The 72,089-nt window shown below is 45.5% G+C and overlaps 2 protein-coding genes across 2 annotated transcripts; both read left to right on the forward strand.

Annotated features, from left to right (window-relative positions):
* The first annotated feature begins 22,840 nt into the window (after nt 1–22,840).
* On the forward strand, nt 22,841–38,062 carry LOC129341465 (putative P2Y purinoceptor 10). The gene is made up of 2 exons (XM_054996672.1): nt 22,841–22,925; nt 35,969–38,062. The coding sequence occupies exons 1-2, from the start codon at nt 22,921–22,923 to the stop codon at nt 37,002–37,004; spliced, it is 1,041 nt and encodes a 346-aa protein (XP_054852647.1). The 5' UTR covers nt 22,841–22,920; the 3' UTR covers nt 37,005–38,062.
* A 9,828-nt stretch (nt 38,063–47,890) lies between these two features.
* LOC129341467 (putative P2Y purinoceptor 10) lies at nt 47,891–60,016 on the forward strand. The gene is made up of 2 exons (XM_054996676.1): nt 47,891–47,958; nt 57,595–60,016. The coding sequence occupies exon 2, from the start codon at nt 57,648–57,650 to the stop codon at nt 58,746–58,748; it is 1,101 nt and encodes a 366-aa protein (XP_054852651.1). The 5' UTR covers nt 47,891–47,958; nt 57,595–57,647; the 3' UTR covers nt 58,749–60,016.
* Nucleotides 60,017–72,089: the final 12,073 nt, after the last annotated feature.

The following is a 72,089-nucleotide window of genomic DNA, read 5'->3' on the forward strand; positions in this document are numbered from 1 at the left end:
TTTAAGTCCTTGATGGAATGTCCTGGTAGATTGACGTGCTCTCCCACTGGTTTCTGGATGTTGCCATTTTTAATGTCAGATTTGTGTCCATTTTTTCTTTTGCTCAGAGATTGGCTGGTTTGTCCAATGTACAGAGCAAATGGCACATGAGAGCATATATCACATTGGAGGAAGAGCAGCTGTAAGAGCCAGAGACAGTGTCGTTGACGCCATTGGGTCCTGTAATCGTATTTCCTGGGTAGATATAAGGGCAGAGCTGGCATCTGGGTCTGTTGCAGGGCCTGGTACCTGTGCTGGTGACTCTGCTAGCCGATTCATGATTGTAAGTGAGAAGTCGTTTCAGGTTGGGGGGCTGTCTGTAGGCAAGGAGAGGTCTTCCACCCAGGGCTTGTGAAAGAGAGGCATCGTTTTCCAGGATGGACTGTAGATCACTGATGATACATTGGATGGGTTTGAGCTGGGAACTATAGGTGACAACCAGTGGTGTTCTGTTGTTAGTTCCTTTAGGTTTGTCCTGGAGCAGGCTGTTTCTGGGTACTAGTCTGGCCCTGTTGATTTGTTTCCTCACCTCATTTGGTGGGTACTGTAGCCCCCAAAATGCTTGTTGTAAATCTCTTAAGTAAGCGTCCCGATCAAGAGCATTGGAGCAGATATGATTGTAACGCAGGGCCAGATCTAGTGTGGCCGGCGCCCGGGGCAACCCTTGTCGGGCCTCGCGCGTGCGCACAGCGCGCACGCACTCCCAACGTGGCGTGATGGCGTCATTTTGGTGACATCATCACGCGGGCGCTGGAGGCAGTGTGCGGGGCTGGGAAGCTGCCCGCACCATTCGCTTCTCCGCAGGCGAATGGACGGGCGGCCTTGCAGCCCCCCGTGCTGTCTTTCGCATGCCCCACGGGACAGGGGGTGACCAGCTTGCCGCGCGCCCCCTGTCCTGCGGGGCAGGCAAAAGGCAGTGCGGGGGGCTGTGAGGCTGCCCACGCCATGCGCATGCCCTGCAGGACAGGGGGTGGCCGGCTGCCCCCTCTCCTGTGGGGCAAGTGAATGGCGTGGGCAGCTGTGCTGCCCTTTGCCTGCCCTGCAGGACAGGGGGTGCGCAGCAAGCAGGCTGCCCCCTGTCCCGCGGGGCAAGCGAAAGGCAGCGCGGCTGCCCATGCTGCCGCCTGCGCGCTCCAGCAGCTGGAAGCTGCTCCCGGCGCCCCCTCCCTGGTGGCGCCAGGGGCAGACTACCCCCTCTGCCCCCTACTCGATCCGGCCCTGTTGTAACGTAAGGCTTGGCTGTAGACAATCGACTGAGTGGTATGTTTAGGGTGGTAGCTGGAGGAATGTAGATATAAGTATCGAATGGGGGTGGGGGTGGGGGTGTTCCAATATAAGGTGGTATTTATCTGTCCATTATATAGTTGTACAGTAGTGTCCAGGAAGTGTACCTGTAGTGTAGAATGGTCCAGACTCAGGTTGATAGTAGGGTGAAAGTCCAGGAGTTTTGTGGTATGCTGGGTGCTGTTGCTTAAAAAAATACTTAAAAAAGAATTAATGCTCAGATTATTGCTAAAGAGAGTGCTGACATCTTGTGGCCAACAATAGGAAATTTGCAACAAGGTTTTCAGTGGTATTACCACACTTAGAACTGGGCTGCATTAAGAAAAGCAACTAAAAATTGAGTACTGAACAACCTTAAATTCAGGACCAAGAAACAATGAACTCTGCATTGTATATTAATTATTCAGATTAAGAAAATTGCATAAATTAACCTAAGATGTATAATTCTTTCGTATAGGAAAAGATAAATTGCTCTGCAGGGAACTGATGCTAAACCCCTTCCTAACGGCTGGTATTGTGGTCGGCTCTTCCTTACTCTATAATTTAGCAGAGTTGGCAACATTTCCAGGCCAATTTTCATAGCATTAAGGGTTATAAAACTTTCTTCACAAAGTGAAAGCTTGAGACTGTTACAGCTTCTTTGATTCAATAATACATTGATACAGCATTTACAGGGCCTGAAATTGTTGTTACCTTATTGCAACCAGCAACATCCTTCTAAGAAGAAAGGTTGTAGCTCAGTGGCAGAGAATCTGCTTTGCATGCTGAAGGTTCCAGGTTCAATCCTTGGCATCTCCAGTTAAAAGATACTAAACTGATGACAATTGGTCTCTAATAGCATCCCTCCGAGACTAGTCTGTAAGGAACTATTGAAACCAGCCCAAAGCACATACCCAGGGCTTTTTTTTCAGCTGGAACGCGCTGGAACAGAATTCTGGCACCTCTTGAAAATGGTCACATGGCCGGTGGTCCCGCCCCCTGATCTCCAGACAGAGGGGAGTTGAGATGGCCCTCCGTGCCACTGCGCAGAAGGCAATCCAAACTCCCCTCTGTCTGGAGATCAGGGGGCGGGACCACCGGCCATGTGACCATTTTTGCCGAGGGCAATTTAAACTTTAAAAAACTCCCCCGTTGATCCCGCTGATGCAAAGTGATGTCATTGTGCAGTCCTGAGTTCCACCACCTCTTTCCCCAGAAATAAAGCCCTGGTCATACCTGATACCGACTTCTGACATCTCAGCAAGATAGCATAGTATACTGTATCAAAGGCTGCAAACAAATCACGTAGGAGCAACAAAAAGGCATAGTCTTTGCCTATACATGCAGATGGAAACAGCTACAAGCTACCTGTAACACGTCCATCCTGAAATCTGACTGAAAGGGATCTAGCGCAGATGAGTTATCCAGGAAAGCATGAAGTTGTTCTGCCACTGCTCTCAACTTGCCATAAAATGGCAAATGATGATAATTGGCAGCATCATTTTTTTTGGTAAGGATAGTTTTTTTTAAGTATTGGGCAGATTAGTGCCTCTTTGACTGGCAGAAGGAAGGTGCCCTGCATCTGTGATTGGTTTATGATGGACGCCAAAGACTCTTTAATTTTATTTACTTCATTTATACCCCTCTGTTCTTCTCAATGGGGACCCAAGGTGGCTTACATAGTTCTCCTGTCCTCCATTTAATTCCCACAACAACCTTGTGATGTAGGTGAGGCTGAGAGTGTGTGACTGGCCAAAGGTCATCAAGCAAGCTTCCACGGCAGAGTGGGGATTCGAACCTGGGTCTCCCAGTCTGACACTTTAGCCACTACACTACACAGGCTCTTTACATGATCTCAGCAACCAGGAGATACAAGGATCCAGAGCACAAGTGATGGCCTTCACAGACCCCAAGATCTCGTCAACATCCATCGTGGTAAAGGTAGGTAAAGGTAGTCCCCTGTGCAAGCACCGAGTCATTACTTACCCATGGGGGGGGGGATGTCGCATCATGACGTTTTCTTGGCAGACTTTTTACGGGGTGGATTGCCATTCCCTTCCCCAGTCATCTACACTTTACCCCCAGGAAACTGGGGACTCATTTTACCAGTAACCAAGTGAAAATGGTTCATAAATGAACCAGACAGTCCATTAGACATCTCTTCTGCCTGAACTATGTTACAACCAGCATCCAAATCAAAATGTACTCAAAAGATTTTATCGGCAAGAAAATTTGCAAAAGTATCACGACTCATTACCTGCTCCTGAGACAACAGGAGCTCAGGTTTAAGATTCCTCAGATGATGAGGTACCTTAATCAGTTGGGATGGCCATGAACTAGCTGATGCAGCAGTAACATAGAAATAACATTTCTTTGCAGCTGTCACCATTGCTTCGTAGGTCTTCCAATGAGCTTTATATCAGTGGTCCCCAGCCCCTTTGGTATGGTGAGCCACAAGACCAAATGTACTTGGGACGGTAACCCACTTGCAAAAAGCAAAGCACGTGCAAATCAATAAAACGGCAAAATCCTGGGGCCCAGTTTCACAAGCTTTGTGACTCACCTCTGGGTTGGCATTCACAGGTTGGGAAACACTGCTCTATAGCATGCTCTGTTAGATTATGTACGAGTTTTTGGCCAGCATCACTTTAAATGTCTCTATTGGGCCAGGCAACCATTTTCAGCCAAAGTGACCATTTTGCTGTGCTGGGAAACAAATGTTGCTGTGCTGGGAAACAAAATTGTGTGTGTGTGTGTGTGTGTGTGTGAGAGAGAGAGAGAGAGAGAGAGAGAGAGTGCATCTTAGGCATCTCAGGGATTCACCATGGACTCAGCTGGTGGCCGCGTAGGTCTGGGAGGCCATGACAGGCATAAGCCATGCCTATTGCCTTCTCCTGTGCCTCTGGCTGCCAGGACTTTGGGTGGAGAGATCCGGTCTTGGGTGCCAAACAAGACTGGTCTGGAGAGCTGCTGTCAGCACATGTACTGGTAATTGCCTGCCCTACATGGTGCATCATGGAGTAACACAATACAAAATACGTCAGGCCACATTCCAAGGTACTGATCATCTATACTGTTGAGATACACATTATTGAAGAGGAACCACCAGGGCTTTTTTTCTGGGAAAAGAGGTGGTAGAACTCAGTGGGTTGCACTTGGAGAAAATAGTCACATGGCTGGTGGCCCCGCCCCCTGATCTCCAGACAGAGGGGAGTTTAGATTGCCCTCCGTGCCGCTTGGCAGCGCGGAGGGCAATCTCAACTCCCCTCTGTCTGGAGATCAGGGGGCGGGGCCACCAGCCATGTGACCATTTTCAAGAGGTTCCGGAACTCCATTCCACTGCATTCCAGCTGAAAAAAAGCCCTGGGAACCACTATGTCTCCATTATGCCAGTGTTTCTCAAAATGTGGTCCAGGGACATTTAGAGGACCACAAGTATCCCCTGGGGAGGGGATCCGTGAGTCCTTTGTAAGGACAGAAGACAAGTCCTTCTTGTACCATCCAGCTACCAAGAAAATGGAGCTCTCTCAGTTTTCTAGGAATGGGAGCAGGAACTCTCCACCTCAGGAAAGGGGGGCAGAACTGGCTTCCCTCTCTTTCAATGTGCTGGAGCTGCTTTCAATAGTCACCTACTTTCTGGAACACCTCAGAGCGCTAGTCAGAAAACAGCCTGATTGGTTCCCAGCAACCGATAGCAGACTGGGGACTCTAATCAATAGAATGGCACCAAGGAGAAATAGTTCTGATGCTAACTATGGATTGGATCTAGATTAAATTTTCTGCGAATGGAAGGTGGGGTAATGTCCACCAATTCCCTCTTCTTGCTGCAGACCTCTGATTTTCCTGTTGTGTTGTTCCTGTCCCTTAAGACAGCATTGCAGGGAGATCAGTGGGCTGCAGTGGGAGGGGGAGGCAGAAGTGTTCTGTTCAGCTGCCAGAAGTGCATTGTGTGAGTGGAAAATTTAATCCAGATCTAACACAACCATAGTTGCTTTAGGTATAAAATTGAACTGTTTTCCACACTATTTTCCAGTGAGTTAGAGAGCTCATTCTACGTCCATAGATCTGAATAGCCAATGGCATTTTTCAATTCCATACTGAAAGTTCTGTTAATGATAGGATGTTTTGGAGGTCTTTCATTCATACAGCCGTCATAAGTCGGAGGCGACTTGACAGCACATAACACACACACACTGAAAGTTCAGGTTTTGTGCAGGAATGGATTGGGCCTTTAATGTACCGAGAACGTTTCCAGTCAGCCACTGGCACCTCAAAGGAAGCTGACTTCTTGCAAAGCCCCATCCAATCGATTGAAATGGACTATAATGTGGGTCAGGAGTCAGGACCTTTCAAGGTGTGGCCCCTTGTAGACCATGGGCAGACAAGCCAAGATTATTTTTTACATTTGCTTTCAATGCATAGTTGATAAAGGTGTCAAAGTATTGTTCTGAGGATGCTAAATACTAAAGCCCCTACTGGACATACACAACTAGATACATGCATTTTGAAAAGGGCTGTCTGGTTTGGGAGAATTTGGGAAGGTGGGTCTATGCGTTTTTCGTCAACATGGGAGTCCTGAGGACACACCAAGATGGATTTAAAAGGGTAGGAATCAGAAGCCCTATTTGGAGCATTCCACCCCCAGCCCCTAATCTCTCTATGACCCAAACCCTTAGAAGACCTTAACTGATATCCAACGGCTCTGTTTAGCTTATATAGCCAGCAGCAGACTTTTGACTCTCCCCGCCAACTGGCACTCACAGGGTAAGAGTTGGGGTGTGCAAAATGAAACTCCCAAGCCAAAGACATACAGAGAAATTGCTGTTTCGAATCAGTACCTTGATTCTCTGGAATGGTGACACAAATCCAAGATGCTTAGAATAATGAAACTCTCCCCCCCCCTCCATTTTTTCCAGTGCTTACCAGCCAAGCAGCACAAACACCTGTTTTTCTTTGTATTGATTTCTCAGTGAACACTTATAACAAGTGTCTCCAGCTGTCTCAGGCAACTATTGTGCCTGCCTCACTGATAGATCATCCTGACAAGAAAAACAGTATTTATAAAGGGTTCAGCATACATTGTTTCAGCAAGCCTTACAGCAATCCTACTATATAAAAGGCAAACCATATTCCTGACAACTCACCTCCTACCCTGGTGTGCCTCTAGAGGGTACTGCTATGGAGGGAAGCCCAGACGAGGCAGCCTGTCTCTCCAGAGAGTGCACCGTGATGGGAAGCCCAGGCCAGGATCAGGTGTGGAGCAGGCGGCAATGCCTACCCCCTGACTTCACCCAGCTGGGATCAGGAGTGGAACAGATGGTGATACCTGCACCTGCCTTCACCCAGCTGGAATCAGGAGCAGAACAGGTGGTGATGCCTGTGCCTGCCTTCACCCAGCTGGAATCAGGAGTGGAACAGGTGGTGATGCCTGCGCATGCCTTCACCCAGCTGGGATCAGGTGTGGAACAGGTGGCAATGCCCACCCCCTTCACCTGGCTGAGATCAGTAGCAGAGCTGGTGGCAATGCCTACCCCCCTTTACCCGGCTGGGATCAGTAGTGGAGCTGGTGGCAATGCCCACCACCCTTTACCCGACTGGGATAAGTAGCGGAGCAGGTGGCAATGCCTGCCCGCCTGCCCTCCCCTTTCTAGAGCCTGTTGTATTTTTTCCCACAACAGGCTTTGTTACTAGTCAGTTATATTTTCCTATTTCAGAGGTTTAAAAGAATTGGGTTATGTAAATCCACCCACGGGTTTAATGGAGGGGTTGATAAACGGTAAAGGAACAAAGTCCCTCCCTTTTCAAAGTTTATGAGTTTAACCAGGGCTTTTTTTCAGCGGGAACGCGGTGGAACGGAGTTCTGGCACCTCTTGAAAATGGTCACATGGCCGGTGGCCCCGCCCCCTGATCTCCAGACAGAGGGGAGTTGAGATTGCCCTCTGCGCCTCTGGAGTGGCACAGAGGGCAATCTCAACTCCCCTCTGTCTGGAGATCAGGGGATGGGGCCACCAGCCATGTAACCATTTTCGCCAAGGGTGATTTAGAATTTTAAAAACTCCCCCCTTGTTCCAGCTGATCCAAAGTGACGTCATTGTGTGGTCCCGAGTTCCACCACTGAGTTCCACCACCTCTTTTCCCAGAAAAAAAGCCCTGAGTTTAACCATTATATAACACCACCTACAAATAGAAAGAAAAAAGGGGAAGTGTATATGAGTTTGCCTTGAGAGAACAGGAAATGTCATCAAGGGACAGAACTACCTTGTAGCAGTCAATACCTCCCAGCATAAAATTTGGTGAGAAATCCTACCCTTTGGAATGAACCCTTAATGTAGGTAGTGTCTGTCAGATGACTCATTGGCTGGTTCCACATCCTGTAGTTCAGCATCATGGAACTCTGAGGAAAGAAGAGTTCTGAGAGGTGCCAAGAATCTTCTCGAAATGATGCCCAGTTTCCTGTCTGAGATTGCTTTGAGTGAGATTGAGCCAGTTCCTTGGTGTCCCTGTTGATGATGGCAATCAGTCTGGGGTTTGCTGGTGTTACTATGTGAAGAAACTATTGATGAGTTCATTTTATACTTCCGGCTGTCAGACTGTTACGACCACCTTTAATCTTGTGTGCTGGGGAAAAGATCAGGCTAACCACAGAATGAAAAGTATCAAATTGCTGAAAACAGTGGTCCTGACTCAGTTTTGAACTTTTCTGTTGCTTTAGTAATGACAGGCCAAGTTCTGATAAAATTGTTGTGTTTTCTTCTCGTTGTCTGGTCATGCTTGCATGTCTGTTCTTTCACCACACTTGCGTGGTTTACTAAGAAATTAGCTTTATCTCCAGGTTGCCTCGTTCAGCATTCTAACCACTCAATGGGGGTGACATAGAAATTGGTTTGGCGCTGTTTTCTCTGTTGCCAAGGTTATGAAAGGAGACTGGCCGATCTCTCAGGAAATGGGAGGTATTTGTGTGTGGACCTTTTCATTATGCAGAGAAACGGCTGCTTAAGCCACAAGCCAAAGAAGTATTTGAGGCTCCATCCAGCCAATGAACGAATTATTTGCAACCTAAGCCTATGCAATCTTTACTCAGAAGAAAAGCCCATTCTGTTCCTTAAATTACACCAGCTTCCCAACTTTCTTCCATTGTGAAATTCATGATAGCATACAGACTATTCTAAAGGGGTCTCCCATCCAACATCCAGCCCTGTTTACCTTTGGCAAGAGTGCAGTTTCATGGTGATCTCCATCTCTGCCCCTGGCCCAAAGACTGCAATTTACCTGGGAGCGAGGTTCGACACATGCGACAGAGATTGACAGTTGCTCAGCAACTATTTAAGCTGAATTGTAATCACCTGGGGCTCCAATTCAGATTGAGATAATGTGGAAAGGCATTTCAGGGATTGAACCTTCCCCCCCCTGCTCATTTTGCTAAACAGCCCTTGTAGCTCCTTCAGGGAGGGGCATCTTTGCCTGTCTTTTTAAAATGCACTATAATAGCAGCTTGTTGGCGGGTGGGGGGAAGGTTGGTTTTCTTTCACAAAGCCATCGAGGTGAGGGAGTTAACTCCTCTCCCCTTCATGTGCAGCCTCAGTTTGAATGGGGGGACCCCTGCATTTATAACAGAACTGAAAAAGATGCTGGGAAGAGCCAGTCACATCTCTTTCAGTGGGCCTGCCAGCCTCCAGGTGGGTTCTGGAGATCTCCTAACCAGGACTATCATAGGGAAGCAGATAGAATGAGTACAGCCTTCAGGTCACGTGGGTACCCACTTTGGGTAATCCAGCGTGCAAAGAAAATAGCAGATCAAACTACCCGGGCCTATTTATTAACGTATAGGCAACGTGCCAACAATACAACTGGGATTTCTTGGGCCATGGATTATTCCCCCTTATCAGGGGAAGTAACCAAAATTATAAGGAGGAACTGGCACATTCTTTCAGATGTACCAGGATGTGACGCCTTACCACAAATTGGATACAGACGCACCAGGAATTTAAAAGACCTTTTGGTGCATTCCGATCTTAAAGCACCCTTAACTGGGGCGAACCTACCGCAGGGGCATTTCCCTGTGGACATTGCAGTGTTTGTACACTTTGCGTTGACCTTAAAACAATTAAATGTCCAACCATGGACCGCCCCCTACAATCAAGGGGGTTCTCCACTTGCACTAGTGCCAATGTAGTATACCTCCTGCAATGTAAATGTACCCTGTTGTATGTCGGCTGTACTACCCGACCGGTCCGTCAGCGCATTCAAGAACATGTCTCCCGTATTAAAACTTATAGTGAGGAGACGCCACTCTATTTACACTTTCGGAATGTGCATCAGGCTAGCAGGACGTTTAAATTCACGGTATTAGAAACCGTGCACGAACCAGGTCATTTAAATCGATTTCTTCTACAAGCTGAAAAAAGACGGATTTTTAGACTCCGCACTATGATCCCTCAGGGCTTGAACAATGATATTGAATACTCGGCCTTTTTATGATTTTCCAGCTCCTTCCTCCAATTCTTCTCCCCCTTGGCCTTTCTCCTTTTTTCTCCCCCCCCCCTTTTTTCTTTCCCTCCTTCCCCCCCTTCTTCCCCTTCCCTTCCCTTTCCTTTCCCCCCCTTCTTCCCTTTGTTTTCTTTCTCCTTCCCTTCCCTCCCCCCTTTCCTTTTTTCTCCCCTTTCCCCTCTGTCCCAAATAAATTAACTACTCAGATTAAATAGATTTTAATAAATTATTTATATAAAACATTTTTAAAAGTATTTATTACAAATATCACAATTAAAACTGGAAATTATTTATTGAATTATACATGAATTAATTCATATTGTACTTGATTTGATCAATTAAAATTAGGGCATTGTTGCCTTGAAAGTTTTTAGTATTAGGAACATATAGAGTCAGGAGTAGTAAATGGAGGGAGTATACCAATTAAGGTTTTGATTGAAGGTTTTTGTATAAAATTAACTTAAAGGCATCCTTATCCCACCTTATACCTACGATTGAGCTCATTGCAGATTAATGGATTCTTTGTGTCCACGCCGAATTGAAGCACTGGAAATATAATTGTAAGTAAGCTGTTATGAGAGTTTCTGTATTGTATAATTAGTACTCTATATACCTTGACTTGTTCATGATAAACTTGTAGACTTGGTGGCCTGATGAAGGAATTCTCTGAAACGAGCGAAGCGTGATAGGGCCGGCATAGCCCGTTGCCACGCTATTGTTCCGCTGCCCCGTGTCAACCTTATAATCAGCCCTGCTTTTCCTCGGCGGCATCACGGTTGCACGGCTTCGTGGTCAAGAAATCACGATCCACCAGCAGACTTTTTCAGCAGCTCAGCTTTCAATATATGCTTTTTGGGATCTGTATGGACCTTAAATAAGTGGATTTTTCCTATGAATCTCTCTGTCTATAGAAATTGTTATAGATGTGATTCTAATATTGAGATGTGATTTCACTGGTTTTTTCATTGTTCTTGTAAACTGAATTTTCATTGTGATGAATTGTTCTTTGGTGTACTATATATAAGAATTAGCACACTTCCTTTTTTGGTTTTCCTTGTGTTGGTTTCGGAGGAAGTAAAACACCCCCCCCCCCTTTTTTTTTCCTTAAGGAAGGGAGCTCAGCAGGTTATAATGCCGTAGAGTCCAAGACAGCCATTTTTTTCCAAGGAAACTTATCTCTATAGTTTGGAAATTAGTTGTAATTCCGGGAGACCTCCAGGCCTCACTTGGAGGAATCAACCCTAGTTCAAGGTATTCTTCAATACTGAATTTCAAAAATGAAAATTCAAAGGAGAGACAATGTGAGGACTCGGGAAAGCTGCATTCAAATTCCCATTCTGCTGTGAGGCTCACTCGGGCTACTTGCTCTGTCTGTCTGACTAATCTACATTGCAAGGTTGTTGCTGGGATAAAATGTTCTTCCTGTCCTGGTGATCCTGGGCTTGAGAGGCCCTTGCTTTACAGTCCTGGGAGATCTTACTTTCTTTTCTATAACATAGCTGCAAAAGGGGGACAGTAATTTGAAGTAGGAAAGTGTTGCATATCGTTCTGAGTCATAAACCGTTAAAAAATGTGCCCACCTCTTGCAAGCTGTGCACATGGAGTTTGCATGAGACCTCGAGAAGCAAGCTGGAGAGCGAATACCACAAAAGCTACACAGCCAACAAAGCGGAAAGGCGGATGAGTCACAGCACTGTTCGCTCTGTCAACTGTTGTTAACAGCAACAGTCTGACATCTGGTCAGCAAACTGATACAAAAGGGCTTTGGGTGGAATCCCTGAAATTCTGAGGCTGGGTTTGCCTCAGAGACCCACGATCCAGAGTTTAATTTGGAGAAGGGAATGCCAGAGATGAAGTTTGCTGAGAATGACGTTTCACAACTGGTTTACTTGTTATGGATTGCACAGGTTGGGTCTGGGGTCTCCACTCTGTGTAATCATCAGATGTGAATTGTGTGTTTGCTTCAATTTCTGTTCAGGAGATGACTGATTCATATTGAGATCACAGCTCATTTTGGGGAAGGGGCTTAACCCTGTAGTGCTTTCTCAATTGTAAACTGGTTCCATGGGTGCAACATGACCCACATGTATCACAGGGGTACATGTGGGTTTCCCCAATGTGTCAAATAGCATCTGCTGAACCACTTCAGATTCAGGTTGAGAATATGGCATGGTGGGAAGAGGAAGCCCCTTCTCCTTGCACGCCTTGGATCTCGATCGAGCACTGCATCAACGAGAACTGAGCAGAACTGAGACCCAGCCTGTGTATTCTGTAGTGTGTGAATCATCCCTTTTCGAAAATTGCCCTTTTCATGCCAAATGTGTGTAAGGGGGGCACTTTATGCCCCTGTTCCTGCAAAGAGCTTGGGGTGACACCAGGGCTTTTTTTCTGGGAAAAGAGGTGGTGGAACTCAGTGGGTTGCCCTCGGAGAAAATGGTCACATGGCCAAGAGGTTCCGGAACTCTGTTCCACTGCGTTCTGGCTGAAAAAAAGCCCTGGGTGACACATATATCAGTCCACTTCCTCACATCACACAGTTGCTCTGAAGTCACTCCAGCAAGTTATTTCTTTATTTGTTTAATACACTTCACTCTCCTAGCAATCTTGGTGGTCTCCCATGAAAACTGAACCACCACCCCCAATCTCAATGATCAAAAATCATTGAACCTGCTAAGAACACTTTAAAAAGTAGCATGAAAAAAATACTAAATGAAAACAGCCTACAGCTTGGTATTCCATATTAAAAGAAATGCACAATACATTTGCAGTGCATTTTCAATATTTTATCCTACTTGAAAATAGTAGGAATTGAGGAATAAACAGTCCCCAAGACCAGGAGAAAAATAAAACTTCTGCCTAGTGCTGAAGAATGAGCAAGTTAGCCTATAGGCAGAGGAACCAGGCATGTTATTTTTCATCAATGAGGTACCATAGCAAAAAAGACCCTTTTCTTAGTAGTTGCTTGTTTCAGTTCTGAAGGTGGGGAAAGATGGAACACAGCTTGCAGTGAAGGCCTTAAAGTCCTAAAGACCTTAAACTCCTGAAGACTTCAAAAACTCCGCCAGACTGATTACTCTGTAGAGAAAGGAAGGCACCCTGTGTATTCCTTAGACTTAGAAATCACATGTGCCTCAAGGTTGAAATGCAATTCTAAATCAATCTTTTTGCACGGTTAGTTTTTGATTCAGAAACCTGGCACGTGCACTTAAAAAAAATCATTTCCCCACATGCATGCAAGTACATTTAAAGTAGTTTTGTGTGTATCAAGGACAAAAGAAAAGGCGATAGATACAGCCAGGGCTTTTTTTTCAGTGGGAACGCGGTGGAACGGAGTTCTGGCGCCTCTTAAAAATGGTCACATCACATGGCTGGTGGCCCTGCCTCCTGATCTCCAGACAGAGGGGAGTTGAGATTGCTCTCTGGACCGTGGCGCGGAGGGCAATCTGTCTGGAGATCAGGGGGCGGGGCCACAACCATGTGACCATTTTCGCCGAGGGCAATTTAAACTTTAAAAAACTCCCCCGTTGTTCCCGCTGACCCAAAGTGACATCATGTGGTCTTGAGTTCCACCACTGAGTTCCACCACCTCTTTTCCCAGAAAAAAGCCCTAGATACAGCCACTCTCTAGATCCTCCCTCTTTAGTACCAAAGGGTACATTACAGAGGGTTGGATCCAACCAGCTTTTCCACTGTGAAAGATGGAGGAGGGAAGGGAACCCCTTTCACCAACCAAAAAGGCTTTGCTGAGGATTATGGGATCTGTCCTAGGCAAAAGCCATGTGGGGTGAAGGCTGTGGTAAGGAGCAAGATTGACCAAGATTGTAGTAAGGGGAAAGACGGAGCAATACAGTTGGTTGGATCCAACCCATAGGCATGTAAACCTCAACTTTTCCTTGGACATACTGCTAGGGTTACCACCACCATCAATTTCCTTGTCCAAGATGGCTGCTATCTATCATTTCTTCCTGGGAGACTGACAAGTGTGTTACAACTTCTAGTCTGCATCATATGGAAAGTACATTTGTGTTACAATAATGCAGTGATTTAAATTACTAAGAACCAGAGTGGTTTCAGTCACTAAATCAAGTTTCCCATTTCCTCATTCATACAAATCCTGACCAAGAATACATGGTAAGGGTTACTATAACCAATAAAATGCATCTGCTTACAACTAAATAAAGCCTTTAAAATTCCAAGGAACCTGGCAAGAAACCTTTGGTCATACAATCCTCATGTCCTGCATATGGCAGAATTGTATCTGCTTAGAGATGAGGAGAACTTGTGAAACTAATAGATTCTCTTTTGGATTTCTCTGCATACATTGAAGGAAACTAAGCAACTAAGTACTTTCCAGAAGCAAAGACTAGTAATTACTACTATGAGATGGCATGTAAATGTCCATGGTGTCAGTGTAGCTACTCAGTATCATATGCTCTCTCAGCAGTGAAAAGAATTCCCCTCAAGATCTAACTCGATGGAGCAGCTAGCAACACCACCCATATCCACCAGTCATGGAGTGGTATTTATTTTATTTATTTATGTCATTTATAGTCTACCTTTCTCACTGAGACTCCAGGCGGATTACACAGTATGAGATTAGTACAATTAGTATCAAGGACATTTCTATACAGTATCAAGGACATTTCCAGAAACAATGCCATAGGGTAAATAGATACGAGTTTTTAAAAACATAGCATTAGCAAGAATCCAATACAAAGTAGAAGAAATGTTGAAACAGAACATAATCAATTCTAGGACTGACATTAGACAACATAAAGGAAGCTGACGACTTACCGGCAAGTGGGGTTGGCACCGGGCACAAGACGGAGTGGAGGCGGGATTAGAAAGGAGGAGGAGCGTCCATCCTGCGCTGACCCAGCCGCATAGTCAGCGCCATTATATCCGAGCATCCGCAGGAGCAGCTGGTCAGTAGTTGCACCAGGGAGGCCGTTCTGCACCTGACTGGCCAGAGCAACGCCACATCACCACATTCGGATCACGGAGAAGCTGGAAGTGGATCTGCGAATCTGGGACACCTTCCTCCGGGATTACAATGGCGTGTCCTGGTGGCAGGAGCCCCTCGACCTAGGGGCATCCCTCCAAGTGCACTCTGATGCTGCCAGGGGCGTGGGATTTGGAGTGTACTGGGAGGGCCGTTGGTGCACTCAGATTTCTGAATTTAGGGACCTCCCGCTGAAGGAGGTCCCTTTGTATTGACTGTTGTGTACCGCCCACTGACACATATAATGTTGTGAATTTTAATTCTGTCTCCCTGGTATGGAACCGAGAAAAATGTTCCACCAGTGGAGCCTCCATGACTCTATTTTTAATCCTAGAGTGTTGGAACATCTTTCTAGGATTAAAAATAGAGTCATGGAGGCTCCTTCAGCGGGAGGCGGAATGGATACATCGTTTACAGACATTACAACCGAGAGGTCTGAACTTAGAGTTGAATCTTTCATGTTTCTTATAATAGCTACCTCTGTATAGAGATAGAATCCATGAATAACACATTAAGCATTTGTCTGTTTATAGCTGGTGTATTGTACCTTTAACTGCGCTTGCTGTTTGTGTATTTAACTGTGAGTGTGGTTGAGATTTTGAATGGTTTGGACCGTGTTATCGCACAGAGAACAAAGCGTTTGAGAATTTCTGACTTTTAATGTGGGTGAGTTATGCTGGGCGAGAAGGTTTGAATATTCTATTAGCTGTTAATGGCTTGCTGACAGTCTTCAATGCATGTCTTTATTTGTAGAAATTGAAAATATATTGGAGTGAAGATTAGTGTATTTGCCCCTGAGGAAGAAGATACACGTGAAACAATCTGATTGATCACTGCCGGCCGTTTGTTGGGCAGTGCAAGAGGGGGTCCCTGCGCGGTCCCACTCCGTTTATACACATTTCTCTCCACTACAAGAGACAACAACCTTGTTCTGATGGTTCTTACCCTATCCATCGAGTGAGCATTGGAGCGGGGTTTCCCGACAGAACTTTTTCATTCAGGCGGACTTCCATCAGCGCCGATTGCAACACACCGAGGAGTAATTTAAAAGAAGGACTTGATACAAACTAAAGCTTTCTATGCTCCGCAGAGGTGCTCTGCTGTATGAATGTCACACTGGTGTTAGATATATAACACACGGTCTAGATATCGTATAAAAACTTACAGCCGTTTGGTTGGAAACTCATGAATGTTTTGCTGAATAATTTATTTGTATATTCATATATTTGTAAGAATACTTCGGAGTGAATATAATTTGTACTGAGAGCTTTGTAGTTACAGTAGTCCTGTGAGTTTTTCACTTGGGTTCAAGATATAATATAAGAGTTTGGTTTATTTTGTACCTTGGGATTTTTGTGGTTTTCGCAGTCACCACATTCACAGCATTCCTCTCCAAGTGGCTTGGCTAGTTGGAAGGGGAGGTGCCGGAAGAGGCTCTACTGAAATATCTGGCACGGATGGATGAGGCGGGATACGCACCCAAGACCATCAGGATGCATGTAGCAGCCATCTCATTCTTCTGCAAGGCAATGGGGCAGGAGACCCAACGGGCAGCTTCCTGGCCCACCGGGCCATAGTGGGCTGGGCCTGCCGGGATCCTCCTCACTGGGACTCCCGGCGGCCCATCACGGCCAACATTTTGCAGGTCATGTTGGGGCAACTGAGTGCGATATGCCACTCATCCTTCAAGGTCACATTGTTCAGGGCAGCCTTCAGCCTTGCATTCTATGGGGCCTTCCGCATGAGTGACCTGGTGGCTGCGTCGGCTGGGGACCAGACTAGCAGGGCGTTGGCACTGGCAGACATCTCACTCAGGGGTGGCGGGTTGCTTATCAAGATCTGGCGGTCCAAGACTGACCAGCAGGGGTGTGGAGCAGTGATTAGGCTCTGCGCTGCGGGGCAGGGGGCCCCTTGCCTGGTACGGGCAGTTAAGGAATACCTGGGCAGGTGCCCAGCCACACCCAGCCAACTCCTGGTGCACGCCAACAGTGGACTGCTCACCAGGTACCAGTTCACTGCTCTCCTCAAGTCCTGTCTGAGAGCAGCAGGCCTCCTACCGGCAGAATACGGGCCCCACTCATTCCGCATCGGGGCAGCGACCACAGCAGCCGAGGCGGGTCTGTCCACCAACAATATAAAAACCATTGGCAGGTGGGCTTCCAGATTATACATGGGTTATGTCAAGAGTGAACATACTAATGTTGTGTGATCTAGTTACAGGCACGGCATTCTCTGAGGAGAGACGGCGCGACTGGCAACATCATGATCAGATTGACAACTGAAACAGCTCAGGCAGGAGGATGAGAATGGGCCCCCTGGGGGTCCTGGCAGAGATCTCCAGGGCCGTTTGTGCCAGTCGCCTTCGGGGGCCAGGGAGAAATTTTTCCCACAAGGGGCCAGATTGGCCAAGGCCTCTTGGGGTTTTTTTGCCTTCCTCTGAGCATAAAGTCGGGGACCCTGGAGGTGGTGGGTGGCTCCATCTTTCTTGGTTGCAGCAGCTGGAGCATTGGTGAGAGTCAGGCCTGCGGCCTTCCTCCTGTGGTAGTTTTTGAGACATTGGCCCGGATCCCAATAGGGTGAGTGGGCCTTCGGGACTGCTCACCCCGATGGATCTGGAAGCAAGGGTCACCAAGCAGGGCCAGCGATGGAACAATGTGTGCCGAGGTGCCATCAGGAGGCTGGCGGGTGATGCATTGGTCGGCAGCCAGGCCTACGATGCCAACAGGGATCCATGCCCAGATGCCAGGCTAGGGTTGCCAGGCCCCCTCAATCTCCCAGTGGGAGATTGGGGCCTGGCTCTTACCGGGGGGGGGGGGGGGTTGCGCGCGCGTGATGCGCATCCTGTAAGCGTGATGACGTCACTTCTGTGAAGTGACATCATCACGCAGCCCCTGGATTGCGCCATTGGGGACTGCTGCAGAGTGCAGGAATGCTCCTGCACTTCGCAGCAGCCCAAAACGGGCCCGATCCATGCCAAAACGGGTGTGGATTGGGCCCGTTTTGGCGCGGATCGTGCCCATTTTGGGCTCCTTCGGAGCGCAGCAGCATTCCTGCACTCTGCAGGGGCCCACAATGGGCCCAATCCTCCCCAAAACAGCCGATCCACGCCCGTTTTGGCACGGATCGGGCCTGTTTTGATGCGGATCAGGCCCGTTTTGGGCCCCTGTGAAGCACAGGAGCATTCCTGCACTCTGCAGGGGCCCACAACGGGCCCGATCCGCGCCAAAATGGGCCCGATCCACACCCTTTTGGCGCAGATTGAGCCCGTTTTGACGCGGATCGGGTCCGTTGTGGGCCCCTGCGGAGCGCAGGAATGCTCCCGCGCTCCACAGGGGCCCCGCTCCAGGCCAAAACAGGCCTGATCCTGGCGGCTGCAGTGTGCGGGGGCGCGCACCGCAGGGGGGCGTGCATGGAAGGTGAGCGCCCCCCCCACTGGCCAGGTAAGTGGGGGCGGAGGTGGGAGAGTGGGGGCGGGAGATCCTCCACCCCCACTGGGGGTCTGGCAGCCCTATGCCAGGCCAATGCTCCATCCAGCTGTAATCAATAAAGTTGTGGCCATTTCTAACCCAAGCAAGTGTCTGGTGTGATTCATAGCCTCTACGCTGTCTGACATAGCACATAGGTGACAAAGCACAGGCAGTACATAGGAGTACATATTTAAACAGATAATATGTAAGGCAACATAGTGGTGAAGTCTACGGTCCCTAACTCCATAGCAAAGCACCTGAGACCCCATCCCTACAATATAGCCTTCCCATTTGAGTAAAAAGCCTTTTTGAATAATTCAGTTTTACATAGTTTACAGAAAGCTGGAAGAGGAGGGGCTCTCCTGACCTCAGGCAGGTCATTCCACAGGGTAGGGGCTACCACAGAGAAAGCCTGTGTATGGGCTACTGTCGATTTCGCCCATGCGCAGCCTGGCACCTGTAAGAATACCTATTCAGATGAGCGAAGCTGCTGTGGAGGAAAATAGGGAAGGAGGCAGTCTCATAGGTATGCCGGACCAAGGCCGTGAAGAGCTTTGTATGTAATAACCAATACTTTGAACTGAGCATGGTAACTGATAGGTAGCCAATGGAGTGAATGTAGGATGGGAGTGAGGTTCATGCTCCTGCTCGCTCCTGATAACAGTCGAGCTGCAGCATTTTGCACTAATTGGAGCCTCCTAGTTAACTTAGATGGGAGACCTATGCATAGTGCATTACAATAGTCAAGCACTGATGTTACCATAGCATGGATCCAGGAGGAGCTCTTTCTTCCTCTTGCACTGATTTTCTTACTCAAAACAGCCCCGGAGGGAGTTCTTTGCCCAGAGGTGTTAATGCTGGCACATGACCTGTGACCTAATGACAGCGATCCAGACAATGGTCACCTCCAGATTAATAAAAGAGTCCAGTAGCACATTTAAGACTAACCAACTTTAATGTAGCATAAGCTTTCGAGAACCACAGCTCTCTTTGTCAGATGCATCTGACAAAGAGAGCTGTGGTTCTTGAAAGCTTATGCTACAATAAAGTTGATTAGTCTTAAACGTGCTACTGGACTCTTACTATTTTGCAACTAACACGGCTAACTCCTCTGGATCTATGTCCAGATTAGACTACTGTAACTCGCTTTACGCAGGGCTTCCCTTGGGTCTGATCTGGAAATTACAGCGATTCCAGAATACTGTTGCGCACATCCTTATGGATACTCCGCATAGGACACATATAACTTTTGTTTTATGGCAGCTGTGCTGGCTCCCCATGGAATTCTGGATCAGATTCAAGGTTTCGGTCTTAACCTATAAAGCCTTTAGTGGACTGGGACCAGGATATCTGTGGGACCACCTCTCACCATATGTGCCCCAGACGGTGCTCCGATCAGCCGATAAAAACCTGCTGGTGATCCCTGGCCCCAGGGAGGCTCATCTGACCTTGACCAGAGCCAGGGCCTTCTCAGTCCTGTCACCAACCTGGTGGAACTCTCTGTCTGCTGAAACTCGGGCCCAACAAGATGTACTATATATTGTCGAAGGCTTTCACGGCTGGAGAACAATGGTTGTTTTGGATTTTCCGGGCTGTATTGCCGTGGTCTTGGCATTGTAGTTCCTGACGTTTTACCAGCAGCTGAGACTGGCATCTTCAGAGGTGTAGCACCGAAAGACGGGGATCTCTCAGTTTGACACTGTTAACAGTTTGACACTGAGAGACCCCTGTCTTTCGGTGCTACACCTCTGAAGATGCCAGTCACAGCTGCTGGCGAAACGTCAGGAACTACAATGCCAAGACCACGGCAATACAGCCCGGAAAACCCACAACAGCCAAAGATGTACTATCTTTTCACTGGGCCCATAAGACAGAGATGTTCCACCAGGCATATGGTTGAGGCTGAGCTATGGGGGAGTTTCCTGCTGGTCTCCTGTAGGGGAGGGGGGTAGTGAAATCCCCATCCCAGTTTTCCATCAGTGGGACCACTGCTGTTCCTCACCTCCCACCCCATGGAAATGTTTTACTGGGACTGTGAAAAATGGGCCTCCATCTAGAATTGTTTTTATGACTGAACTGTTATTAATTATGGTACTAATGTTAAAATTTTAATGTAAATGTAATCTTGATGTCATCCACTCTGAACCCATCCATGGGGAAAGCGGGCTACAAGTGTAATCAATCAGTCATGTAAGCACTCAGCATATGTGCAGCCCCTTATAGGACTGTTTTGTATCAGGACAGCGGCATGGAGGAGAAGGCAGAAGCACCTCATTCCCCCGTGCTACAATCATGATGCACAACAGGCCCCTGTTGTGCTTCTGAACAGAATTCCCATAGGGAACTTGCAGTTTCCATATGGCTACAAGTCCACGGGAGATAAGCTGGTATATGCAACATGTAGTTTGGACTTGGGTTATCGTCCCAGCAAAAGAATGATTAGCTAGCAACCATAGCGATTCGCAGAGCTAGTCATAAAGACGAAGGCCGTTTCCACACATCCTTAAAGGGACGGCCCACTCACTGAACGCTGGCAGCTTTTCTCCTTCACTCCACACGCCACTAATATCAAAGTGGCAGCAGGCTATTTGGCTTCCATTTTTTGGGTGCCTTTTCTGAGAATGCCATTTCCCACACTTTCCTGCATTGCCAAAAAGGTGCCGAAAAAACAGAAGCCAAACAGCTTGCTGCCACTTTGATACGGAGGCGTGTGGAGTGAAGGAGAAAATACGCCAGCATTCAGTGAGTGGGCCATTCCTTTAAGGATGTGTGGAAACAGCCTAAGAGCCAAGCCACAAGTGACGCCTGACACAGGTTGGACACTTGTCAGCTTCCCTCAAGTTTTGATGGGAAATGTAGGCGTCCTGGTTTTACAGCTTAGCTCTCCATTACAGCTGCAATTCTCCACACAGTTGCCACTTAAACTAGAAATAATAAACACAGTAACAAAGACTTATTTTCCTCAGTTCTGGATAAACATTTCTCTCACTCACCCAAACAGATTCAGTCAAAACTTTTCCACACAGATTGACTAAGCCTGACAGACTCTCTGACAGGCTTAACTGGACTGCCTAAACTTTCCCTCAGCACAAGACTAAAAACTACAGATTACTCCACTCCCTAAGCTACTATCCAACCACAGTATGCTTCATACACCCATCCAGCCCCCACCCCTTCATACTTCCCAGGTCTGCATTTTTTACCACAATAACAAATATATATATATATATATATTAAAAACATTAATCAGCAGAAACAAAACACAAACTATTTATATGGTAAAACATTACAACCACGAATCATATTATTTTAAATAAATGAAGGAAAAAATTAAATCTCACCCTTCCCACAAGTTGCGCAGGGCAGCATGCATGGTTCGACCCTCCTCCATTGTATTCTTGCAACAAGCCTTTGAGGGTAGGCTCAGTGACAATCATGGCAAAGTGGTCATTTGAACCTGGGTTTCCCATCTTCTAGACAGACACTTTAACCACTATACCACAGCACACACAAATCACCACAGGTGACGTAATGGCAAAAGTACTCTGAGACTGAGAAGGGAGTCGCTCTACTTCTAGCAGCTGTGGCTGAGGAGCCCGTCCCACTGCAGAACGCGAGAGACCAATCCTTTGTCAATGTGGTTACTTTCATGGCCATCGCTTCCTTTTGGAAACAGGATACAATTGGCTGCTCCTTTCCCCCCCCCCAGCAAAATAAGTGAACATTTTCGCTAAGCAACAGCCCCAAAACATTTTTCTTCACTTTGCAGTAATTTGCTGCTCTTAAATGCTGTCCAAAGTCTGTTGTAATTTGACTCTAAAAAGCAGTCACAGGATATGTGTATGTAGTATGGATTGGGACCATGGGGAAAGGAGGGTTGGTTCTTAGAAATAACCCCTTTTATCCTGTGTGGGAAAGAGAGACAGGTCCCTGCTTTATTTGTCTTTTTTTTTCCATTTCAAGACTTTCAGAAACCATGGGAGAATTTTTTAACCTGGGAATGGCATGGGCAGATGGGGGAAGTTAAAACCGCTATTGGTGCCATTTCCCTCTTCCCGATTTGTCTTTTAAAGACCAAAAGATACAAAAGATAAAAGGCTCCAGGAGACCCAGGTTCAAATCTCCACTCCATCACGGAAGCTTACTGGGTGACATTGGGACAGCCATACACTCTCAGCCTAACCTACCTCACAGGGTTGTTGTAAGAATAAAATGGAGAATAGGGGAATCTAGAGACATGTGCGGTTTGGCTCTGAACTGAGGTAGCTACCTTACTTCATTAGAGGAGCTGCTGACCCTGAATTCTTTGTGGTACAATGTAGAAATTAGTCCTGAAGGGCCTGGCTTTTCAAGTTGCTCTTCTCTATCAGGCAATGCCTGTTTTGTGGTCCAGTCTCGGTCTGGTTTGCTTTCCCCTCATGAACATCATGCTACGGATTGTTTCCCTCCCATAGTAAACAAGTCTTCTGTGGTGGAAGCAGACAAGCGCAAGACATGCTTCGACTTCCTGTTAAGAGACTGTGACATTGAGACCAGGTTCCCTTGACTGGGTTTCTTTTTTAATCACACGTGAAATCAGAACTGAGCAAGGTGCAACTTTGGGGTCGAGAGGCTGTTTTTCCCACCCACAGGAGTCACTTTTGCTGATGCTGGAAAGTTCCAATGAGGTAAGGAAATCACTATATAGATCCCCAACAGAAGTGATTGGGAAGGAATAAGGTTTACTGAAAGGAAAGGTGAAAGACAGTGAGACATAGAACAGCGAGAAACCATGGCGAACAGATCTGTCTATATTTTTGTTTTTGCTATTTTCTGGCAACTGATAGACCAAACTTTTAGAGCCATAAACTGTCTGCCTTTTTGTCCTCTGTATCCAGACACTATGCACAGCAGCGAACTTTGGGTGATACAGCAAAGGGAATACCGTTGTGGGTTAAGATGTGGAAGATTTCTCCCACTATGTGTTTAAGTTCCTGACAGAGAACTCTCTGGAATGTTGCTACTACAGGATATGACTTTTATTACATTGTAAAGTAAGGTTTTTTCCTTCCACTGTACAAGAAAGATTGGTTGACTGACTGATCAAGTTATAATCAATCTCAAACAAATATTTCTGCTTGGCAAAATATCTTTAAACTAGTGTGGTTTAGAGTGAGGGACTAGGATCTGGGTGACCCAGATTTGATTCCTTGCTCTGCTGTGGAAATTCGCTGGCTAACCTTGGACCTGTCACACATTCTCAGCTTAACCGACCTCATAGGGTTGTTGTAAAGATAAAGTGGAGCAGAGGAGAATGATGTAAGCCACTTCTGGCCCCCATTGGGATGAAGTAAAAATGCAATTTAATAAAATGTTCAAGCAAGTGTATTTTAGGGCAACCGATAGTTGTGCTTGCTGGTGCTGCAGAAAACAAAACAAAAAAACGAGCTGCTGGAATGAACACTGGTGAAAGAACAAAATTATATCTGTCTGTGCTATTCTTCACTACATCTGCCTCTTCTTTGAAAACACTGTGAGTAAAGCTGCCAACTGATTGATAGATGGTTAGTGGATTAATCATATGCCTTTTTAATGATTAATTGGTTAATTAATTTTCCCCATGTTACACCAGTCTTAAAGTTGGTGCTTTTTGTGAGAATTAAAATGTCAGAAGTGGAAGATAACTTTACAGTTTACTACCACTCCTTGTTGTGAGGAAGGCAAACTTGAAAGAATTTTTCTTGTCATCCTCTGTGCCATTAATGTACCAGAACTAAAACTGACTTAAACGGATACTCTTGCAGCTGACAAACAGGGCCCCATCTTTCATCAGCGAAAGCTTTCCAAATCAACCGTATGCCTGTTACCTCAGAAGCAGCAGGTTGTTTAGTGTTTAATGGAGTGGGGCTCCACAGCAGTTCTATGAACTGATTCCCAAGTGGTTTTTTCCCCTCCCTTGTACAAGCACAAACAGCCCCAACCTTGACTGAGACCATGGGGAGTGAACTATGCCTTTCCCCGTCCACTGTCTTCCTAACCCAAAATGGTTTGGGGGAGCATTTCAGCTCAGGAAAATGGTGTGTGGGGGGTGGGGAGGCTTGCCTCCTCTTCCTGCCACAATTCTGGTCTGGGGTGTTCTTTACCTGCTTTATAAAAGGGGGAAAATGCTAATGGGAGCTCATTGACCGAACTCGTGTTTGTTGGTCTCAAGTGTGCAAGGGAGTGCAATTATTTAATCCACCAAACCAAGCATGCAGCTCCAAATGATTACTGAATATATATATATATATATATATATATATATATATATATATATATATATATATATGGTTTCTGGTGCAATCACTTGCTTCCATCATTTCTTGTGTCCCCCCCCCCCATTGTTTTTCATTAAGGGGGAAATCTATAAGCGCTTCTTTCTTCTTTCCTTTCAAAGACCCGGTATGGTGTAGTGGTTAGAGTCTTACCAAAAGGATCGGAGGGATCCCCACTCTACCATGAACTTGGGCTAGTCCTTTTCTCCTTAGTCTAACATACAGGGTTGTTCTGAAGATAAAAAGAGGAAGAGCCTTGTATGTCACACTCAGGTCTTTGGAAGAAGGGTGCGATAAATTGTTCTTACTGAATTATGGTTGTTGTAAAAACAGTTGCTAATGCCCGTCTACCTTATTGCTGCAGAGGTGTGATGAAAGTGGCTCCCTTATATCTCTGACATCATAATGGAAGCTGATTTATAGGATGCCTGTCTAGGATGCTTGATCCGTATGGCATCCTAGAATGGTATGTTCCACCTGTTATTATCTGTGCACCAGCGTCAGCATAAGGCATTTTGACTCCTCAACAGAAGCATCCAAATGGGCTTCCCCCTTCTACAAATAAAAAAATAATATATTTAATTAAATAACTGGCCCCTTTCATGGTACCCAGAAGCCACTACCTGAAATACCTTTCAAATTCAAAGAAACTGTGTGGACAACTTTGAATCCTTCCAGCATTCCTATTTTGATGCTGGAGACTAAAGCCTAGGTGCCCCCGAACCAATTGTATACTCTGTGTTTACATTGCAATAACCTGTCTTGCACAGGTTTCTGAAACAGATGGGTCAGCAAATGGTCCATGAGAAGGGACTATATTTGCATGCAGTTGGTCCAAGTTCCACCTCTGGCATTTCCAGAAAATAGATCTCAATGAAAAAGTGTTGGAAGACACCTTCCAGTTTTCAAGTTGGTGCCCGTCAGAGTCAGCAGTGCTGAACTACATCTGTGGTGCAGCTTGGTAGAAGGCAGGTTCATGCGACCACTGCAATTTTCTTTTTAAAGAGAATCCATACATCTAATTCTGTGCAAATCCTGACCTGGGTAGCCCAGGGGAGCCTGATCCCATTAGATCTCAGAAGCTACACAGGGTCAAGCTTGGCTAGTAATTGGATGAGAAACCTCCACTGAAGTCCAGAATTGCAGAGGCAGGCAATGGCAAACCACCTCTGTTAGTCTCTTGCCACGAAAACCCCACCAGTGGCCACCATAAGTCAGCTATGACTTGACAGCACTCTCTACTACTACTAATTCTGTACATGATCCTACAATGCATACAGTGTGGCCAGGTACTGAATGGCAAGATGTTTCTACAAACTGGGGAGAACTCCAGGTTTGCAGAAAAATCTTAAATGTAACAAAAATGGGAAAAGGGAGAAAATAAACACAAAATAGTTGAAAATTGCCAAGATCTCAGCAACCATTAGAATAATAATAACACCCTTTGCAAACCACTCTGAGTGGGTGTTAAGTTGTCCTGAAGAGCGGTATATAAATTGAATGTTGTTGTTATTTCACACTGCCTAGGCAACAACAGACAATACTGTATCACTGATGTTGGTCAGAAAATCCAAAACGGCAGCCAAAATTAATATGGTGAGATTTTGGTGATTAGTTACTGTTGTGGCACAGTGGTTAAGTGGTTTGGTTGCGAATCAGCACTCTACTGGTTCAAATCCCACTACTGCCATGAGCTCAGTAGGTGGCCTTGGGTAAGCCACTCCTCTCAGCCACTCCTCTCCCCAGCTGCCCAGCTGTATTGTGGGGATAATAATAACACTAGCTTGTTCATCAATCTGGGTGGGGCATTAATCTGTCTAGAAGAGTGTTATATAAGCACAGTTGTTATTGTTATTGCTGTTGTGATTATGATGATGATGATGGTGATGATGATGGTGATGATGGAACTGGAAGATAATGGGGAAGGGGTGGAGAGACCAAGAGGCAGGGATGAACACTCGGAGAGGAGGGGGAGAAAGTAGAGGGGGGAATCACTGCAAACAAGTTCAGCCCTAATTGCAGACTGGACTTTTAGGACTGATGTCATTTGGTTCCCGCAGCTAAACTGGAAGAGGTCAGCAAAATGTAAGAAAACCACCAGACTAACCATGTTCACCACTACCTGTAGATTAGAACGAGCTTTGCTACCCTATAAAACCACAAGCAAAAGTTCTGTTTAATAAAAGCGATGTGATGTTGACCGTTTGTTTAATCGTTGTTTTGAATTGTTCAAAAATCATATCGTTACTAAACAAAGCTTATTTTAATTACAAATACAAGATCTAAAATCCATTTTGAACAACCCAGAAAAAAAATCCAGAAAACAAACAATGTAATGCCCAATCCAATGATCAATATAAGAAAATACAACCTGATTAATAAGAGAAACGCTATTGGTGTCATTAGAGGTTAACTGTGATAGCTTAGCAAAATATAAACATTTCTTAGTTTTCAAACAATATTGCAGTTGCAGTTTCGTCCTCTCATGTCAGTACTGAATGCATAGCAGACCGAGTGTGAGTTTCATTGATGATATCACATGCTGGCACTGAGTTGTGCTTTCCATTCAGTAGCTGTGCACCTAACACATTGCTGAAGCCACAGCCCCAATACATCCATTGTTGGGTACCACATCCCTCTCCCACTTCAGCAGTGCTCCATGACTTAGAATTAGATGGAATCCACCTGTGATTCCGCACATGTTGGATAATGCATTTCTAATCCTCTTTATAGATCATTTGGAATGGATTTTTGTGTGTGCGGAACAAAAAACCCACCTCAAACGATTGATAAAGCGCATTATCCAAGGTGTGCGGAATCAGCCCACATGAGCCACAGCTGAGCCACAGCTGTAACACCCCTGACATACATGTAAATGCAAATTCATACATGTAAATGCAAATGCCACAAAGCACGTGCCTGACATTTCACATGTTGACAAACTGTCATTTCTAATAGTTGGTAACATATTGCAGAACAGTTAAAATGGATCCCAAATAGAGCAGGAAGGGAATTAGGCATTTGAACATAAGAAGAGCCCTTCTGGATCAGATCGGTGGTCCATCTATTGCACAGAAATCCAACCAGTTGTCCTGCAGGGACAAAGGACAAGGCACCGAGGCCAATGCATTCCCTTGAAGTTGCCTCCTAGTTCTGGGCAACAATAATTGGTTCGAGATGATAGAGATGTCCCAAACCAGACCCTGTTGCTATCTATGAGATGTTGGGGGGGGGGGGGAGGTATAAGCACCCATGGAGAGCAATTCATAAGGGCACTCACATATTATGGGAGCTTCAAGATCTGTATTACAAAGCATGATGGGAGACCAAGCAATCACATGAAATATATGGATTATCCTGGGCTAGGGACCAGAAAACACACTCAATATTACTACAACACAATTTAGTGCTAAAGATTAAGATCCTTTTCCTATTTGTGTCATAATTTATCTCTGTATTTAATAATAAAGTAGATACTGATCAGGAAAAAAGCTAGCATATCTGCAAGCAATGTTTCCACTTTCTTGGGGTATTCCCCAGATTTGCAACCCCCCAAAAAGTGACTTTGTAAATTAACCTAACCAAAAAAAAAACCCAGAAGGCCTGGGGAAGTGTGAGCACACTCTAGAAGGCATGAATGTCAAGGGTAGTTGAGAGTCAATTAAAGGAAAAGAAGATGGGGAAGAAAAAGTAACACTCTCTGTGGGCTTATAGAACCTGGAGATTTTAAGGGTGAGGTGAGCATTTCCAAACTGGTTTCTCATTCGTTCATTTCTATAAGCCCTCCCCCCCTCAATTTACAGTTTACCCACATGCCAATTGATAGCATCAATCCTTTAAAACTCGTTATTCAGGTGATCAGACATAAAGGAGAACAAGATATGTCCAGTGATTTTTCTGGGAGTACATAATGCGCAGATATGGATCTGGTCATTCCCTTGCAAGGGAGACCCCTGGGAAAACTACGTATGTCAGTATGGAATACAAGTATAAGGAAATCTTTTTTAAAAAAATTGTACTGCACAAAATAAGATTTTAGAAAGTGTAGTATCACCTGCCAAAATCCTGTTTTGTGCACAGTTAGTAAAGCAAAAGCCTTGTCTTACTTCGCATTGGACTACCTGGATCCTGCCAAATGTAGCAAACAAGAGTAGACCCATTGTTTTGCCTTCTGCATGTGAAAACCCACACAGAATCCTTGTTGCATGTGGTTAATGAAGGGCAGGTGTTGTGCAAATGGAAAGAGGATATGATCATCATGCCATCTGAAAAGCAAGTCTAGTGTCCCAGAATGGCACCCTCATTTCATAATTTATAGGACTGAATGCATCTCTGTATCTGAATGCAAGCCATATATGCTTGCATATCATATATGATAATATATTGTCTGGGTCAATATATTGCATACAGTGGCAGCAACAGTTGCAGAAAGCCTCCTTTTGCCATGGGAAGGAGGGGATCTGATTGGGCTCGGCATTACTTAAACTTTCATTATCATATAACTTTGCACTGAAATTAAGAGCGAGGATCCCATTAGTACCTAAGGAATTAAGGGCTGAAATCCCAGTTTTGAACACAGCTGAAATGTTCATCCCTGCTGCTTCCCTGGGTGGAAATAAAATAGAAAAGATCACACTCTTGTAGTCACCTGCTCCAAAACCAGCCTCTAGTCTATATCATGGAGCTCACATTCTGATTTCATACTACCAAGCCTGGTCTCAACAGGAATTGGGAGCAGTTTGCTCCCTTCACAAAGTCATTGTCCCTTTCTAGAAGTTTCTGTAAACTATCCCTCTTGCAGTGTGATTCATCATCTCCTGGGAATTAGCAACACCCTTTTTGATGGGGACGTTTCCTCTTACATCTGGGCTTTGGGTTCAGTTACGCTCTTTTTAAGGACATAATTCACCTATGCCTACAATTGCTGGGCCTTCTGCTCTTCTATCCATGTTATCGTCACCCCCACCCCCACCCCCATACATACACATGCACAAAGATAGGCTGCACTCACATAGCAAGGATTTTCAGTTTTTCTGTCATCGCCACTGTGAATGCAGAGGCATTTGCTCTGGCAGCAGAGTACCTGCACAGGAGTTTTGTGCACACTCCATCTGCTGCCACCACCCTGCATTTTCCTTCACTGTTCCACCAGGAGGCTTTTACAGCCTTAAAAAAAACACGTAAATAATGTTATAATGATCTATTGTCATGTTCTACTAGCTCCTTTGAATACTCTTGCTTCTGTTTTTTAAAAGAAAGCAAGTCCTCGGCTCCTTGTATTGTGGAGAAATAAAGGGCAATGAAGAAACAACATGGGATGCTTGGGGGGCGGGCAGGGGGGAAGCCTGCTGCAATAGGAAAGTCAAGAAAGCAACATAGAGAAAACCCTCTGTGTGGATGCATCCTTGGACATTTCCTGCTAGAAGCAGATATCAGTTCCTGCATCTGGTAAAGTGTGATGTGGCTCAAGACAGCTTATTCCACAATAAATGTGTTAGGTTTTAAACCACTCAAGTAATTGAAAAATCCATGAAGAGGTCTCCAGTGAATCATTGAAATAGCAGCTCTGTGTACATGTTTGTGAGAGGGGCAGTTTTGCACCGGACTGTGGCACATTTAACCACCACCACCCACACACAGTGACACCCCCCCCCCTTTGGCATCCCACCTGTTAGGGGAAACATGCAATGCACAGGCTACTTGTATGTGGTTTTTCTCAAGGGGCAAGCAGCGTCTCTGGTTGTCTGCTTGAGGCTGGGACATCAGCACAGAGGGAACGCTGCTACTGATCAAGAAAAACTGCACTGGAGGTTTGTTCCTGGATCTTGCCCAGCTATGGATCTTGCCCAACTAAACCTTTAGGGACCACACAACCCTATTTTGGCTGCAACAGAGCAGCACTTCTGGGATTTGTTGCTACTGTAAACGAAAAGAGCCATGAAATGCAAACATGCAATGTGGTTTCTGAGAATTGTTTCAAGAGCGACACCCTCTTCCTCCAGCGTGAGAGGAAAGGGGTGCACACAGACCATGGGAGCTGGGCTTCCGGTAACACCTGTGCTTCCGATAACAGTTAAGGTTCGTTTGCAAAAACCGGTTTGCTTGGTACTTTACAAGAAGACTTCTAGATGAACCTAGGACTCATAAAACATTTACTTTTCTATTTGATGTTCCAACGAAAAGGCAAAAATTGACATCCTGCTCTAATTCTGACACCTCATGCCTACCCAACTTGCTGTGAGCACAAAAAACATATTAAGCAATCTTTCTTAAGAAAACTCTCAACTAATCTTAGGCAATTGAACGTTTGAGACTGTCAAACCACACACAATGCTGGGAAATCCAGAGATCTCTATGCCCCCCCCCAAAAAAAACAGAGGCCACAACACAGGGGAAGGGGGGGCATAACCCCCCTTCTCTGTTTTCCTTGAATTTTATAGTTTGGTTGTTTGAGGAATAATTTCACACCGAGGCTTGTTACTTAGAAAAGAATGAAGTTTTTTTTATTGTAAGAGGACTCTATACTAGATATACTAGATACTAGGAAAGGCAGAGTAAGGGCTGCTAGCTACCTCTCAGGATGGGCTTATAAAACGTGGTTCCAGCCCTCATGGTGGACAGAGTGGGGAGGGAAGGAAGTGACAGCAAGGAAGGAAACCCTAAGAATAGCATTCTGGCTGGGTATGAAAGAGACAGCTGCAGAAATGGACAAAGGAAGGGTCAGGAAGCCGCCTGTCTAGCCCTTTACGGACTCTATACTGCGCCCCCCCTCCCCGAGACTCTGATGTCTGTGTTAGCATTAAGTGACATTGCACAGTCCAAGAGTGGTAGGACTCTAATCTGGAGAGTTGGGTTTGATTCCCCACTCCTCCCCTTGAAGTGAGCTGGGTGACTTTGGATCAGTCACAGATCTCTCAGAGCTCTCTCAGCCCCACCCACCTCACAGGGTGATTGTCATGAGGATAGTAATAACACACTTTGTAGACTGCTTTGAGTGTTAACCTATTCTGAAAGGCAGTATATAAATTGAATGTTGTTGTTGTTGTTGTTGTTGTTGTTGTTATTCTTCCTTCCAACCTTCCTAATCTCACATACCCTCCACTGGAATTATTATTTGTCTAACAGGGGAAAAACAGGCACTACATAGACAGTTTTTATGTGTTCCCCAATAGGTCAAACGGAAGTTCTGCAGACCATTTGACATGAGTAGAAATCCTGCTGTCCCCAATGTGCCTTACAGAAATTCCTGAAATAAATAAAGTTAAAGAAGTATCATTTAAACAAGCAAAACAAAGGACGAAACACATCCTGGCCAGTCTCATTCATAAGCCTCTGGCTATGAGCCTTGGACTGAGCCAAGGGCTAACAGCCATTTGGCTCTTACCCTTTGTCTCATACCTTCATTTATATTCAGACATTTATACCTGCAGGAAGGATGAAGACAGAAGCTCAACTAGACACTATAGAGAGGGCAAGATGGTCCCCCAAACTCCTCCTTTCTGCTCAGCCCTCTTACACCTTGTTTCCCTACAATAGTTGTTTTGGGCACCTTTATCTTTCCTTGGCTTCGATACAAGAAGAGAGCCAATAAAGGAAAGAAGTGGAACTACAGAAGGAGCGGAAATCCAAATGTGCCAGAGGGGAAGATCCCCTATAGAACTGCCTCCTAAGTTTATATGTGAATGGGATGAACATGTATCTGCTGCTATTATTACCTTGAATAAACCCTAAACTTGCAATAAAACACACTTGCTATTGATCCTTTAACCAGACATTAATTACATTAAATGAGTGTATTAAATTCTAATTCTTTAAAGGATGGAGAAAGCCCAGAGTTCTTTTATAAAAATGCAATAAATGTAACTTTATCCAGAGACAGCTACATGTAAGATGGAAGTTGAAAATCCAATTGTTACTGAATTTCAGACTGCCTTAACTAAAATGAATGCACTGATGGTTATGTCCTTGCTTCATGGGCAATGATGGCAAAATATTAGGCGGTGGGGGGACTGCAGGGGAAGTTGGTGAACAACTGCTAAAAGGAGCTGTTGAAGTGAGTAGGAAATGCAAACGAGGACAGCGGTGGTTTTGTTTGCACGTAAACAAGTGCTGCTGCAATCAGAGCCACTGGGGTTAGATTGAGGCGCCATGGATCCCCAGAGAGACAAAGAGACTTTCTGAGCCCCTTTTGACCCAACCCAAACATCCTGTGGCAGAACGGGCGCTGGCTGTCAGTCCAGGCAACTGAGCCGCTGTCAATGGCCTGCTAGCCCCACTATCCGCCTCCCACCATCCCTGGTGGGCGTGGCTCACACTCTCCGTCACTGCCACCACTCACTGATTTGTACACCGCCAGACTGAGGGGCAGTGAGACCCCTCCGGCTGAATTTCCGTACTGGGAAGTGAATTACCCAATCTTTGTTTGGGCCCTGGAGAATTGGCAACTCACCAAGGTCTAGCCTTATCAGTTTCTCCCGGGCCCCCTCCTTTCTTGTAGCGTGCCAAGTGGGGGAGGTTCTGTAGTCAGAGCACCACAAGGTTCTTTATATTCAAAAAGTATAATTTAATTACTATATACAGAGCACTTGCACACAAAGCAGGTAAAGGCACAACACTTAGGTATAGACCCCCTTTTCAGAACCCATAGGGCAGAAAATTAAACAGAAGAGAACCGCCGTCTGCTTTCCCTACCACACGGTTCCCTACTCTACCGTAAGGGGTGGTGGTCTAGGGTTGCCAGGCCCCCTCGATCTCCCAGCGGGAAATTGGGGCCTGGCTCTTACCGTGCTCCTGAGAGCCCGATGATGTCACTTAGTGACGTCACCACGCAGCCCGTTTGGGCACGGTTGTGGGCTCCTGCGGAGCGCAGGAGCGTTCCTGCGCTCTGCAGGGGCCCACAACGGGCCCAATCCACGCCAAAACAGGCCCAATCCGTGCCCATTTTGGCACGGATCGGGTCCATTTTAGTGCGGATCGGTCCCGTTTAAGGCCCCTGTGGAGTGTGGGAGCGTTCCTGCGCTCCGCAGAGGCCCACAACGGGCCCGATCCGCACCAAAACAGGTCCGATCCACACCCGTTTTGGTGTGGATCGGGCCCGTTTCGGCGTGGATTGGGTCCGTTGTGGGCCCTTGCAGAGCGCAGGAACGCTCCCACGCTCCACAGGGGCCCCGATCCAGGCCAAAACAGGCCTGATCCTGGCTGCTGCTGTGCGCAGGGGTGAGCAGCACCGCAGGGGGGGTCGCACATTGAAGGTGCGCGCGCGCCCCCTCCGCTGGCCAGGTAGGTGGGGACAAGGGTGGGAGGATGGGACCGGTGGTCTGGCAGCCCTAGGGTGGTCTCAGGGAAGGTTCCCCCTTTCTTTCCTTTCTGCTGCTTCCCAGGCCCTCCCAGGCCTAGGCACCCGTGTTTCACCCAGCAGCAGGAGCCTCTCCTTCTTCAACCAAGAAGGCAACTCATTTCCCCTCAGGATGGGCTGGGTATTTCTGTGGAGGCTGCTCCACCCCTTATCCCCCCCCCCCCACACACACACTTTCTTGGCTGGGGGCAGCTGGGAAATATAGTCCAGGAAGAAAGGCATCCCATACCAAGACTCCTGCAGGCCCCTCCCTGGCCCCACAGCCCATTAAACCTCATGAGGAACATTTTTTTCCCTTTAAGACAGATTAAATGCAACCGGCACTCATTTCACCCTTGGTAACCATTTCGTTACACATCCTATGAAAACAAAACACATTATGTGCTTGCCTCCAGTGGCCCCTAGAGGGCCCCCAGAGTCCTCCCCCCCCCAGCAGTCCTGTCAACCTGAATCAGGCCGTGTGCTGCACCTCTTTCCCTCTGGGACAGCGTTCCCAACTTCCAGCTCATTGCTGGAGATCTCGGAATTATAACTGATCTTCTGGTGACAATGATCAGTTCCCTTAGAGAAAATGGCTGCCATGGAAGGTGGTTTCTATGGCATTATACCCAGCTGAGGTACATCCCCTCCCCAACCTTTGCCCTCCCCATGCTCTATCCCCCAAATCTTCAGGAATTTCCTAACCTGAAGCTGAAAACCCTACCTGGGAAGATGCAGTCACAGACGTCCTGGAGTCTCCTCTAGTTAGACCTCTCAGAGAATAAGAGTAGAAATGTAAGGTCTGGGTTGCCAACCCAACTGACATTCAAAGAAGGGGGCAGAGGTGCCCCCCGGATCTTCTCTTCTTACCCAGAATTGCTCTGTTTGGGCCAATTGGGCCCCGCTGAGCCCCCACCACTTCTGTTTTAAATTGGAAGTGATGTCAGTCAGAGGCCTCCAGAGTCCACGCATGTCATTTTTTCACATGCTCCAAGGGTTCAAGCCACACACCCCTGGCAGCCAGGTAAGCAGGGACGGGGACTGCAGGTGGAGGCGGAGAATCTCCTACCTTGACCTGGGGGCTGGCAACCCTTCCTGACATAGGTCTTGTGGGTCTCTGCTCCTCCTTTCTCCACCTCAGAATGAAGGTAGAGGGAGCACGAAGCCCCTCTCCTGTAGTCAGACAGGGCAGATCCTATCTCTTCCTGATATGGGGAAAGATTTTTGTGATGTGCGGGGTGCTGTTTAGGCTCCTTCCTTTTCCTATGGGAGGAAACAGATGTTGGAGGTAGGGTTGCCAACTCTGAGTTGTAAAATTCCTGGATATTTGGGGGTGGGGCATAGGGACAGCAGAGTTTGGGGAGGGGAGGGACTTCAGTGGAATATAATGCCACGGAGTCCACCCTCCCAAACAGCCATTTTCTCCAGGGGAACTAATCTTGTCATTTTTGTAGGAAAATTAGCAGAGTTTAAGGCAGAGATTGTGCTTTGGAATGAATGAGAACAGACACACACTCCAGTATAGCTCTGTAAGAATACTTTACTACATAAAGGATAAAATTTGGGTTACATTGGATGAAAATAATAAATTGCTAGACTGACTACATCTTGCTAGAAAAGGTATCATAAGACTGAGAGACTGTGAGAGACAGACTCTGAGTAACGGAGACAAAGAGCAATAAAACTTCAGTATACAGCATCACTTAATCCTCCCCCCCCCCCCAATAAACAGGTTGCCCAATAGAAAACCCTAATTCTACTTCATTATGCTTAGAGACTCCCCTTTCTATGGCAGGGATCCTTATTCGAAGCCTAAATGGTTACATGCAAACAAGTTTACTAACTAACTAACACAGACAGTTTAACTCATTCATGACTGAAACGGAAACACTTGATAAATCCCAGCAATTTGGAGTTCATTTGCAATTCCAAGATATCTCCAGGCCCCACTCACATGATGGATTGGCAACCACAGTTGGAGGGTGGACGGAAAGTTGCTGGTTTGTTTCAGAAATTTTATTTTAACCAGTAGAGGCAAAACAGCAACAAAAAACCCTCACTTGTGTCTCTTTTATTTTTGCAGTGTGCAGAATCAGTCCGCAGGTGCGGGCCACGTGGCCCACCGTGTCTACAACAATCCAACACTGCTGCAAAGGAACACCTCTCCGGACAACTGCACCGAACCTGGAGTAGAATTTCAACACTCCCTTTACGCAGTGACGTACACCATCGTCTTCATACCAGGCCTCCTGACAAACAGCGTGGCACTGTGGATTTTATGCCGTGTCATCAGCAAGCAGAACAAAACTGTGATTTTCATGGTTAACTTGGCTGCGGCTGACTTTGCTCATGTTCTCTCTTTACCGTTGAGGATATATTATTACATCAACAACTGCTGGCCGTTTGGGGTCTTCCTTTGTCAGTTCTGCTTCTACGTCAAGTATCTCAACATGTATGCAAGCATTTGCTTCCTTACCTGCATCAGCGTGCAAAGATACTTTTTCCTCCTCCACCCGTTCAGAGCCAAAAACTGGAAACGGAGGTACAATGTGGCCATATGCCTCGCCGTGTGGATTGTTGTGGGAGTGGCTTGCCTGCCTTTTCCATTGATGAGAGATTCCAAAAAAACTGAGACTTGCTTCACTGAACTTGGCATCAGGAAGATTTCCAACAAAGCTTTCTCTCTCATAATGGTAATAGTGGCTGAATGTGTCGGCTTTTTGTTACCTCTCATCATCATTGTCTATTGCACCTGGAAGACCAAAGCATCACTTCAAGAATATCAAATGCCTCTGCAAAACATGGTGGAAAAGCAGAAAGCTTTGCGGATGGTGGCCACATGTGCCATTGTGTTTTTTGTGTGTTTCACACCATATCATATTGTTTTTTTCTTCTTTATGATGGTCAAAGAGATGATTATTACAGACTGTGGAACAGTCACAAGTATTTTATATATTCACCCTTTCTGCTTAAGCCTCGCCAGCCTCAACTGTTGTTTAGATCCCATCCTGTATTTCTTTACAACCTCCGAATTCCAAGATCGGATCTCAAGACACAGCAGTTTGGCTATCAGGAGTCGTCTGATGAGCAAGGAAAGCGCTTCTTCGATGAAAGAATAAAACCCTAAACCTTCCCCTCTCTCTTTTTTTTAAATTAAAAACGGATTTCAAGTTGGACAATCAGTAAAAACACTTCTGCAATTTTATGTGAGACACTTCCAGAGGAACTTGGAATGTGTGTGTAATAAATGTCACCAGTAAAAGAAAAAATGGAGGTCAATTCTAGTTGTGTCTACTCAGAGTCTCTCTACACGAGACACGTCAGTGGATGTTTGTCAAGTGTAGGGAGACGCAATGTTAGATGGGAAGTGTAGTTTTAAAAGACAGAGCTGGCAGAGATCACTCTTCAGAGGGTTTGTTAATTTCATCTTCTCCTCCTGGAAGGCTCTGTCAATTTCACCTCTCCAATCTAAAACTGTATGGGATCGCAACCAGAGGGCAGTGAGGAATGGAAATGGGCTGGAGCCGCCTCCTATAGCTGGGCTTGGACCTGAAGAGGTTATAATGGGCTGAAGTTTCCCTTCTGGCATTTCACAGCCCCTTCACACAGCTCCGGTGCAAAGCAAAGCCTTTGCCCTGCTGCCAGATCTGTCTTTTTAAACTACCCTTCCTGGCTAACATTGTATCTCCCAACACGTGTTCTTCATGTTTCAGATGTCTTGAGTAGAGAGCCTCTCAGAAGTAAGTCCCACTGATTTCAACCGGACTTACACCTAGTAAGTGTATATAAGATTGTAGCCTATGAGTTCTTATTGGTTAATTAATTATATCTGCATAAATTAGCATGTGAATATACCAAGTGAGGCAACCAGAAATCTGCAGTCTGTTACTGGATGGGATGAGCCTCCGTAACTGCAGATCTAAATGCTTTTTTAGTGACAAAGCATTCCTAGTTTCTTGTGTGACTCCACCCACCCAAGCAAGCTCAGGCAGGGTGTAATCACAGGCAGTTGTAGTGGTTAGAGTGTCGAACTAGGATGTGGGAGGCACCTGTTTGAATCCCCACTCTGCCATGGAAGCTTGCTGGGTGACCTTGAGCCAGTCGCACACTCTCAGCATAACATACCTCACAGGGTTGTTGTGAGGATACAATGGAGGAGAGGAGAACAACGTAAGCTGATTTGGGTGCCTGCCCCTGCCCCTTTAATAGAGGCTTAATGGGATATTATTTACCTCCATGCAATGAAAAACTTCAACTGCCCATTTCCATACATTATAAGCCTCTGTTAAAAGGGAAAGACAGTGGCCGTTTTCACACTGCTTACCGGCCACGGAACATCGTGCCGAGCTCCCGGAATGACAGCGTCTTCCTGGTGTGATTTTGCGCGAGTTCTCGAGTTCTCTGGTGCGATTTCGCGCGAGTCCAGGAGTTCTCGAAATCGCACTAGGAAGACGCTGTCATTCCGGGAGCTCGGCACGATGTTCCATGGCCGGTAAGCAGTGTGAAAACGGCCATTGTTCCTGCAGGTTTAGGCAACCCTAAGGACAAGGTCTTGCTCTGTAAACAGAGACCCATATTCATAGTTACAATAGCCTTTGAAATACTTCTGTGATGGTTGCACATGTGCCCCCATACGCTTATACTAAATATTGTGGTATGTTCCTTGTTTAAAACGGGGATTTAAAAAAAATCTTCCAATTTACAAGAATTTGCCAGGTTATTGAAGGTGATTTTTTACTCGCTACGGGACCAAATGTTTATTTAGAGGCCATTTTGCATGTGTTCATTTCACATAGTCATTGTGAAATAATGAGAGTTTGGGAGGAATTTCCCTACCGCTTGTGGAGAAATGTTCATGTGTTTGCTTCAGTACAAATTGCGATCAAATGAGCTGCATTCACCCTTGGCTTTTTGATGATTCTTGACTCTGAGGATGTAGCAGAGGCATTCCCTCAGATGTGCGAAAGCAGGTGGAGGAATGCCTCTCCTAACGTGGCTCCTGTGTCACTCACAATTTTTGTAAGTCCTTATATCTAAATAATTAACTTTATTTAAAGAGAACTTACATGTTTTATAGATGGTATTTAACACTCGATGGGCATGTCAAAATGTATAAAAACATGTCAAATAAGTGCTGGAAATGTGGGAAGCATACAGGGACATTTTACCATATGTGGTGGACCTGTAAAGAGGCGCATAAATTTTGAACAATGGTACATACATTTTTACAAACTATCTTACAAGTTTCAATTCCTTTCAAACCAGAGTTCATTTTGTTAAATCGTATGCCAGATGTACTGAGCAAAGAGCAGAAATACTTTATAGTACATGTGGTAACAGCGGCGAGAATTTTATTAGCATCTTACTGGAAACGCCCGACGATCCCCCTGCAAGAAGATTTAATAACAAAGATAATGGAAAATGCAGAAATGGACAAATTAACTTCATTAATGAAAGGACAAATGGAAGAAGACTTTTTTGTTCCACGGACCCCCTTCTACAACTGAATTAAAATTAAATATAAAGACTAACATGTAGCAAATATATAAAGGCACTATCATAATTTGTTACCAGTAAACACAGTTGAACACTTGGTAGAAAAATATGATGTATAGATAACTATAACGTTGATGTAAGCAGCCTAAATGACTTTTTCCCCCTTCTCTTCTTTTCTATTTCTCCTTATTAATTTTCCCTTCTCTTATTTCTACTTTTATGGAAAAAACAATAAAACATGTTACAAAAAAAACCAACGCAAATAATTAATTTTAAAAATCTGCTGCCAGGTTTTTAATTTATTTTTTAAAAAACAAACAGATGATTTGACAAAACGAAGAGAAGCAGTTCTTAAGAACCACAAAATTTTAGAATTATATACCCAAAAATATAAGATCTATACAGAGATATGCCAATGTCTCAAACTTGTCATGGGAATCTGGCATGTGAACTTTGGAACTGTGATATGTATCTGAAGAAGTGCAGTAGTTGGATTTAACTGGAAGATTTAAAATAATTCTAGAGCCATTCATGAAACTAACTTGATTCAGAAGCCTTCGTGATATTTCCACTCTTTCCAGGAAAGTGTCCGAAGAAGAGGTTCCTTCTTAGAATGGCTACTGGATTCCTATAACTTTTGTCCTATTTTGTCAAGATCTTACACTTTGTACTGCCCATCATTCAAAAATTTCTCTCTCTTCCTCTCTCTAATTAGCATTTTTTGTTCTATGAATAGATGACTAACCGAGCAATCCTAAGCAGACTGACACCATTCTAAACCCATGGACTTCAATGGACAAAAGGGTACAATTCTGCTAAGTGTGGCACTGACAACATCACAGCCCCTAATAAAAACTACCCCGGTTTACTTGAATGGTTTGCTCATGAAAAAACTAGAGAAACAGCAATCGTGTATAGATACCAACTGGCAGAGGATTACAGGGGGGAACACCAAGTGATATCATGATTCAAAATTGGATAACAAAAGGGCTGGTTGAAAGGCTGGGGGGTCTCTTGGATCTTAGTCTAAGCTTCTAACCACTATTCCGTGCTCTCTCTCGATTAATTAACCTTATCAAGAAGATGCTGCAAAATTATCAATAAAGCTATCAGCCTTGGCAACTAGCATTGCACCTGCCTTGTCTGGATTTCCTTTCGGCTTGTTTTTCTCAGCCAAATGACTGAACAACAGGCTCTAACCTACAGCAGGGACAGCCGCTTCTTGGGGTTTAGTTAAAGAAATATATCATCAGGGGTCATTGGTATGCTCCAAAGCTTTGGATATTTTCATCCAGGCATTACATTGATTAAACAAGGTTAAATTCCTAATTACTAATTCAGAACCCCTGGCAATGAGTTTCTGAACACAATCCTAAACCATCTTTAAACCATCTAAGCTCTCTTCCCCTAATCCTTACACCAAGTTCCAGGCACTGTAAGAAAACTGAGTTGGCAACTGTTTTGAGGGAATCCAAGAGATCCGGCAAAATTAACATGAAGACATGCCCTAGTTAATATCCAGGATAGACTACTCCAACGCACTGCACTTGGGGCTTCCCTTGAAGACATTGGAAGGTTCAACCAGCCCAGAACACAGCTGTTAGAGCACTTATTGACACCTGTTATAGCAGACACATAATACCTTTTACATTGGTTTGCAGTTTGCTTCCAGACTCAGCTCCAAGTGTTGGTTTTGACCTTTAAGCCTTAAATGCTTTGGATCTGTTACCTAAAGACTGTATTTTTCCATAACAACCTGTCCCAATCCCTGAGATCAGTGAACGGGGCCCTCTTGTGGAAACCTGCCTTGTGTGAAGTAAGATTGGTGGGGTTTGTAGGAGGATCTTTTTTAGCTGCTATCTCTGCAATGTGGCATTATTTGTGTTCCAGAAGTCATGAAAGAGATATGCATGCTCTGTCGTTTCTGTCAGTAGCTAGGAGTAAGAGGTACACTGGTTCATAAAATGGAGGCTCCATTTAGCTATCATGACAAATAACCCTTGCTTATATTTATCTGCTCAGAACTGGTCTTGTCTTTTTAAAAAGCCACTTCACGACCAAGATTCCCTTCTGCAGCAATAAATTCAGTTGCATTTACCCTTCAAAAACAATTCAAATGCAATAAACCCTTGCATTCATTTTTTTTTTTACAAATAGGCATTTTTTTTAAAAAAAAGTGCTGCCCTTTCTCCTTTGCCTTTTCCCTTCATTTTCAAAAGACTTAGGTAATGTTATTGACGCTTTCTTCAGGTGCCCATTATTTTTAACTGCTGTGATAAACAATCTGTATTTGCATTTTCTCTTTCAGACCAGAAACACCACGTGTTTTAAAAAGAGAAACCAAACTGCCTGAGGAGTAATACTTTTTGTACGCCTCTAATACCAGGTTTCTGAACACTGACATCTAGGGGAGAACAGAGATCTCCTGAGACGAGCCTCTTAGCAACAGCAAAAGAGAAGCTCACATGTTCCTCTGGATTCACAGAGAAATGAGAGCCAAACTACATGTGACGTCTTACACAGGTTGGACACTAGTCGGCTTCCCTCAAGTTTTGATGGGAAATGTAGGCATCCTGGTCTTGCAGCTGTAATGGAGAGCCAAGCTGTAAAACCAGGGCACCTACATTTCCCATCAAAACTTGAGGGAAGCTGACAAGTGTCCAACCTGTGTAAGACGTCACTTGTAGTTTGGCTCTGAGATGGTAGAATGGATGGTACCTTTTCAATCCATCCTACCACATCTGCTCTCTGTCACCTCATTCTCCTCCATGTATAAACCAGGCCTAAGAGGCCAGGCTGGATATCACTTGGGAACACAAAGGAATAGAGTTAGAGTTTCCAGATGCCCGCCGATGGTGGTTGGTTTTTAACAAATCAGCCCCGCATGCACCCCGTCACTTCCACGTCACGCTGGAAATGACATCATTCCCGGAGCAACATGGAAGTCATCTGGAGTGGGTGGGAGTGCCCTGCAGGGTTCCTTAGCCCATTCTCATGCTTCTGACCACTGGCCAGATGAGAGGTGGCCGTGGGCGGAGGCTGAGTTAAAGATCCCCCAACCCCACTGAGGGAAAGGAGCTGAGGTAACTCTAATTTGGAGATAAGTTCTAATCTGGAGCTCTCTTGGCCCCACCTGAAGGTTGGCAACATTAGGAGTGACAAAGAGTTCTGTTTGGGAGGGTTGCTAGTTCTGGCACAGGCCCCTTTCTTACAAAGACGACCTGTCAGGACTGTCTGTGACCCACACAGCACTTCCATCTTGCTTTCCTCACTTGCTGTAATTTTCCAGTATTTGTTTTTGTCTGCAGGTTCACAGGAGCAGCTGGGTTCCCAAGACGGTCTTACCTGGGATGGCTCCGCAGCGACCTTGGAGCCGTTACTGTCACATTCTATCCTAGCTGGGCAGGCAAGGGGGGTGGGGGATGGTTCGGAGAGTTTGATATCCTGTAACCAGCCTTAACACGTCATTCTCAACAAGAGTTCTGTGTACAGCCAAAGATTCTCTTAGGCTTTGGATTATCTACGGACACTTGCATATTCTGAATATATATTCTCTCAATAAATAACCTTTGACTCAAGAGACTTTGGATTTCTTGCTGCAAGGGGTGGGAGATGAAATTAGAGTATCCTGCCTTCCATAGACTGACACTACCACTGCTGAGAGCAAAAGCTGGTTCCCTGAATCCCGGAAGAAGCTCCACGTATCAACAGTGACTGCTGGGACATTTATCTTCTTGGCTCAAACGATATGAGGGAGAGGGAGCTGGAATCGTAGTTTTTCAACCAAATGTCATCAAAATTGCGGAAAAACTTCTTCTCTCTGCCCCAGTTTCAAGCAAATTGGGCAAAGGGTTTAAATTCTTCGGGCCCTGAAAAGGTCCCCTCAACCACTGTAATTGCACTTCCATTATTCCTTATAGGAGATTTTTTTTCAGGGGTGTGTGTGTGACTCGTTGTTTTTCAATCAAAGGTCACCAAAATTTCAGGGGACCTACTTTTGCCTGTCCAGCAAAGACCCCCCCCCCCACACACACACATACACACTCTATTTTCAAGCAAATTGGACAAAGGCTTTGAATTCTACAGGCCCCTGAACAAACCAGGCTTTCTTCTTTCAGTGGGGGGGGGGAGTCTCTCCACTGCACAAAAGACAGGGGAAGGAGAATGGCAGCTTTTTGCGACTTGTGATTGGCTGGGAGTAGGGTTGCCAGGCCCCCTTGATCTCCCAGCTGGAGATTGGGGCCTGGCTCTTACCTGGGGGGCGGGGGGGAATGCGCGCACGCGCTCCTGCAAGCGTGATGACGTCACTTAGTGACGTCACCACGCAGCCCGTTTGGGCATGGATCGGGCCCATTGTGGGCCCCTGCAGAGCGCAGGAGCATTCCTGCGCTCTGCAGGGGCCCACAACGGGCCCAATCCACGGCAAAACGGGCCCAATCCGCGCCCATTCAGGCACGGATCAGGTCCGTTTTGGCGTGGATCGGGCCCGTTTTGGCGTGAATTGGGTCCGTTGTGGGCCCTTGCAGAGCGCAGGAACGCTCCCGCGCTCCACAGGGGCCCCGATCCAGGCCAAAACAGGCCTGATCCTGGCTACTGCTGCGCGCAGGGGCATTGAAGATGCGCACCCCCCTGCTGGCCAGGTAGGTGGGGGCGGGGGATCCCCCGCCCCCACCGGGGGTCTGGCAGCCCTAGCTGGGAGTGCTCTGTGCTCCTCCCTTTTAAGGGTCTTATTGGAAGGGAGAAACTCCATTGTCCAGAAAATCAGTAGATATATTTTTTTAAGTACTCATGCTACATGGCTGGTAAGCAGCAGAACTTGGGGGGAACATTGATACTTTGGGGGAGTGTGTTTTGTTATTCCCAAGCATCTTGGATTTGTGTTATTGTTCCGGAAAATCAAGATGATGATTCGAAACAGTGAATTGCATATATATTTTCAGCTTGTGAACTCTGTTAGGCACACCCCTAGTTACTACACTGTGTGCGCCTCTCACGTATGAGATGCAGTGCCACTCCACACCCAAAACAGTTCTCAGGTACTCCTTTCTTAACCTCTCACCATGACCTGTATGACTAACGCATACATCCTTTGAAATGTTTCTCCTGTATGGTGTTTATACCATTGTAAGCTTGCATAACCAGAGTTTCGGAGGAAACACATGATCTGTAACCACTTCAACCTGATATTCTCCTGATATTCTAAAACAAGATCTTATTCTTTAAATAGAACCTGTTTTGTCACATTAATTTTTTTAAAAAAAAAAACTTAGGTGATGCATCTACTGACCCCATCGGTGGGGTCAGTGGTGGTTGTGTTATGATAGCATGAAATAGATTTTTCTGTTAGTGTTGCAATGTATGCTTCAAGTTTATGCAAACCCTTCCCCCCGCCCCCCCCAAGATGGTAGCAAAATTAAAGAGGAGGTGCTCTCTACAGGCATGTCTCAGTAGTCTTTGCAGCAAAGAATTACAAGTATCTAAATCTAATTAATAGTTAATATGTAACTTTTATGTTGGCCTAACAAGCGAAATAAAAATATTGTTTCTCAGTTTTATACTTACTCTTCGCTCTTTACTCTTCAATATGAAACATAAGTTTGGGAATGGAGTTGTTTGTGGCTTCGAATAAAATAAGGTTCTTTTGTTTTAAAACTGTCTCAAGGATCACTTGCTCCTTCTTGAGCCCACCTGTCATTGGAGGGCTTGCTCTGAATGCCCTTACTTTCTGAAATAACCGAGCCCATCACCAGAGACAGGGCTGTTTCTGCTGTGGCCCCTCAATTGTGGTGAGCCCTTCTTTACCTGTCCTCGGGGCTTTTTCTGGGAAAAGAGGTGGTGGAACTCAGTGGGTTGCCCTCAGAAAAAATGGTCACATGGCTGGTGGCCCTGCCCTCTGATCTCCAGACAGAGGGGAGTGTAGATTGCCCTCCGCGCCGCTGAGCGGAATGGAGTGCAATCTAAACTCCCCTCTGTCTGGAGATCAGGGGGTGGGACCACCAGCCATGTGACCATTTTGAAGAGGTTCTGGAACTCCATTCCCCCACGTTCCCCCTGAAAAAAAAGCCCTGCCTGTCCTGATATGAATAGCCCAGGCAAGCCAGATCATGTCAGATCTCAGTAACTAAGCAGGGTCAGCCTTGGTTAGTAATTGTATGGAAGACCTCCAAAAAAGACCAGAGTCACAGAGGCAGGGAATGGCACCCCACCTCTGTGAGTGTCTTGCCATGAAAATCCCAGCAGGAGTTGTCATAAGACAGCTATGACTTGATGGCACTTCCCCCCACCCCTTTCCCACCTCCACGCACCCAGCTCCAAGGTTCTTGAGGTTTAGGCACCAACTAAGCATATTTTTATTCCTTCAGACTTCCCATCTGTAACCATCTCCTTTAGCCATTCCCAAGTCTGACATCTGTTAGCTGGTTCCTTCTGTGGTTGGATTGTTGTTGACTTTATGAGCTGCTTTGTGTCTAAAGAGATATGGTAGGACAGAAATGGTTTAAATGAAAGCAAGAAACAAAACAATAAAAATGCTGATTTTATTGCTGATTTTACTGCTGGTTTTATTGATGCTCTTTTAATGGTTTGGTTTATAACTTTTTCCATGTCTCCTCCACTATCGTTGTTGTTGTTTTTTCTCAACAACGAGGACACAAATGTTTTAACCTTTATTATAACATGCTCCAATTATTATAATATGCTATCATCTTTTCTCTGGGCCACTGGGGAGGAGGCTTAGGGAGCAATCGTAAGCCAGTCTACTCAGAAGTAAGTCCCATTTTATTCAATGGGGATTGCTCTCAGGAAAGTGTTCTTAGGATTACGCTGTATGTAGACAAAAAACCAGGTCATCCTGTAACTTCAACGGCTGCGGTGGTGATTCTCTGTTTTGCATTCACTGGCACTGCAAATGCTTCTTTGGCAGTGGAGCTTCCACATGGGAGTTTTCTGAGCATTTTCCTCCATCAGCCACCATTTCCTCTGCATTTTCCCCACCATGCCACCATAGGGCTTTTTAAATAAAAAATCAATAATTGCTACAGCATTATAAAGTTATAGTGCCACAGTAATTATTGCTTTTTTTTAAAAAAAAGCCCTCCTATGGTGCGGCAGAGAAAATAGGTAATGCGAAAGGCCGGCAGAAGGAAGATGGTGCTGATATGAGCAGGACTGTTTGAAAATTCACAACTTTCCATCCAGATTGCACGCTAGAGCACTTGGAAGAGGAGGCCAACTAGGTTTGAGAAGGAGCATGTCAAGGGTGGGGAAGACCTGGAAAGTGGATGAGTAGAGAAGGACGTGGTATAGATGCTTCCACAAAGAGCGCTCCAGTTTGGAAGCAAAAGCTGAGAAAAGCATTCATCGGAATGAAGCCAAGGGGATAAAATGAATTCCTTTGGAGAAAAGTGGGATATAAATGTGAAAATTGAAAATTTGAGGGGGAGGAGTGTATGGGGCACAGAGAGATGCCCAATAATTAAACCTATTTGAGCAAAGAGCAAGTCGTTGGTTTTCCCTGGCAGAGAGGGCAGGGGAATTTTAGTTTGTTTCCATAAATCACAGGCTTAGAACTGCATCATCAATTTTATTCCACCCTTTCCCTTGGAATAAAACATACATAGTTCTACCCCAGCCAGGGCTTTTTTTCTGGGAAAAGAGGTGGTGGAACTCAGTGGTGGAACTCAAGACCACTCAATGACATCACTTTGGGTCAGCTGGAACAAGGGGGGAGTTTTTTAAAGTTTAAATTGCCCTCAGTGAAAATGGTCACATGGCCGGTGGCCCCAATCCCTGATCTCCAGACAGAGGGGAGTTTAGATTGCCCTCCGTGCCACTGAGCGGCGCAGAGGGCAATCTCAACTCCCCTCTGTCTGGAGATCAGGGGGCCGGGGCCACAGCCATGTGACCATTTTTAAGAGGTGCCGGAACTCCATTCCACCGTGTTCCCACTGAAAAAAAGCCCTGACCCCAGCCATTTTACCTTAAGAAGTCAAGTAGTAACACCTCAGAGACGAACAAAATTTTCCAGGGTCTAAGCTTTCATGAATCAAAGCTCACTTTGGCCCAAGATAAGCATTATGGCTGAGAAGGACCTTGAACCTGTTTCTCCCTGGTCTTAGTCCAGCACTCTAACCACTGCACGAGATGGCTAGTCAATGCCTCAGTTTGGAAGATTGTATGAAGCAAAACAGAGCATGAATACACAGATATGCTAGATGCTAAAGTGAGGAAAAACAAGCCCGAACTGCTGCTTTAATGGCAAATGTATCTATGCGATGTCATCGTTGGATTCGTTTCCCTCCAGAAGCTGTGGTTGAGTATATTTTAAGAAGGGAAGAGAAATGAAATACAGGATTTCCTTTTGTACAGTCACAGATCCCGTCTTTGGACTCTAGTAGCATTTCTGAAGATTTCCTTGAGACGTTTGGAAAATTTGTGTTCCCGGCAACAGATCGTCAGGAAAACTCTACAGCAGAAATGGGGGCAAATTCAACAATCAGAAGGTGCTTCTTTCGTTTTTAATTGCTCTTGTGCCTTCCTGTGGTTGTCGCCATTTCAAAGAATGGAAATTGTGGTGAGGTAAGGTTTCGTCTTCTACAATGTTTCTTTTTGCCAAATTATCACAGCAGTTTTAAGTATACTGATCATGAAGGAAAATCCATTGAACTGAATGGGTTTTGTTGCTGTATGCTTAGAATCAGAGATTGGGGACTGCAGTCCTTCAGATATTTGCCAGGATGAAGTAAGTTTTGTTGAATTCAGTGGGCTACTTTTGAGTAAGCATCTTAGGGTCAGCTGCCAGCCGTAATGCTAACGGAATGTGTTCCATTAAAGGGAAGGATTTTCAGCCCAGTCACGGCATTGTCACAGTTCACCAGTTAACCTAGTTTATATTTTTGCATCCAGTAACTTCTAACCTTTCCTTGTGGCTTCCTGGAAGGAAATACAGAATAGGAGATATACCTCCTTCCAAAAGTCTGTTCTACTGCTGTTTGGGTGAGAAGCAAGAAAGGATTTTCTTTGTATTTTAAAAAATAGTATCTTACTGAAAAGTTTACTTACAATTATCATTTTTCTGGCCATGGCTTAAGTCTATTAATATTGGCATGCATTATCAAAAAAAAAAAAGGGTTGAGTATTCTCAATCTGTTTTAGGAAACTATTTCGAGGCAGCTGTGGAACTTTGATTCTGCTCTCCCCTGAAATTTGCAACCCTTGGCATGGGATTCACACATACTCATCTCACACCCTCAAGTTCCTTCAGTTGGCTGTGGTTGACAAACAGCTTGGACACGTCCTTTCACACCTCGTTAAGAGAGCTGCAGTGCTATGGCTTTGGAGTGTGCGCTGCTGTGAATAGGAAAGTTTTTTTGAACCACAGAAACCACAGGAATGAAAAAAAGAGCGAGCTCCTCTGCCTTAAGGAAAAAACAGCACCCTGTTATGTTCCATTGATTAGTGCAGTCATATTGGAAGGTTTGACTGGTTCTTATGACTTGTTCTTGGACCAAAATGGATTTTTATTTTTTAACAAACCGTTTTTATTTTTTAACAAACCAGCACACCAACTGCTTTCCATCTTTTTGCCATCCTCCAGGGCAGTTTCAGTTACTACTTTTTAAATATACATTTATTTTATTTTAAAAAATATAAAGAGTGGACAGTAATACAGTAAGAATAAAAATAATAAACCCTGTACAAATTAACATAGTTAAGAATAATAAACAACAAAAGAGTGCATAGAATAAAAAATATAATATGAACAAAATAAAGATCAGTTACATGAAAATTAATAAAAATAAAAAGGTGTAATGCATGATTGCAAACTCTTTCTTCTCTACATCTCATTACTTGCTTATACTCAGCATTTTATATTCAACATTTTGAGATTTTAACTTTATAATTGAGCCACTTCAACAATAGCCATTCTTAGTTTTCCTTGACTTTTTGCTACCTGTTTAAAACAGAAAGTCTTTCTATTTTTTTCTGAAATTCTAAGATTGTTCTTTTATACAAAAAAGAAGTTAGTTTTGCCATCGACACATATACTATAATACTACTGGGTAAAATATCTAATAACATACTTTATTCAGCCCAAAACCAAACTTTAAACATATTATATGCAACATTATATTTGGCATATTTAGTATGTTAGCTTGTTAATTTAACTATTTAGCTATTTAGTGGTTTAACTATTTAGTTATTTAGCTTCACAATTGATCTATTTCAATATTAGTAATACATTCTAAATTTAATAAATTGAGTTGTTGTGTATATAAAAAAATCCTCCATACATAAAAAACCGTTAACAATAAGAAAGATATTGAAGAGGAGAGAAAGGAAAAGACGATTCTACAACATAGTTATATAAATTAATAATAATTGTAAACAGGGCTTTTTTTTTTGAGCTGGAAGGCCCCTAAAGGCATTCTGGCACCTCTTTAAAATACCCACATGACTGGTGTCACGTGAGTATTTTAAAAATGGCCTGTTTTGGCCATTTTGGGCCCTGGGCCCAGATCAGGCCCAAAACAGCCTGGATTAGGCTGCTTCCGGGAGGGGAAGGGTTCCTCCACCCAGCAGCAGCCCGTTCCAGGCCGTTTCAGCCCAGATTCAAGCCCTTTAGGCACCATTTGGGCCATTTTGGGCCCAAAATGGCCAGGATCAGGGCCGAAACAGCCCAAATCAGGCCAGTGCTGCTGGGCAGGGGAGGATTCTCCTACCTGGCAGTGGCCCGTTCCTGGCCATTTTGGGCCCTATCTGGGCAGCCTGGATCGGGGGCAAAACGGCCAGGATCGGGCCGGTGCCAGGAGGAGGAGGGTTCCCCTGCCCAGCAGCAGTCCATTCAAGGCCAGTTCAGCCCTGGTTCAGTACAGTCAGTTTCGACATTTCCATAAACAATGCCATAGATCAAATAAACACAATTTTACAAAGACAGAGCATTAGTAAGAATCCAATACAGAGTTGAAGAAATGCTGAAACAGAACATAAGCAATTTGAGGGCTGACATTAGACCACATGAAACACAAGTAGTTCATAGGAGCACATATTTAAGACAACAGATAGTAAGTACATAAGGCAACATAGTGGTGAAGTCTATGGTCCCTAACTCAATAGCGAAGCATCTGAGAGCCCCCCCCCCCTCCAGGACACAAGCCTTTTTGAATAATTTGGTTTTGCATTGTTTGCAGAAAGCTAGGAGCGTGGGGGCTCTCCTGACCTCCTCAGGCAGGATGTTCCACAGGGTAGGGGCCACCACAGAGAAAGCCCATGTACGGGCTGCTATTGATTTCACCCATGTGCAGGGTGGCACCTGCAGGAGACCCTGTTCAGATGAACTAAGTTGCCATGGAGGAACACAGGGAGGGAGGTGGTCCTGTAGGTATGCTGGGCCAAGGCCATGAAGAGCTTTGTATGTGATAACCAATACTTTGAACTGTGCACGGTAACTGATAGGTAGCCAATGGAGTGACTGCAAAATGGGGGTGATGTTCATGCTCCTGCTTGCTCCTGATAACAGTCGTGCCACAGCGTTTTGTACTAATTGGAGTCTCCTAGTTAATTTGGATGAGAGACCTATGTATAGTACATTACAATAGTCACATCTTGATGTTACCCATAGCCAGGGCTTTTTTTCGGGGAAAAGGTGGTGGAACTCAGCAGGTTGCCAGCACAGGGGGCAACTCTTGGAGGGAGGTAGTGCCCCTGGTACCACATGTGCATGCACAAAGTGCATGCATGCTCCCAGGGCCAATGATGTCACTTTCGGTCAGCTGGAACAAGGGGGGAGTTTTTAAAAGTTTAAATTGCCCTCTGCAAAAATGGTCCAGGAGTGCGGAGGGCAATCTAAACTCCCCTCTGTCTGGAGATCAGGGGGTGGGGCCACCAGCCATGTGACCATTTTCAAGAGGTTCCAGAACTCCGTTCCAGCTGAAAAAAAGCCCTGCCCATAGCATGGATCCAGGAGGCCAGGTCGGCCGTGTCGAGATAAGAAGCCATCTTCCAGGCTAGAGTGAGGTTGTAATGGTATCCAGAAGAACAGGAGTCAAATGAAAGGAACTAGAAAACTGTGAATGTAGATGTGCCTTGCGGCTGCCCCAAATATCCTAATCTAAACACAAGTGGACTGTAGTCTGTGCAATACAGCCAACATAAACTGTCCATGAACTGCAGCAAACATGGGTTGGAGTACTCAAGCGATTTTCTTCATGTGCAACAAGTCTGGCACAAATGGAAAAACTAAAATTACTCCTTGCTGTCTGCTTGCACTAAATGAAAATGACTGAGGAGGAGCTGTGGCTCATTGGTAGAACATCTCCTGCTTAGCATGCAGAAGGTCCCAAATTCAATCCCTGGTCTCTCCAATTAAAAGGATCAGGCAGTAGATGACATGAAATACCTTCGTCTGAGATCCTGGAGAGCTACTGATCTAGATGGACCAACCATCAGAAGGCAGTTTCATGCGTTCACGTACACCAGCATTTTGTGTTCATTACATCCTGTCTTTTCGGTGTGTGGGGACCATTTGAAAAGCAAATGAAAGAAAATCATGCAGCCTCTACATTCCACCGCTCCATGTGCATATTGTGTTTTCGTTAAAAACTGTAGTTGAAGTGCTGTGTTGATGCAACCGTGACCCGACTGCTGGAGCATACAGAATTTCACTTCCTTTCTGCTTATGCACTGCTGGATCCAAGCTAGTGTGTGTGGGGGGGGGGAGTTTATGCCGCACCACACCCTGGAGTTCTGTATTGGTGGGAGGAAGTGAATCTTGGGCCCACTCACTCTCTACCCACACAGACAGAATGTTTTGTATAAATGGATGCCTTCATTCTCACCATCATACATATACTTCCCATTTTTTATTCCTGTTCCCACGATCGCTATCTGTAAGTTTACATCTTGTGGATACTTTATTTTGAACTGTACTTAATAAACTGCAAGGCATGTTTTTTTCTAAATAGTAAGGAGATCAGTAGCACCTTTAAGACTAACCAACTTTATTGTAGCATAAGCTTTTGAGAACCACAGCTCTCTTCGTCAGATGAAGAGAGCGGTGGTTCTCAAAAGCTTATGCTACAATAAAGTTGGTTAGTCTTAAAGGAGCTACTGGGCTCTTTACTATTTTGCAACTGGAGACTAACACGGCTAACTCCTCTAGAGCTATGTTTTTTCTAGTATGTCTTTAGCCAAAAAGACAAATGCTTGCTCGGTTTTTAAAAGAATGTGAGACAGGTTACTGCAGCATGCAGCATGCAAAGAGATTTGGTAATATGTAACTGGGGGAAGGATCCTTGGTCATTGGTCCTCAATATGAGAATAAGGCTGCAAAATGCTGAAGTATATGCTCATGTGCCTAGGTTCAGTTCCAGGTTTTGGGGGGCCCTGGGTAGACAGTGCCCAGAGTCCAATGCTTTACTTTGGCCACCACCTGTGCCCTATTTATGCCTCCTTTCTAGGCCACCCTTCTGGATCCCCTACACCACCCTGTGCATCAAGTGTGCCTTTGCCTGCTCATGGTTGCCCACAGGCCCTTTCCTTAACATTACCAGACAGTGCGCAACTAGGAGTACCACTGCTTTGGCTACCTATAGCACTACCATCATGCCCCACCTGCACCAACATTCCCGGCAGCAGTGCGCAGTACAAGAGCATGGCAGGGCTTTTTTTCTGGGAAAAGAGGTGGTGGAACTCAGTGGGTTGCCGGCACAGGGGGCAACTCTTGGCGGGAGGTAGTGCCCCTGGTACCACATGCACATGTGTAAAGTGTGTGCATGCTCCCAGGACAGCACAATGATGTCACTTTGGATCAGCTGGAACAAGGGGGGAGGGTTTTTTTTAAGTTTAAATTGCCCTCGGTGAAAATGGTCGCACGGCCAGTGGCCCCGCCCCCTGATCTCCAGACAGAGGGGAGTTTAGATTGCCAATCAAAACTCCCCTCTGTCTGGAGATCAGGGGGTGGGGCCACCAGCCATGTGACCATTTTCAAGAGGTGCCGGAACTCTGTCCCACCACATTCCAGCTGAAACAAAGCCCTGGATGGCAGAATCTTCATAAATGGATGGGGAAGGGTCACTGACGGGGCAAGGCAGGTGGAGAGATGGCCGTGGTGATCCCTGCTGAAAGCCCTGGGCCTTGGCAGCTGCCTCACCTCAGGGCATGATGATGCTGGCCCCACCCTGTTGGTACCATGTGCCCCACCATCTGTTGCATAGGCTTTTGCAGGCATAGAAATACATGCATATGGGGGTCAATTAATATGACACAGAAAATACATACATTGGTATGTATTTAATGTGTCATTTTAATTGACCCAATGGCTTGCTTGGACATGAAGGACATACGTACCACATTACAGCACAAACTAGCTCAGAGATGGCTCATCAATTTGTGCCAAACATCCCGCTCTGTACAATTGTAGACTCATTTAGAAAAAAGAAATAAAGCTGAAATTAGAGGTAACCAAGCAGCCTCGGCTTGATTTGGGTCCCAAGATCTCCCTTATCTCTCTCCTCTCTTTGCTTCCATCTTTGAATATCTTCAAAAAGCCTTCAAAGGTTTGACAGCAAAAGCAACCTTTCTTCTGCTTCTGATAACCTAGGCTAGGAGAGGGGGAAGCAGGAGTTCGAGATGAAGGAAATAGAATTGTGGCGGAAGAGGCTTATGGAGAGAAATAAGGCTCTCTGTAACATTCCCCTTCCACCACCTTTCTGTTGTGCATATAATTTGGTTTGATGAATGCCCACCTGATGCATCTGATGAAGTGAGCTGACTCGTGAGGCTGAAATATTAGGCTTAAATATTGATCAGTCACTAAGGAGGCATTAGAGTCCCCGTTTATTCTGCTGCTGCAGACTGTCAAGGTTAGTGGTGGTGGAGAGTGCCCACAAGTCAGAGTTGCCTTATGGCGACCCCTGGTGAGGTTTTCATAGCAAGAGGCTAACAGAGGTTGTTTGCCACTGCCTGCCCCTGCAACCCTGGTCTTTATTGGAGGTCTCCCATCCAATTATTAAACAAGGCCGGCCTTACTTAGCTTCTGACATCTGACAAGATCAGGCTCGCCTGGGCTATCCAGGTCAGGGCACCCATCTGGAATCACCAAGGATTGCTGTAGCAGAAACAGAAAAGGTAATGTGGTGTAGTGGTTGGAGCATTATCTTAGGGCTTAGCTTAGAGAGACTGGGATTCATATCCTATCATGCTGCTCTAGACCCAACCACATTCAAGAGGTATTGTGTGGATGAAATGGCAAAGGTGGGAACATGTACACTACCACAAACTCCTTGGAGGAAGGGTGGAATAAAAATATAAGTTAGATAGGGCATTTGAATGTCTGCAAGCAGAACTGCGAGGTGTGTTGGAGAAATTTCCGGAGCCCTGATTTTGAGATCTTCTTTTTCTGCTTGGAGTATAATGTTAAAATGCCCACTGAAGAAAGAAGAACGTTTCTGCATCAGTAGCAATACCAGAATTTGGGGAGAGGGTGGGGCATACAATCAAATTGATTTGGGATAAAGAAAGTCCTTCTTTACACAACATGCAATTTCTGCCACCCGCTGCCATGCAATATGGTGATGTCCACTAGCTTATATGGTCTAAGAGGGGGGGTGAGACAAACACATAGAGGAAAGTTCTAGCAATGTCTCTTAGCCATAGCAGTGAAATGGAGCCTCCACGTCCTGTGACAGTGTACCATTCAATGCCAGTTGTTGAAGGGCAGCAGCAAGAGAGTGCTATTGCCATCACGCCTCCTTCCCAGAGTCATTTGGGTTTGTTCTGTGGGAAACAGGACGCCAGATGGTTGTTCTGGTCAATTTTCAATGTTGTCACAGTTGTAAGTTGTAGGTTTCTGTGAAGGCTGGGGGTCTTAAATGACATTTAAGCAGAAGCAGTATGATATAAAGCTCAGCCATTCCTGACAGACTTGACCAGAGTATCTTCTGAATGAAACAAGTTCAACACCCACGAGGAAAACAGAAAAAGAACAATAACTTTTATTTACACCCAAGAATAGGGAATAAAATGGTTCAGAAAAGAGGACAGAAGCTATTTACAGGGGCAACACGTTCTTGCTGGGAACATTCACGTGTGCAGTTACAGATGACAAATTATGAGTGTAGAGAGTGTGTCGCATCCAAGTTTGTATTCTTGAGATGAATCTTGGCCTTCCCTCAAATCTCAGGGTTCTCACAGTGTAAATGTCAGCTTCTCCCAGAAACCAGAAATCTTACCTGTTTCCTTCAGAAATGGGGCTTCAATACAGCTCTGGCACTAGCCTGCTTATTCATCAAAAAATAAAATATTTTTTTAAAAGATTGTGAGACTTCCAAAGTCTCCGGAGACAGGTTCTCTCCCAGCTAACTCTTTGGGGATGCTAACCCTATCTGGCCTGAGCTCACGGCAGACCCAGCTTATCCAGGGATTCTGATTGGTTGCCCGCTGCTCTGTTCACACACCAACCAGAACTAAAGGGATCGGTGTTTTTCAGAAAGGGGCAGGACCTTTACCCCTCTGCCGCAGCCTCAGTACGTATATGTGTGCCATCAAGTCGCAACCACGGCAGCCCCAGCAAAGGTCTTTTAAGGCAAGTAAGCAGCAGGGGTGGTTTGCCATTGCCTTCCTCTGCAGAGCAATCCCAGTTTCCCCTGCTGGTCTCCCATCCAAGCTGGCCCTGCTTAGCTTCCGAAATCTGAAGGGATCGGGTTACAGCTTGCCACCTTCCCTTCTAAGGGCCAAGCTAGAAGTGACAAATGACACTTGAACGGCAAGTGAACAGATTCACACTTGAACGGCAAGTGGAGCGCAAGTGAACAGGGAGGAATACACGTGAGTCTGTTCACTTGCCTTTCAAGTGTCATTCGTCACTTCTCGCTTGGCCCTAAGTAGATCTCACTAACGGGGTGGTGGTAGAATCCGAATTATGAGAATATAAATTTGGAATTTTGTGAGAAAACATGAAATAATTTCGTTCAGGCTTTCCCCCTCCACACTGGGCTGTATTTAGATCTCCTGGGAAGAAACAAGATACTCGTTTGGCCACCTGCTTCATGCCATATTTTGCCACTCACCGCTCTTTACAGACTGTAATACTGGGGCACAGCAAATGATTCCAGCCTTTGAGCTATCAGTCAAGAAGGGAGACTGTTTGAGGCACATTTGAGGATGCATGAAAATCTCTCGTTAGCAACAAAAACTCCTCTCCTGCGGTGAAGATGTTCGCACCCTTGCTAAAAATACACACAGTTTAGTTCCTCTTGCTAAATTTTAATCTGGTAGCTTCTGTGGGTTCCCCCCACCCCCAGTTTTGGGTGGTGGTGTGTGCTCATGCTAATTAATTAATATCTCTCCTCAAAAGGAAACGGCGATAGCCTGGAACTTCCATTGCAACCCAAGAAAAAGGGAAGACGTATTTTATTTTAAGCATGCCGTATGACTATGCAAAATGATAGTTCCTCTCTGGGCCTCTAAAGATACTTTTCCGTCCCTCTCCTGCTATGGGTGTGCACATATTTTAACATTTGTATATATGAAATTTCATACAACGGCCTGTGGTCGATCATGTTTCTCTCAGGACACCTCTAGACGATAGTTTTCTACACAGGCGTGCACTTTTTTAAACATGCTCCCTACAATAACATAGCAGCTGCAGGGAACTGCTTCTTTAAAAAAAGGCGGGGGGGAAAGAGGAGAGCCCAAATGGGCTCTGAATGGCTCATGGGGGAAGGCAGGTTCCTGCCTCCCTCTCAACACTGTTTTATCATATGATAACCATTCCAGGGGGCTATTTTGCCAATTTTGCAATGCCATGTGGAGATGTATTGTCGAAGGCTTTCACGGCTGGAGAACGATGGTTGTTGTGGGTTTTCCGGGCTGCATTGCCGTGGTCTTGGCATTGTAGTTCCTGACGTTTCGCCAGCAGCTGTGGCTGGCATCTTCAGAGGTGTAGCACCAAAAGACAGAGATCTCTCAGTGTCACCTCGGCTTAGCGGCGTGGAGAGCAATCTAAGCTCCCCTCTGTCTGGAGATCAGGGGGCGGGGCCACCAGCCATGTGACCATTTTCAAGAGGTTCCGGAACTCCGTTCCCCCACGTCCCCCCTGAAAAAAAGCCCTGGTGCTTTGTAACTTTGGTTGGTCTTAATAAAAGGTACTGTGTAGTTTTTGAATTTGGACCAATCAGTGTTTGACGTCTTATTTTTTTTATGTCCCCTGAACAGGGTTCTTCCAGCCAGACTGATCTGCCTTCTGAACATACTCTGCTCTTATCAAGATGCACGACAACGGTTCATTGCCAAACTGCATGGATCCCCCGACAGATTTCCACACCTCCCTCTATGCAGCCACTTACACTATTATCTTTGTTCCTGGACTCCTAGCCAATGGTCTCGCCCTCTGGGTTTTGTGTCGCTTCGTCAGTAAGAAAAGCAAAGCCGTCATTTTCATGATCAACTTGGCGGCTGCTGACTTAGCCCATGTTTTCTCTTTGCCTTTGCGCATGTACTACTACCTCAACCACAGGTGGCCTTTCGGGAGCTTCCTCTGCCAGGTGTGCTTCTACCTCAAGTATCTCAACATGTACGCAAGCATCTTCTTCCTTACCTGCATCAGCATCCAGCGGTATCTCTTCCTGCTTCATCCTTTCAAAGCCAAGAACTGGAAACGCAGGTACGACATCGCCATCAGCGCTGCCGTATGGACAGGGGTTGGGGCTGCTTGCTTGCCCCTCCCAATCCTGAGGAGTTCTGACTTGTCCAATGACACCAGCACCTGTTTTGCGGACCTCGGGATGAAGCAGGTGGCGATGGGAGCCTCGATCACCTTGGTGGTAGTCGCTGAATTTGCCGGGTTTGTGGTCCCCCTTACACTCATCCTTTACTGCACATGGAAAATGAGACAATCTCTGCAGGAAAACGAGACAATCCACACCCCTTTGCAACCCACCAGTGAGAAACGGAAAGCTTTGCGCATGATCTTAGCATGTGCAGCTGTGTTCTTTGTCTGCTTCACGCCCTATCACGTGAACTTCCCCATATTTATGATGGTGAAACGGGAAGCCATCCTGGACTGCGCCGTGCGGCACAGAGCGTTATACTTTCACCCCATTTCTTTGTGCTTAGCAAGTCTCAATTGCTGTCTGGATCCGATTCTTTACTACTTCACGACATCAGAGTTTCAGGAAAGGCTACTTTGTTGTAACAACGCCTCCATCTTGAATCGTATTACAAACCACTACAGCAACAGCACAACTTCTTCGACTGGGGAGAAGAATGAAGAGGGTGAGAAGAATAAAAGCATTTTAATGGCCTATTTTTGGACTCCGCGGCCACAGAGGTTTGAAAGAGACAGCATGGAGTCTCCTCTGTCTAGTTAACCAAGGGCTGACTCACACATGCATCTTTTAATTGCTCTCACTTGTCAACTCAGTGTGTGAACATCGAAAATTACAGCGATGTGGAAGTTCCTAGTCTGTGATCGCTCGCACAACTCATCATTTAATGCTACATCAGCGAGAGATGCACATGAACATGTGAGCCAGCCTTAAGGATATGTTCAGAAACTAGTGCACATCTTTCATCCTCTGTGGTTGATTACCTGGGCTGTGTGCAGCTGTTTGTTTAAAAGGGCATCCTTTCTACCATGGGTGCTTTCATCACCTGGATGTTTTAACACAGTGTTGCAGTGCTGTTTTCTGCCACTAGATGTTGCTGTTGGGTAGTTTGCTGTCTTTATGTGTAGGAGGACTTCAGCCGTGACCTCATATACCCAAAGGAAAGCAGAAAGAGCTAATGGCAGAACATGGGATTACAAAGTGCTGGTCTTCATGCAACAAAGAGTCATCTGTAGTGCAAAACAGATGTCCCTTCCATTGTTATGGATAGCTGTGTAGGACAAACCTTTTCAGTTTTGTAAGATGCAGGCTTGCTCAATGTCAAAAAACCCAGACTAATTTCAAGGCTTGTGTCAGCAGGAGGCATGGCTCGACTCCTGCTAAGTGCCTAATAAAATTCCTACTGCTGGATGGAAACACTGGAGCAATCTAGTGTTTGGCAGCAGCAGGAAAAGCCAGGTAACATCAGAGCCATGGACTGTGCTGCTTCGTCTTTGCAGCCCACCCAACCAGGAAGCAAAGAGGGCTCTGGTCCCATGCCCTGGTGGGAGGAGTATTAGAGGGAGTGAAGCCTTACCCCCTTGGCATTCCTTTCAAACTTGCTGACCCCAATAGGGCTAAAAGCAATGGGGGGGGGCAGAAAGAAGGGCTGTGATTGGAGGGGAGAAGAGAAGGAAACTGCAGTGGAGAGGCACATGAAGGGCCCAAAAATCTGCAACTGATTCTGACCACCCCAAACTGTGGAAGCAACCTTTTTTAACCTGTGAGATTTTTTTGTACAAACTGACACATACAAAGGAGTTTGGGGTAGTGATTAATAGCAGTGGGACTCTCATCTGGAGAACTGAATTTGATTCCCCTTTCCTCCACTTGAAGCCAGCTGGGTGACCTTGGGTCAGTCACAGCTCTCTCAGAGCTCTCTCAGCCCCACCCACCTCACAGGGTGATTGTAGTAGGGATAATGACTTACTTTGTAAACCTCTCTGAGTGGGCTTTAAGTTGTCCTGAAGGGCGTTATATAAATTGAATGTTGTTGTTGTTGTTGTTGTTGTTATTCAAATCCCGCTACTGCTATAAGCTCAGCAGGTGGCTTTGGTTAAGCCACTTCTCTCAGTCCCAGCTCCCCAGCAGTATTGTGGGGATAATAATTATACTGACTTCGTTCACTGCTCTGAGTGAGGAACTAATCTGTCTAGAAGAGTGGTGTATAAGGGCTATTATTATTATTATTAGTAGTAGTAGTAGTAGTAGTAGTAGTAGTAGTAGTAATGGTGGTGGTGGTGGTAGTAGTAGTAGTAGGAGGAGGAGGAACATGTTCACATTTAAACTCCTCCAAAATTGTTGCGGCATGGCACATATGGCATTGGGAGTATGAATGACTTTGAGTCACCTTGCAAGATTTTGGAGCAGTTGCTCACAACAGGCCCAGAATAAAGAAGCTTGGGGCTGTATGATAAGTCATAATATCCATTCTCCATTACACATCAGTAGCTGTTTTCTGCATGGGTGAGTGCGGGTGGGGGGGGACACAGACAAACACTTGTATATATACTTGTATATCTCCATAAGGACACCTTCTGTTTTATTTACATCCTGACCTTAGAGGTAAACCAGAGATAAGGGTGTCAGGTTTCCAGCTCTAGCAGAGGATCTCCTGAATTGGGCCTCCCATTCCTCGCTGTTGTGTGGCAGGACAGCGGGGGGGGGGGGGGAATGGGGGTTTGGTTTGGTATCAATGCTCTAGGATTCAACCCAAACTCTATGGTTTAACCACTGAGGTTTTGGTGAACCCTAGACCATTACCCCAATGTGACAACAGCACTTCTGGTTTCATGCAGGAAGTTAAATCATGTGTTGGCATAATGCCAAAGATCTTGTCCCTGCCACCCAAATTCTCCTGCTGGGGTGCTAGCTATAACAACAAAACCAAAAAAGCACGCCCAAGACGGAAAGAAATTCAACCATGAACAGTAGTGAAAATGTAAATACAATATTTCATAAAGGTTATACGTTACTATACAAAAGTTAAGCGTTTCAATACAACATCCTAAGGACACACAAAAATAAGGCAGTATACATATATATCAAATGAATTCCAACACAGTCCAGAGGAAAACAAGGCAGTATTGCCGAGAGGTTAGTTCGTCCAACTGCAATCAATGAGCTTCCCAAATACGCGTGATGAGATTAAATACGCTGTGCACCAAGGGGCAAACACCCATGAAGCTGCTGCAAGGCAAGGCTTGAGCTGCTGCGAGAGGAAGGCAACGAGCGTCAGCCGGCCACAAAATTCCTTTTTCTCGTTTCAGACTGAGGGTCCTTCTTCAGGCCACCATATATCACAAAGTCAAGTCAACAATTCATTTTCCAACAAGTCATATCCGTGTATGTCACCTCGACGTATAACGTATAACCTTTATGAAATATTGTATTTACATTTTCACTACTGTTCATGGTTGAATTTCTTTCCGTCTTGGGCGTGCTTTTTTGGTTTTGTTGTTGTACTCGTTGGAAGCTTAATACCCCCCTTCTGTGTTGGTGAATTTCTGGGGTGCTAGCTATGGCTGGCAACCCTAGCTAGAGAATGAATATTGCATCCCTCTTGTATTATTCCAAGCAGTCAGGAGGGGGCGTGTGGCTCAGTGGAAGAGAAGCTGCTTTTCATGCCGTAGGTCGTGGGTTCATTCCTTGGGATCTCCAGCTGAAGGGCAGCTGCTATCTGGAAAGCCCTTTCTCTGCTCAAGAGTGGCTGCCAGTAAGAGCAGACAATTCTGAACTACAGAAGGTATCTTATTCAGTATAAAGCAGCTTCATAGGCTCTTGATGGTCAGAGGAGTCACATTTCTACAGCTGGTGGAATGGCCACCCTCACCTCTATGCAGTGAATGGCAAGAATTTTTTAAACCTTCTGAGCACAGGAGCCTGTTATGTGTTTAGATGACAAAACAAACCCCAGGGCCTAGATCTGGCAGAGGTTCTAGGCTGTAGAGTTAGGGTTATCAACCTCCAGGTGGTGACTGGCGATCTTCTGAAATTACAATAGAGATCAATTCCCCTGGAGAAAATGGCTGCTTTGGGGGGGTGAATTCTCTGGCAGTGTTCCCTGCTGAGGTTCCCCCCCTCCCCAAACCCCACCCTCTCCAGGCTCCACCCCCCAAATATCCAGGAATTTCCTAACCTGGAGATGGCAACCCTATGTAGAGCAGTGGTCTTCAGCTCATGGCATTTGACCCTCAGGTGGAGGCCACCTGCTGAGCTGCGAGCCCTTATAGATCTCCATTTTGCCACTTTTGGGAAGGACCTGCTCCTAAAGAACAAGGTCACTATGTCTCCTGCCTTCCTTTGCACACATGTTGAGACAATGGAGTCTCAACTCAGCAGTATTGAGGGTTCCTCCATGGTTTTGACTCATGGCTGCCTCCTTGCCATGGTTCACTTCCTAAAGCCCAGCTTATGCATCCTTGCAATCCACAGGTCCTTTGATCTGCTGCCCACAGTCCTAGCCTTAACACTGATGCAGTCATAACTTGGGCTCCTCCTATCCTGTGATAACATATGACGTTCCCTTATGTGCTGGCAGCTCATTTGGCACAATGCTGCCCTCTGGGAGGTAAAGATGGGTCCAAAGTCTGGAGAGAGACTGAAGACCAATGCTAGAAGAGTCAGCGTAACCGCTCAGCCTTGACGCCACCCGTATGTACCACCCAGTTGTCACTCTGCCATGACCCGACAGCACAGCAAGCAGATACACATGGCTCAAAATCAGGCCTGGAATACCCATGTTGAACTGACCTGGAACCAGGGTTTTTTTTCAGCTGGAACGCGGTGGAACCTCTTGAAAATGGTCACATGGCTGGTGGCCCCGCCCCCTGATCTCCAGACAGAGGGGAGTTGAGATTGCCCTCCGCGCCACCATGTAATCTCAACTCCCCTCTGTCTGGAGATCAGGGGGCGGGGCCACCAGCCATGTGACCATTTTCTCTGAGGGCAACCCACTGAGTGACACCACCTTTTTCCCCAAGAAAAAAGCCTTGCCTGGAACCAAACATGGGATGAGAAAGTACACAAAATCTATTGAGAGACAGACTCTTACAGCTGCAATAGTAATATACAGCAAAAAGATCTCATTAACTGAGGGGCAGAGAGATCACCAGCCTTTGATGAGTATCTGTTATGTACTATACTCTTTCAGACTGTAGGTTGGGAAATTGAACGGTCCTCAGACCCCCCCTCCCCCACATGCAACATTATTATTTTATTTTCTATTTCTTTTCTGCTTTTTAGGCAAAAGCAACACACCAGAATTAAGGGTCATTGCAGAAGGTACAATGTGAAATATTTTTGTGTTTGAATGCATGTGTAGGTGTGGGAGGGGGAATTCGCTGCACGCCAGTCTATCTTTGTTTTGGTTGGTCTTTCTTGCATTTTGTGTAGCTTACATTATGACTTTGATTGCTTACTGTCGTCCTTTTTCTAATTAAATCTACTTCCTGAGCTTTCATTTTAAAAACTCTTAAATGTATGACTGCAGAGAGATGTACTGTTTCTTCCTACGCAACAAAAGAATCTTCACCAAACACGGCCACATCTGCATCATATAGGGTTGCCATCTTTGGTTTGGGACGTACCTGGGGATTTGGGGGTGAAGACTTGGAGAGGAGGGTCTAGGGATAGGAAGGACCTCGGCGAAGTTTAATGCCATACAGTCCACCCTCCAAAGATACCATTTTCTCCAGGGGAACTGATCTCTGTAGTCTAGAGATCACTCATAATTCCTGGAGATCTCCAGATCCCACCTGGTGGTTGGCAACCCTATCTGCAAGCTTGAAGCCACAATTGCTGGAGCTCGTGGTGTCTGTGGAGGACGAGCCTCTCTTCTGTTCTTGGCTCGCACCCCCTCCCTCCGGCTGCAGGAGGCTGCTCGCTGTTGGAAGGATGACTTCCTTTCCTATTGATAAGGGCTTCCCTCCCGGAAGCAGGCCTGGGCAATAACAAACTGGGCAGACCAGATGGCCTTCCTTAGAGCTAACATCATCACTTCCAGCATTTCACAGATGCAAAAAGGGACATGTTTGTAACAGAGTTATTCTCCTACCAAAGCTCAATATGCAGCCCCCATGCCCTCCACGGTTGTACATTGCTGAAGAAGGATTTTTTCCCAGCTGCTGCGTGCTATGCTAATTTTGTCTGTCCTGAGTTTTGCAAACCAACTAGGGATTTGTTCTTTGGGATAAAGAGATGCTGGAAAAATGTAATGGTCCCAGAAGATGTCACCCCCCCAATACAAAGCCTATAGCAGCAGCTGCAATGTGTGAAATGCAAAACTGAAATGTAGAGTGCCTTAGTGTTCATTCACTTGCACCCAAATGCAATTTGGAGATTTTACAATAGAGCCGGTGTGGTTCGTTTGCTAGACTAGGACTCGGGAGATCGGGCTCCAAATCCCCACTGGGCCTCGTAGTTCACAGGGAGACCTTGGACCAGATATTCTCTCTCAGCCTAGACCAACTCGCAGGGTTGTTGTGATAGGAGAATTCTGTATGCCAACCTGACCTCCTCAGAGGAAGGCTGTGATAAAAATGGACAGGGGAGATTAACCTGTCAAGACCCTGCAGAGGAAGCTGAAACCTGAACAGTGAAAGCATTAGGATTGACACAAGAAGCAAATAAATGGAAAAATAGAGATGTTTATGTACGAGGGATGGATTGCAGGAAAGGGGGGCTATCACTGGTACGGGTGTGTAAGGTGCTATCAAGTCATAGCCAAGAGATGGCCTCCTTTCATGAGGTTTTCAAGGCAAGGGACAAACAGGGTTGGTTTGCCATTAGCCTGCCTCTAAGTAGGAGTCCTTGACTTCCTTGATGGTTTCCCATCCAAGTGCTAACCAAGGCCATCTATCATGGCATACAATCTCTAAAAAACAGGCACCAGCAATAATGCACAAAGAGACATTTCAGTACTTGAAAACTGCACATTTGCTAAACATCCAAACTCCTTGTTTTATTTTTCTATTTTTAATTTTTTTTCATTCTCTTTGGGATAATAGCACAATTGCAACATTATTTAATATTCAGCATTCAACAAGTCTTATTGAAATCTGATATCCCAAAAGCAGAATAAATTTATGAGATAAAATATGGAATTTGGGAAATTGATATTTATGGAAAACAAGAAATCATTACCTAAAATGTATTGCATCTGGTTGGCAGAGGAAATCCGGCGGCAAAAAACATGCATGTCTAAGCAGAATATAATTTTTTTAAAAAAATTCCCTTGAGGTTCTTTTACGCTGAGTCCACAATTTTCTATATTACCAAATATTAGAGAAAAATATTGGAAAATTGCATTGTGATGGTATTTCAACACCATGGAACCTACTTAAAAGCTACAGTGTATGTCGGATTTGCTTTGTGGATAAAAGAAATGTTTTTCATTTCCCTTATCTTAGTGGAAAAACCATTCAGTTTTAGAATATATTGATATATATCATTAATGAGATCTTCAAAATACGATTAATCCCAGATCTTGTAATCTGCTTTCTTAACCATGTCAAAAATATACCTGAACCTCCCCTCCCCCCCATCCCCTGCCCTTTGTACATGTTAATTGGAAAGCAAGATCAAAAGGTAAAGGGGAAAACTGAATGGCTCAGAAATTTTTGGGAAAGTTTACCTGTAGTTAAAATCCAGTGTATTGGGATCCCACCACCAACCCACCTCCCTGAAATTTTCCCAGGAAACCACAGAAGGAGAGGGGAGAAGAATGCTTAGAGGACAGCATCACATAGATGCCAAAATACCTCCTCTAGTTTCAAAAGCTGAGTTGGAACAAATCCTCTGTGTGTGCAAGCCCCAGATGGAAATAAGCAGGGCTTTTTTTCAGCTGGAACGGGGTGGAACGGAGTTCCGGAACCTCTTGAAAATGGTCACGTGGCTGGTGGCCCCGCCCCCTGATCTCCAGACAGAGGGGAGTTGAGATTGCCCTCTGTGCCGCTCAGCGGCGCAGAGGGCCAATCTCAACTCCCCTCTGTCTGGAGATCAGGGGGCGGGGCCACCAGCCACATGACCATTTTCTCCGAGGGCAACCCACTGAGTTCCTCCACCTCTTTTCCCAGAAAAAGGCCCTGGAAATAAGGCTTTTGTCTTGTATGGGAATCATCATTCAAGTGTTGAACTTGGGTTCAAACTCTTATTCAGCTATGAAACTCACTGCATGACTTGGGCCAGTCTCAGCCTAACCTACCTCACAGGGTTGGAAGAAGAAAATGAAGGATGGGGAAACTACAAATGATACCCTTTTCCTTGGAGGGAGGGAGGGAAAATGTAATGGCTTACTGGATATAATACCTTTCACACCAAGGATTGTCTTTCTCTCACTATTATACACTGTCTAGTCTCTCTACACAAGACATCTGACATGTGAAGAACATGTGTTGGGAGATGCAATGTCGGCTGGGAAGGGTGGTTTAATAAGACAGAGCCAGCGGCAGGGAAAAGGCTTTGCTATACACTGGAGCTGTGTGAAGGGGCTGTGAAATGCCAGAAGGGAAACTTCAGCCCATTCTAACCTCTCCAGGTCCAAGCACAGCTCTGGAAGGCAGCTCCAGCCCATTTCCATTCCTTGCTGCCTTCTGGTAGCAATCCCACAAGGTTTTAAACTGGAGAGGTGAAAATTACAGAGCCTTCCAGAGGCGAAGATGAAATTAACAAACCCTCTGAGGAGCGATCTCTGCCGGCTCTGTCTTGTTAAACTACGCTTCCTGGCTAACATTGTGTTTCCCTACACTTGATGAACATGCGCCAAGGCATCTTGTGTAGAGAGACTCTTTTGTTGTATTAATTTCTGTTGCAATAGCCTGCCAGGAGGAGGAGTAGCCCTGTTAGTCACTTCTTCAGCTACAACTAGGCATACTTTTTATCCGGAAATAAGTAGCACTCTGATGTTTCCACATGTCTATCAAGTTTTATCTCAGCCTTCTGATAAGGAACTCTCGGTAGCATTTGAGGTTTACCTGCCATTTATCCTCACAACAAAACCACAAGGTAGATTAGGCTGAGCCAGAGCAGCTGGCCTGAAGTTACCTGCTGTGCAATCCTCAACACAATTACTGGAACTCTGCTTAGGATTGCACTGTTGGCAAGGATCTGGACCCGATTTCCCTGCTCCCCATATGACACTAGCCCCATTCATATGTTACAGCAAATGCTGTATCTACATATGAATCTACATATATCCTGTATATATGTAGATTTCCTACAAACAGTTGTGTACATCTGTTTGTAGGAAAGAGCCAACACAGGTTCGCTTCAAAATGAAACCACCACCAGGATAAATGTGGGGTTAAATTGCACGTTCAGTTGTACTTGTACTGAATATAACATGAGAATTACTTGATGCAGCAAGATTTCCAGGGTACGAGCTTTCAAGATTCAAGCTCCCTTTTCAGATTGTATATGTATTCATTATAACTTGTGAACGGGGCTGTTCTAATCACTGCACCACAATGGGTAAGGTAAGTACGTGCTCTTCCCCCGCCTTAAACAAAAAATGAATCCTGTTTATACTATAGACACTGAATGCTCCTCCAAAATGGATCTGGCCGTGCCAAAGCTTCACTTGCAACTCCATTTATTATCTCTTTGCATTCAGACATTGTAAGGAATTCAAGCATCCCGACAGCATCATGCGTTATCAGATTCTCTGTCTACGGTAATGGAATCCGTTAATAAAAGTGGAGTCGGCTCATGTCAAGTCCATGTCTACTGTCTGCCCTTTTCATTTAAAGAGAAACAGAATTAGGTTAACTGCTGGATTTGTAACAAGATCGTTCAGATCAGGAACGCTCAGCCCTGCTGCTCTCTTCATCCTCATCTGGCTTGTTTTTGATCTCCGGACCGAATAAGAGCATCACATCTTCAAAACAATGTCAGTAAATGGTACTTAGAATTGGCTTGTGCAGTCACTTATTGCTGGAACGGCTTCAAGTCCAGTAAGGTTAGCGAACTCTTTTTCTCCTTTCTGCTATTCTGAACTTTGTAAAGTACATTTATTTATTTAGGTACTTCATTTATAACCTACCTTTCTTCCCAAAGGGGACTCCAAAATGGCTTACGTTATTTTCCTCTCCTCCATCTTATCCTCACAACGACCTTGTGAGGTAGGTTAGGCTGAGTGAGTGCAACTGGCCCAAGGTCACCCATCAAGTTTCCATGGCAAGTGGGGATTTGAATCTGGGTCTCCCAGATCCTAGTCCAAATACATACCGGACAATCATGCTGTTGAATGAAATCACTAGACTAAAATATTTCATAGTTTGTGTTGCAGAATAGTTTAATGTACCAGCTGAGCTCCAAAGGGTTCCTAACCAGTGTACTGAACCAGCACTTCAATCTAGCTGGTAAATCAGTGTAGTGGTTAGAGTAGTGGACTAAGACTAGATCTGAGTTCAAGTCTGCATGAAGCTCACTGAGTAACCTGGGGCCAGTTGTTTTTTTTTGGGGGGGGGGTAAACTACCTTATAGGGCTGTTGTGAAAATAAAACAGAGAAATAGAGAACCGCATATACAGCCTGGAGCCTTACAGGAAGGGTGAGATAAAAATGTAATAGATACACATCAAAGCAGCTTTGGCTGCTAACTGCTGCTTGCTTGCATAATCATAACCACAGTTGCCAGCGGTCCTTTGGGGAGGCACTGTGGCTCAGGGATAGAGGATCTGCTTGGCATGCAGAAGGTCCCAGGTTCCATCCCTGGCATTTCCACTTAAAGGAATCAGGTCGTAGGTGATATGAAAGACCTCCCCCTGAGACCCTGGAGAGACGCCGCTCATCTGATGTCTGATTCAGTGTAAGACAGTTGCACGTATTCATGCGCTCTTCTTTCAAAGATGCTCTCCGGACCAAGCACGTGTGTGTGTTAAAACCCTGGTGGCTTCTTCGTTTATGGCAGTGGTTTTCAGATCAGGGAGGGTGCACTGCTGGGCCCAAGGGTGTTCGCCTCCCTGGCTATGTTCCCCCACAACAGCTTTGCTCATCTGAACAAGGTCTCCTGCAGGTGCCACCCTGCGAAATCAACAGCAGCCTGTACACGGGCTCTCTCTGAGGTGGCGCCTACCCTGCGGAACGGCCTGCCTGAGGAGGTCAGGAGAGTCCCCGCTCTCCTAGATTTCCGCAAATGATGCAAAATCGAACTATTCAAAAAGGCTTTTGTATTGTAGGGAGGGGCTCTCAGATGCTTCGCTAATGAGTCAAGGACCATAGACTTCACCACTGTGTTGCCTTTACGTACTACCCGTTGTCTTAAATATGTGCTCCTAGGAGCTACTTGTGCTTCATGTGGTCTAATGTCAGCCCTAGAATTGCTTATGTTCCATTTCAGCATTTCTTCAACTCTGTATTGGATTTTTCCTAATGCTCTGGCTTTGTAAAATTGTGTTTATTTACCCATTGTTTATAGAAATGTCCTTGAAATTGACTGTACTAATCTCACACTGTGTAATCCAGTCTCAGTGAGAAAGGCAGACTACAAATGTCATACATACATACATACATACATACATACATACATACATACATACATACATACATACATACATACATACATACATACATACATACATACATACATACATACATACATACATACATACATAGTGGGGGAGAAGGGCATTCCCTTCTTCAGGATCCTGGTCCTTCTTGGACTTCACGCCCTGGAGCCCCTCTTCTCCTGGTCTGAGGAACATTCAAGACCCTTGTGGGGTCCTCTTGCTTGAACACCCCTTGCTTGAAATGCTCATTTTCATCAAGCCGAGCCTCTCTTGGTTGCCTTGAAGACTGCCTGGCAAGCAACCTTGCATTGTGCAGTGGCAGCATTTGGCCTGAGGACCAGAGAACTGAGGACCAGAGAACTGAGGAACTGAGGAAGCACCCAAGTCATTCCGGGATATCTCTTTTTAAAGCACCTCCTTAGGCTGACAAAAAATGCCCACCACCCCCAGCATTAAGGATCTGGCGTATCCAACTCAATGTGCACAGCCAATGATTTATACCCACTTAGAAAGGAATAAAACCAAGTTTTTTGTGGTTTTAATGAAGGAAAGCTGGTAGGGATAAGCCCACCATGCCAAGATGTTAAAAGCCCTGGCTTCTTTGGCCAGAGATTCACATTAAAGAATCACCAGATATAAACCACAAGGAACAAGACGCAGCCATTAGGTTATTTTCTACCACAACTCTTGAAATGCCTTTCCTGTTCTCTGAGATAATCGCAGAGCAATGGGGGTTGACCTCTTCTCTAAGAGTTTATTGCCAGTTTTTAAAACAGGGCTGATTCATGCTGAAGCAACCAAGCTACTACCTTCTGCTGCCGGCACTTTGATCTCAAGGCCTAACTGGATGTGATACTGGGAGATCTCACATTGGATCTTCACAGCATTTTTGGATAGTACAACAGTGACCAAAGGATCCCTGATTTGGAATCTGGACAGGTTATAGTGCAATGGAGCAGGGGAGGAAAAAGGGTTTAGTGGTTTTGCCAATCGAAAACAGTTTGGTTTAGATTGGTTTTGCCAATCTAAATTGATCGGCTACTTAAGCTGATAATTTCAGGCGGGTAGCCATGTTGGTCTGTAGTAGAAGAGCAAGATCTGAGTCCAGTAGCACCTTAAAGACAAGCTTGATTTCCAGGATATGAGCTCTCTTAAGCTGGTAGTGTAACAGCTCAGAAACATCAAGCACAAAATGGGACACGCAGTCCTCAGGAAAGGTGACTGCCAATGAGTCTTGGTGTTTGGGGCACAGCTTGGATGTTTTCTGGAGGAACACAGAGGTGGCAATACTAGAGTAACATTTATTTTCAGAAGGGTAGCCATGTTGGTCTGTAGTACAAAAGCAAGATTGGGGTCCAGTAGCAGCTTAAAGACCAACTAGATTTCCAGGGTTTGAGCTTTTGAGAGTCAAAGCTCCCTTCGTCAGATACTGTTGTTGTGTTGTGTCGATGCTGTCTGTCCACCCATGTTCTATTCTGGGGCTGTATGAAAATACTCCTTCCAATGCAGATGGCAGAAAAGGGCTTCCCAAGAGCCAAGCTACAAGTGACAAATGACACTTGCCTGGCAAGTGAACAGATCGAGCCAAGCTACAAGTGACGCCTGACACAGGTTGGACACTTGGGCTTGCAGCTGTAATGGAGAACCAAGCTGTAAAACCAGGACGCCTACATTTCCCATCAAAACTTGAGGGAAGCTGACAAGTGTCCAACCTGTGTCAGGCGTCACTTGTAGCTTGGCTCTCACGTGTATTCCTCCCTGTTCACTTGCCATTCACTTGCTCTCCACTTGATCAAGTGAACAGGGAGGAATACACGTGAGTCTGTTCACTTGCCAGGCAAGTGTCATTCGTCACGTGTAGCTTGGCTCCAAGTCACCACAGAACTGTACCATCTGTGTGGATTTAGTGGGGCAGAGGGACTCATGTTTGGTTGGGGAAATGTATTGATCTCTGATCTGAGGCTGCTGGCTGGGACCAACCCTGACCCCAGAGGGTTAAAAGTTGTGATTGGCCGTGCATGCTTTAAGCTTGGTAGTGCAAGAGTATTGATGAAACTGACAGACACACATCTGCTCTGTTATAAGCCCTGGCAGGTTGCCTGTCTTTGGAGTTACCTGCCTGAAGTTCTACTGATAAGAGCATGGCGGCAGAGAGTGGGTCAGTTTCAATTGATGAAGCCATATGTGTTGCCACGGACCCAGTGCCCTCATCCCCAGTCAGCTTTGAAAACCTGCACAATTGCTGTTGTTTTTAAAAAGATAGCCAGTGTGGTGTCCGACTGGGACCTGGAAGACCCGGGTTCAAATCCCCACTCTGCCTGGAAACGCACTCTCTCTCAGCCTAACCTACCTACCCTGTGATGATTAAATAGAAGAGGAAAGAATGATGCTGTAAACTGCTTTGGGGATCCATTAGGGAGAAAGCAGAGTATAAATAAATAAACGAATGTTGGGAAGATCCAACCGCTAGGACAGATCTCCCCCCATCTCCCCTAACTGGGGCCCAGAGACAGCAGTCTTGGAGCCTGGGCAGAGGCTATGGTGTCAGACAGGCAGTG

The sequence above is a fragment of the Eublepharis macularius genome, chromosome 13 (genome assembly GCF_028583425.1).
Source record: "Eublepharis macularius isolate TG4126 chromosome 13, MPM_Emac_v1.0, whole genome shotgun sequence".
Taxonomy (NCBI): Eukaryota; Metazoa; Chordata; class Lepidosauria; order Squamata; family Eublepharidae; genus Eublepharis; species Eublepharis macularius.

What these genes read in the sequence shown, in the direction of transcription:
- LOC129341467 (XM_054996676.1), top strand. Translation starts at nt 57,648, where the DNA reads ATGCACGACAACGGTTCATTGCCAAACTGCATGGATCCCCCGACAGAT.